This window comes from Argentina silus, assembly GCF_951799395.1.
Source record: "Argentina silus genome assembly, chromosome: 13".
Classification (NCBI taxonomy): Eukaryota; Metazoa; Chordata; class Actinopteri; order Argentiniformes; family Argentinidae; genus Argentina; species Argentina silus.
The window spans coordinates 8,270,952-8,340,347 of record NC_139667.1 but is presented as its reverse complement, the minus strand read 5'-3'; the positions used below and the strand labels follow the sequence as shown (position 1 = coordinate 8,340,347).

Here is a 69,396-nt window from a genome sequence, read left to right as displayed (position 1 = left end):
CAAAGTCAGGATTTATAATCGTGTTTTATAATGCAAAGTAGACATTGTTATGATTAGTAATATGTGTTACTGTTGATGTGTTCTCTCACCAGCTGGCTGTCTGCAGGAAGTCTCTGAAGAACTCCTGGTGTCCAGGGAAGGCAGGTGGAGGACAGGGGCCCATGAGGTTCTGAGGCTGGATCAGACGCTCCTCCAGACGCTTCAGACGCCCCAGGCTGTCTGCTCCCAGCATGCCCAGCAGATCAGCGTCAGGGGCGTCACCGGGTGAGCCCATCACACGCGGACCCTTACACATCTGGAGCAGGAAAGAAATAGGGGTATGATTATTTATTTATTTGTGTGTGTGTGTGTGTATGTGTGTGTGTGTGTGTGTGTGTGTGTGTGTGTGCGTGTGTGCGTGCGTGCATGACATCATACCTGCACCAGCTGCTTCAGGAAAAGCCGGGCGAAATGCGAGTGGTTTCCAGCAGAGGTCAGCTGACTCACCATTCCTCTGTAAGGAGGAAGCACAATGACAACATGCTGAACACAACCATCACAAAGTGACTCAGCACTACTCCTCATTAATCACATCACCGAACAGCACCAACAGTGTATCAGCACTGCAGCACACGCATTGGCCTTACCTGACTCTGCTACCCAGGGCCCCCTCAAAGTACCATCCAGGCTCCTTGTGGAAGTCCTCCCACTCCCGCAGCACCTCATAGAAAATGTCCCTGGAAGACAGCAGAGAGAGGTACAGGCTAGCTTACACTGAGCATAAATCAGGTCACCGTCAGGATTACAGTGTCCCTAATATAATATGAATGACCAAAAACGTTTTAAGTTAGAAGTTACAGCTTGTCAAAAGCCACAAAAGACAGGAAATTCAATATGAGCACCACCGCCCATAACTTGCACTAACAAGGTGTTCCAGCACACAGCTTTGATACCTGCTATAGAGCTGCATGTTGGTCTACTGTACTTCAAACATGTTCACCACTGGGCAGGTTGCTTCTCTCAAGCGGAATAAAACAGTATTACCTACAAACTTTATTCAGTCATGATGCAATGCTCTGGGACATAACCTGATGGGACCTGAAAGCCGTATCTTAATCGGTTGTGTAGAAATTGACTAGAGAAAACTCTTAATGTTTATGCTAATTTATTTAAGTACCTGGTAAACAAAAACAATTGTTACAATATTCAGGGGATGTGTAGACATGTCACGGTGAGCAGACATGTGAATTGGCATAAAAATCAGTGGTCAAACAGCTGAGAAATCGCTACGGCAATTTGCCATTTTCAACGGTGAGCATAACAAAGCCATAACTAGGCAATAAGATGTAGAGTCCATGAGCCTGTGTTGTACCTCTGCTTCTTGAAGATGTGGAAGGCCTTGTCACTGCTGAAGTTGGACCTGTTGTCGGTGGCCGGCTGGAACGGGACTGAGTGGATAAAGGTGGGAACTGTGGGAGAGAGCTGGAAAGACAAGATGGAATTTGTGTTATGATATACCCATAGCAAACCATGCCTTAAAAAGGCAATCTGGGACTCAAACAACAACAAAGTGGTCTCCCTGCCACTTATTTTGATAAACAGCTGAGGGATGGGGCTGGAGAAATGTAACCACTCTCAAAGTTATATACAGAGGTGTGGATGCAAGGAGTGACCATCCATGAGATCAAAATCATAGCCTTAACCATGTTTTGAAGATTTTGACAATAACATTGTTTACATACAAGTAAAACAAGCTTATATTTTGAGTTCTGATGGTCCAAGAGTTGAACTAAGCTCATGAGGCATTTATAAGTTATATTCTTCAAGAACCAATGGCTATATATCATTAATTTATAGTCCTAACATGGATGTACCAATCCCAGATTTTCCCTTTAATACATTTGGGGAATCGTGTTGTCATGTTAGTGTAGGACCATCAGTTATCATTCAGTGTGGTACCTTGGCTGTGCTGGTATCCTGGGCTTGGGTGAGGCGGTCCCTTAGAGCTGGAGAGAAACAGGCCACCCTCTCATTCTCTGCTAGTAGACGCAGGGTGCACTTGTCCATGTGAGCTACCAACCTGACATGTAAACAGAAAAGATAGAAGGAATCCACCCACTAGGACTCAGTATCATTTGATCAGGAGAAGGTTTTGGGTGGGGGAAAAAACAAAATGACAAAACAACAAAATGACTCACTCAAACTGATGCTCCAGCACCCTCACAGCGAAATACACACAGTTGTGTACCTTTCTGAGGTAGCCTCTTTCCAGGACATCTGCATAAATTAAACAAAAACAGGGAAAGATATCAGCAAGGACATGCATCGACCAGCAAGGACCATGACATCAACTGAACTCCCTTAGGGGATAAAGAGAATCATATTACATTGCGTTGTCTTAATTCCATACAGACTGTGATGTAAAGAAGCTGCATCTCTCAATTCCATACAGACTGTGATGTGAAAGAAGCTGCATCTCTCACCTGTCCTCACCAGACACAGGCTTTGGTCCTCCTCCTCCTCATCAGTGATGGGAGGGGTTTTAGACGTCAACAACTGCAGCACAAAGAAAAGCTCCAGGATCACATTCGGCACCAAGTTTTCTGTGAGAGACCAAACAAATAAAACATCAGAACCATCCATCACAATCATTAAATGCAATTTATATCAAATTTCAGAAAAAACCCAAAACCCAACTCTAGTTCTATCAATGGATGGATAAATCACCAAGGATAGTTAACAACTACCGTTCTCTAAAGCTCACATTCTTGCCCCGCCCCCTACTGGTCATTTACCAGAAATGCAGGTACAGTAGAGCTCTGCCAGAAGGTCCAGCTCCGAGGCCAAGGTCACTTTGGAGGGCTCGGGACATGACGCCTGGGTGTCTGGGGTCACCTTGGAGCCTGGCCTGAGTCCTAATTTAGTGGGAGTGCAGGGATCCAAAGAGACTGGCTGGGGGGAGCAAGTCAGCTGGGCACGCTTACACCTAAGAAAGCAGTCCGGGGAAAATGGGTGTTAAAAAAAAACACAATTATAAAAATGCATGATAGAGATTGACAGAGCTAGAAACAGAGTACAGAGAAGGTAGTATGTCTGGTACTGATTGACATATAAGGGGCAATGTCATTATACTGTAGTGGCCTAGCAGCCTCAACCCACTTAGCACTCAAACATTATCCCCTCCTACACTTACTTCTCCCTCTTGAGCAGCTCCCTCTCCTCCTGCAGACTAAGAGGGCTGCCCACAGTCGCTGGTACAAATACCCCAATGGCCTCCGAGACCGGAGGGGGACTGGGGGGCTTGCTGAAAGGGGTGGAGGTGAAGCAGCTCTTCGGTCTGGAGCGAGGGCGCTCGGCACTGACTGGCGTTGGGTTGATCCTCCGAGACGGTTTTGTCAGTCTGGCGGCAAGAGAGGGAAGATCAGAAAATGTTACAGAATCATAGTATCAAACCTAACGGTATCAATACTGGGGCAGACCTAATCTATCAATAACTACATTATTATTACTACATGAAACTTTTGTCATGTAGAAATGGTATGATATTGTGTGTGTTTTGATAATCTGATGCAGTCCAATCCACAGTTTAAAAATCCAATACAGAGTGAGGGAGTGCAGTGGACTCACAGGGTTGAGGCGTCTGATGTCCCTACAGGTGGAAAGTCCTCCAGATTGTTGAAGTTGAGTTGGACCAGAGTTGGTGGTGAAACTGGGTCACTCATCTTATTGCACCCTCCTCCTCCCCTGCCTCTCCTCCCCCCACCCTCCCATCGTCCCGCCTCCTCATTTTGGAATCCACGCCCCCCTGACTGCCGCCCCTGTGATCCCATCCCCATCCCTCCGCTCTTCCTGCCGCGCCCACGGTACTGTTGGCTGGGGCTGGGCTGGGCCTCAGACGGGGACATGATGAAGTCCCCAAGGCTGGCACGCTGGGCGGAGCGGCGATCTGAGGGCGTGGGTCTGGAGGCAGGGCTCCATGTGGAGGAGGGGCTGCTAAGGGCACTGAACCCGCTCAGACAGTGGGACCCAGATGGGACAGCATCCCACTCAGCTCCGCCCATATTAGGGGAGAGGGACGGGGCTGGGGAGAACAACTGGACCCGACTGGCACTCCTAGGACCAGTGCCAGGTCCTGAAGACGACCTGCAGCCCCTACGCTCGCTGGAGAAACTCTGAGCCTGCACAGGCCTGGGGCGGCTGGGGGTCTTGGCGGGTGTGGCAGGGCCATGGGTCAGGGCGTGGCTGCTCTGCTCCCGCAGGAAGTTCAGCAGGAAAGGCACAAACTCCTGTCTTCGGACTTTCACCAGAGGGTCGCTCAATGCCAAGCTGTCGTTGTCCTGTTTTAACAAATATAAAGACAAATGTATGATGAAAGCAAGCACACACAAGCAAACCATCAAGTGAGTCAGCTGGCCAACATTTCTAACGGTAATTTTCATTCATTGTCATTTTTCAATGTGACATGAAGTGGTCATTGAATGGATAGCTATGAATGATGAGATGGCATGCAAATGTTGTTGACAGCGACTTGCATAGCTTGCTAGCTAGTTTCCTGACAACATTCAACGACAGAATACCGGTACAATATTTATTAGATTTTCCGCACTAATACATCGCTGTCATTATCGGTAGCATCCTGAACATCATAATATCAGCTGGCTAGTAGTGGAGGCAAAACAGACAGCAAGCTAACTAGCTGTAGCCAGCTCTAAGTTTCCATATTGAAAATGGCAGCACAGCCGTGGAAAAGTTTTGTTTACATCCGTTTTATGCAATGACATTTCGCAATTTCGGCCATACGAGGGCAACCAGAAATCATTTCTTGTGAGCGTCTGTTTTTACTGTTCCTCACGTACCTCGACATGTTTAAGCCATTGTACGGCCTTGGTCGTCTCCACTTTCTTCAGAAGCAACGATTCCAAAAGAGCCGCCATTCTGGTCTGAGCAAGCGCTCCTCGGTGACAGAGGGATGGGGGCGGGCCGAGCTAGAGGCAGGCGGGCAGATGTCAGCTACCGCACTGCACTGCGTTCAGACGCGCGATAAAAATAGAACAGTGTCCATAACGCGACACTCAAGGACGCTACTTATGTAGTTATATAAATGTCTGGTTTTATGAGCACCGTGCACCATGACGACCAACATACATTGAATGACGACCTATCCACTGACAAATGTGATAGTTAGTGTGCACCATTAGGGGTACAAATGATAGGCAATTCTTCATGAGATCATTACAGTACAAAACCTTGTGCATTCATGATGAGCTCTGACCGCTTGGCTGTAGTAGACTGAACAAATAAACAAACAACTGGATTATTTTTTCTGCATGCTGAATGAGTATTTTATTTATAACCAGTTTATAAAAATAAAATACAAAATAATTTTAAACGAACAGAAAAAAAACACTGTACAAGGCATTGGTATGGTACAAATGATAAAATAAACATAAATAATTACAGTTATGTACAATGTAGAATCTCCTCTTGTTACATTCTTTCCTTGTGACTGTACATTTACATTTCAAAACCGTTACATTGCAACACATGACTAAAACGTGAACCATTCAAGAAATATCTAAAATGTAAGTCATAAGGGCATCAATCCTGTTTTTCTTTTTAGACCAGGTAATGTTTCCGATTGTGGACACTAGTCCAAAAACACCTCATCAATCAGTGTACAGACACTGAGGGCGAAGACGTGTGTTGAAGAAGTGTCACATTAACACATTGCCCCTTAACAGTGAGCTTTGTATGCATTTGATCTGTCGGCTCTAGAGACTCCGAGTCCCAACACAGTATCTGTGGCCATGATCATAGATACAGGCATGTTATGACACCTTTACAATCACCAGGCCACACAATGAGTGACAAATCATAATCATAATTTTCAGGAAAGTAACACGATACCACTGTGTGCAATGATAATAAAAAGACAATATAAGTTGAAGGGATTGATTATCTTTTCCAAAAATCAGCAGCACGGTTTAGTCTCTTAGCTCCTCCCTTTCATTGAAGCATGTTAGCGAAATAAGTTATGATTTATCAAGATGGTCTTTTAAATAAATACTTTAAACTTTTTACAGGTATATATTATTACAAGTTTTGACCAACCACATTTGACGTTAGTTGGCCTGAAGTACCGAGTATAGGATTTAAAAAGAAGCTCAATACTGATTGTTGTGGTATATGGAAATCCGCAAACATCCTCTGATGTAGAAACATACCCTTATCATACACTCCAGAATTAAACCCGGAACACTTTCAACCGCTGTTCTGATTTCAAACCCAGCTCAAATGGTAAATGGCTACCAAGAATGAAGTCACACATTCTGTCCAATCAATGGACAACTTGGTCGGGCCAATACATACCAGAGCTGTTCAAAAATGACCCATCAAATCAAGGCTATCTATCCGAGATCCAAACAACAACATTCATGTCTGAGATCCAAACGGCCTGAGATCCAAACGGAAACAATCTGCAGCTTGTTACGATTCAGGCATGACAGGCCACATGCCTGTCCAGGACGGAGACAGATACCTGACAGCAGGCTGGCTGGCTAAACGACAGTGGAATGATCTCCAACACAGACACAGTTCAGTCATCCCCTTGCTTTACACACAGGGAAGAGAGGAGACATTAAGGCGACTGACTGACTGAACACTGTCTGCCTTAGGACGAGTCATAGCTGCTCTGTGAGACATTATAAGCGGATACCCGAGAAATCCACCACAAAAGACCAAATCCACCGACTTCACATAAGATGTCCATCTCTCAGCATACCTCTGGTGGCATTACAGCAGAGCTTTCAAAATGGTGTAATGACTGTATAATGCAAATACTTCAAGTATTTTCTTCTGCGTATGATAACTATACTATGCATGTGTCACGTGATATCAAGCCAATCATTATTATCCTTTTTTTTGGGAAATCCACAGAGTAATCCTTGGGTATGAGCTTTGAGTGCTGAAAATTAGATAGCTGCTGTAAGTCATGTGGGAAGATAGATTGAAAGGGAGGGGGGGGGGGGGGGGGTGGCGATTGTGGAGAGAAAGGGACAAATGAAACAAACTATACATTCCAACAAATAACACATCGAACATGAAAGAAATCCCTTTCAGATTACAATCATCACAGGATAGCTAATGCATTATGGGAACTGGTATGCTGCTTTTACTTGATTGATTGTTTTGTTTTTCTCTTTTCTCTGTAGCGCATGCAAAGAGTAGGCTAGTAGTACTGGAAGCAGGAGATATATTACAGTATTTTACAAGCAGAGGAGTGGGGGGAGAGGGTGTGGAGGGACTGGGTGAGGAGTTTCTGAATAGTCAAAGTTCGTGTTCATGAAATACATAAATGTGTGGATGTGGTTCTCAACAAGTTAATTGTGCACAAACATTACATTAACAAAACATTCTCTGGCGCAGTAAGTTACTTATCAAATGAATTGTTGTCCTTTGGAGGCATGAAACATCAATTTGGTATATGATATTAATATGGCATACATGATAATGACATTATTTGACATATTAAAAATCCTTTCGACGTTTCATATTTGTTCAAAGCATTATGTGAGAGATTGACCTGTCATCAACTTCAAACAGGACAGAAAATCTACTATTACACTAAAACATTCCCTTTAATCATTAAATAAAACTTCTCTTTCATCAATATTAACCTCTCAAATAATGTCTGCATGAAAAAAAACAAAAAAACATTCTCACTTCCTTCAAGGGAATACTGTTAAAAGCAGTCTTTACAGCTGGCACAAATAAAGTATTTTTTGGCTCAATTCGTCAGTAAATCAGAAACACACTGTAGTGAACCTAAAAGCTGCAGAAACGTGCCAAGGCACAGATTAAGACAAAGGTCTGTGTTGATACTTCAATAATAATTTAACTTAGTGTTACTTTGTATTTACTACTAGTGTTTAAAGAGTAGGAATAAGTACCATTAGAATAAGGTCAGTTCTGAGCCATCCTTTTCAATCGTACAGTTTTACATTTGGACTTCCCCCCAGATGAACACAGTAGGCACAAGTGCGTGTGTCTGTGAGCACATACACTTTACATGATTGTATTAAGGAAGGATCACTCGGAGTGATCACTTTACGTTACTTTGAAGTAAAGAGCACCATACTGTACATCTGATATTAGAAGGGGAGTGAGAGAGAGAGAGAATCTGTTACCTAGCCTTGACAGGCATAAAAATAACATAGAAATAAATAGCTTAATAAATACTAGTGTATATTTTTCAGGGCTTAATGCAAATACATGGACACCTATACCCGGCATTACCCAAGTCGGAGCAAAGAAAAAATAAATTGGGTGCATTGACCAAATATTCCATTCGCTATTAATAAATAAATAAGCACTCATCAACGTACATTTCATCAGGGCTGGGTCAGTGTCTGCAGGACTGACACTAAGGGCCAGCTGACAAGAGTATATTCATCCATGGCCACAGGCATTATTCTTAAGTGTAATACTGTACTTCATGGGATTCAAAATGTGTTTACTTACAGCTTGTTAATTCCATTACTTGATTAAAAAAAATCCACTTACTCTCAGACAAGGTCATTATTATATAATTGGGCATAATATATATATATAATTTAGTGACGAAACAATGTGAAAATGGAAGGAATTAAAGGGGAAAGTGAGAGGGGGAGACGAGTGTGGGGAAAGCTGACAGGAAAAAAGGAGACAAAGATGAACTATTCTCTGGAAACAAAGACTCAGGTCTTCATCCTGAGGTCATGATTGTGGTCTTCCTCTCCTCTGCTGTGGCAACGCTGACCCCCCCCCAGAGCTAGCTCCATGCCTGGGAGGGCAACTATCTGCTCAGCTTGCTGGAGCACTTGCCCTCGCGGCTGCAGCCTTTCCCCCTGGGGGAGTGGAAGGGGCCTGTGCGGGCCTGGCGGCCGCAGCAAGTCTCCCCGTGGTGGGGGTAGGAGCGGCGGGGAGGCGGGGAGCCGGAGAAGCTCGGCGGGGAGCGGCTGCGACCGAGGCAGCCCCCGCCGTTCCCCCCTCGGTGTTCGTGGCGGGAGGGCGAGGAGCTGACGGAGCGCTGCAGGGAGGAGGAGCTGCGGGGCGAAGCGCTGGAGCTACGGTGGTGGTGGTGGTGGGGGGAGCTGGTGAGGCTGCAGATGCCCATCTTGGAGCTTGTGTGCTGCGCTGAGGACCGTCCGTGGTGGGGGGAGCCATGCATCAGCTGGGCCAGACAAGTCAGGAGGTCTGAGTCGCTTGTGCTGCCTGCCCGGATCCGGTAACGCCTAAGCCTTGGGTGGGGGATTATGAAGGGGATTAGGGAAGACGGAAATACATTAAACCCAGGCAAAACAAGAGTACAACAGCTATATATAGAAAGAAAGGATTAATTCAATGAAAATAAGCAAGGGAATTTGTTACGGCACTAACCTGCCCTCCACTGTGGGGCGACTGGGTGGTTTGCCCGGGGGTGGGCGTGGGATGTACTGGGCTGCGTGCTGCTCGGGAGCTGGTGTGGGGTTGACTGGCCGTGGGATCCTGCTCCTGCGGGACAGTGGGCTGGAGGAGGAGGAGAGGGAGGGCCCGTCGTCCCCTTGGCGGTCCGAGCGGGAGCCAAGGAGGGACTCATCATCCTGGGAGCGGTCTGAGGCAGAGGACACCTGGTCCCGGGGGAGAGAGGAGGCCACGATGGGGGTGCGCCTGTCTGCTGAGAGGCTGGGTGAGGCGGTGGGCGAGGGGACCGGGCCCTGGTGGTGGTGGGCCTTCTTCTGGAGCAACTTCTCCTTGGCAGAGCCCGGGGGCGGGGGGTCCAGGAGACTGGCGGGCTCCAGCACGGGGATGCGGCTCAGCCTGCGGGAGGGGTCCCTACGGGGGGCCGCCACAGCGGGGGTGGAGGTGGTGTCTGGGCCGTTAGGCTCCCCGGTGCCCTGGTTCTCATTTCCCCTGTCTCTCTCGCCCTGCTGGGTGTGCTGCTGGGGCTCAGTGGTGACGTTACACCCGGGGTGACCAGCCTCTCTGTCAGGGTCTTCCAGCTCAGGGAACGCTCCGGCGCCTCCGTCCCACTGGCCGTTCACAGGGGGTGAGAGGTGGCCGTTGACTAACACAGGGCTGTGGGGGGAGCGGGGGGAGCAGGGGGAGCGAGGAGAACGAGGAGAGTGAGGGGAGGACACGCGGCTTGGCACAGGGCTTTGGGCTTTGGTGTGTCTGTCTCCATTGACTAGCATGTCAGCCAGGGGGTCCGTGGGGCTGACGCACTCCTGGGGGGAGTGGACGTCAGCAGTGAAGTCTAGGGGCTGAGCATCGGAATCGCGCTTCTCCAGCAGGAGGCACTGTGGAGCACTGTCGGAGGCTGACTGGGACCGCTGCGCTGTCAACTACAGAGAGAGGGAGAGAGAGTGAGAAATAGAGAAAGGGGAGGGGGGAGGGGATAGAGAGACACAGAGACACAGACAGAGACAGAGAGAGAGAGAGATGGGGTTAATGAAAAAAAACATAGTTCAATAATTCTATTGGCTATGTAGTCCTTGAGAAATGATCTTGAAGTGGACATGTGATCAGGACTTGCTGGGTTATCATAGGTTAATGACCACACACTAAAGAAGTTGAGGTCATGTGAAAACATGTGAAGATTAGTTTCACCATAACATGCCATAGCAACCACCACCATCACCACCACCACCACCACGAAACACACGAGCGCCATGTCAACGTTAGGTCAAGCTGTAAGTAGCAAACCGGCAGAAAAAGCGTTCCGAAAACATTCAGACAACCAAGCAGAGGACCACAAAAAAGAGAAAAGGATGAGTCAAGGGGGAAAAAGGGAGACAAAAGGAAAGAAGACAATCGCCTCTAACAAAAGTCACCACGCAACCTGTAGTCATGAGAACACATTCCAAACACACAATCAGACATCCAATCAGCAGACAAGGCCAGACAACAGGACGCCTCTGAGCATGCTCTGTCCTTCACAACACAATACAACACAACACAACGAGCCTCTGGAGAGGTTTCTGGAGAGAGCTGCCCGAGGACAACAACAATAACAACAACAACAACAACCAAATGCACAAAAGAAAACAAAAAAGGAAGCAAAAATTATAACCAAACCAGTAAAAATGGTAGTAGCTTTTGAGTTGTGAGTGAGGGGGTAGTGTGTTATAGAGAGAGAGAGAAGGAGACTTGGAGGCTCTAGAGCTCTGGGAGGAGGAAGGGGGGGGGGGGGGGGGGCGGGGGGACGGTTTGGGCATTCACCTGCTGGAGCTGGGCGCGCGTGATGCGTATGACAGAGGGGAACTTGTTGTTGATGGCGCCCGCCGGGATCGCAGGCAGTTTCCTGTGGCCGGGAGAGCGGGTGGAGGTGCAGGGGAGGTGAGGAGGAGGAGGTGGCGGCAGGGAGGCGTGGCAGGAGGACGAGGAGGAGGGGCGGTAGTGCTGCTGCTGCTGCTGCGGATGGTGGTGGTGGTCGGAATGGCTGCGCCGCATCCCCGGGGGGTCGCGCTGGTGCAGGGGGTCCGACAGGGTGGTCAGGAGGGTGTGTGGGCTGGGGGAACGCAGGAGCAGGGGGCTGGACGTCCGGGCCAACACCTCCTCAGGCAGGGACGGAGGAGAGGTGGGGAGCTAAGAGAGGGGGAGGTGAGGAGGGAGAGGAGGTGAGGAAGGAGGAGGGAGAGAGGATAGATAGAGAGGGTGAGGAGGAGGTGGATGTACCAGGCCGGAGGGTGAGGGAGGGCGGGGGGGGGGGGGGGGGGGTGAGAAAGGGGGAGGGAAGAGAGAAGAGAGGGGAGGGCCATTAAAAGGAGCAGGGGTTGGGGGGTAGGGAGGTAAGGGGAGTCGGAGTGAGAGGTAGATAGAAGAGTTGGGGTGAGGGAGGAGTGTAACTAACATATATTCAGAGCTTTGAGAGGGTGGGGCTTGAGGTGGGAGGAATTCTGGGAACAGGACATTCATTCCCCTTAATAATTGCTCTCCAAAAAATGCTAAAGTCATCTTGAGTCATCATCATGATAGGTGGGGCTGGACTAGGGTATGGCTCAGAAGATCATGAGTCACATTAAATTAACTAATACTGTCGTTGCGGTGTGGGCAATCTGTTCTGTGAGCGAAACGGAAGCAAACTCAAGATGAGATAAATAAACATTTGCAAATAAAAGCTTGTAAATAAGAGAGCAAAATAGGAATGATATCAAGTGCAATTCAAACCTCTCTTTCAAACCATGTCTCACCATCATCGTCAATAAAATCATGGATCAAAAGGAATCAGCTATCTGAGGAGGATCCACTTGTTTTATCAAGGGCACACAAGCAATGGGGCAAGCACACATAAAACAATAACATTTAACTCTACACTCTATAGCAGCGCAAAGTGCTGCTACTGGGCAACTTTCCCACAAAAAGTGTGCCATATAGAGTTGAATAACATGTTGTACGATGCAGAATAACTCAGGTCTTTACAGTATGTGTGTGTGTGTGTGTGTGTGTGTTCCAATCCTGGTCTTTACCTGTGTGAGTGCCCCCTCTGCCAGTGCCTCTGCAGGGCTGGTGGGGGTGACGGGAGGCAGGGTCCCTGGAGGCCCCATACTCAGCTCCAGCCGGTCCACCCTGGGAGGTCCCATATAGGGGGCCAGAGTGTCTTTGCTGCGTGCTTGGCCAGACCCAGGACTGTGGCTCCCCCTCTCCCGTCCAGGCGACTCCTCCCCAGGCTGCAGGACCTCCAGCTCCTCCTCATCCTCCTCTGAGGGGCTGGTGGTGGCCTTGGCCGCCGGGGACCCGCTGGGGGGCCGCTCCACCATCACCCACTCACGGGAGTCCACCTCCTGCCTCCCGGAGCTCAGGTTGAGGGCCACAAAGCCACTACTGGCAGCCCCTTCACCCAGCTCAGGGGAGTCCGGGGGCTTGGGCGAGGCACCGCCAGACAGGAACTCTTCATCGTAGTGCCAGACCCTCTCAGCGGCACGCCCTCCTCCTCCTCCTCCTCCTCCTCCTCCTCCTCCTCCAGCAGGCACAGTCTGGCCATGGGCAGCCTCCTCCACCTGCTCCTCCTCCTGCTGGGAGCCCTCAGGCTGCTTCCCTGAGCTGGACAGACAGACAGACAGCAGGTGTGAGTGTCAGGCAATTGGTCTGTATCACACTCGCACCTGTTATTGTTGTAGCTTTAAGCATGCCTGTTAGCTATGAGGGTAGGTTGAAGTTGAATTGCGGTTGAGGTTGAATAGCTGCATCATGTTATGGGTATGCTGACAGCCTGATGAAATCTATTTCAAAGTCAGGTTGTAACATAAGAAAATGTGGAGAATACTTACTGAAGGCACTATAGTGCAGCATACCCATAACATGATGCAGCTATTCTTCACACTAAGGATGGTGCAGAAACTGGGGTGAATACTTAATGAAGACACTGTATACATAAATATACGAGTAGGCCTATAACTAGGGGGCAAGCGGGACTCACCATGCCTCCAGGAAGCGCTCGGGGCTGGGCTTGGACTCCAAGGTCAGCCTCCTCTCCAGCTCGAAGCTGTGGATGTTGCGGAGCTTCCTGAGCAGGGGGCCGTCGCGGTCGCAGGGCACCACCTCAGAGTGGACCCGTACGGGGGAGCCCAGGCTGGGCCCGGCATAGGGGCTCTGGTGCCCCCCCTGCTGGTTGTTGCTGTGTTCCTCCTCTGCCTAGTGGGAGGGGGGGGGTCAACATGGTGTGGCAGTAAAGGATGGACCATCCTGTAATATGCCTCTTGTGTGTGTGTGTGTGTGTGTGTGTGTGTGTGTGTGTGTGCGTGTGTGTGTGTACCTTCCATGCGGCGGGTTGCCTGATGCGATTGCGGTTGCGGTCCAGCTCCTCCCAGACGTCGGCCTCCTGGTTGCGCAGGGGCAGGATGGGGGATCCAGGCAGGCGGTCCGGGGCAGCGTTGTTCTCCCCATCGCTGAGCTGCTCATCCTGCAGCACGTCGTCTGTGTTCTCCCTCTGGTGGTCCCCGGGCACCAGGGACGCATTCGCCATGCTAAAACACACAATAGACCCAACATCAATCTGATGTAAACACAGACAGTAAAAAGTCCAAGTTGAGACAGAGAGATAACATTTACATTTGGCATTTTAGTCAATTAGCAGACATTCTTATCCATTGTGACTCAGTCCAAAGTAAGTGAATTAGTCTAAATTAAGTGAATTAGTCTAAAGTAAGTGAATTAGTCTAAAGTAAGTTAATCAACGATACATCGCAAGTGAGACTCTGGCTCAGAACACGTGGATGGAAGCAGTCCCAGTGCTAGAGAAAGGGAAGGAGGTAAGGGAAGGAGGTAAGGGAAGGAGGTAAGTGATATTCATTCTGTTTCCATTCACTTACCCCATGTGTGCCGGCGTGAGGCGGGTGTGGTGCTGGGGTGTGGTCGCCGTGGCGCTGATGGTCAGGGTGCCGTCCGTGCCGGTCCTCTCCCAGTCATACGGGTCGTTCTCCACAACATTGTAGGTTTTCATGCTGTTGTCAAACACTGACATCAGCAGCTGCAACACAACCAAATACAACAGTCACATTTCCTGCGATACCCATATATGGCCTGTATGACGTCACAGATTAGTAACTAGCTCTCCATCTGGAGGGATCACAGTTAGACATTATTACATTCATTTTAACAAAAGATTTTAAACGAAAAATGTTGTTTATGCATAGACAAGAGACAATCAGATTCCACAGACAATTCGATTCCATAGAGAATTAGATTCTACAGATAACCAATCATTTGACTAAACACCAGAGCAGACATTACATAAATTAGATCAAATTGACTGTGACTAATATTGTCAGCGGTAACTGCAAAACTGTGCTTATTTAAAACCTTGAGCTCGTACAAAAGGCCAAGTATACAGATGATCCTGTGATGCACACAAGCCAGACGACACACAGACACACACACGTAAGGTCACATAAAGACATACACATCACCTGATAGTCAGGCTTAGTGAAGTAGTCCAGGCTGGCGATGTGGTCCAGAAACACACTGAACTCTGCAGGCAGGTGTTTGAGCATGAGCCTATGGTCATACGTGTCCTTCAGCTTCCCTACATGCTCCTAGGATGGGGGGCGGGGGGGGGGGGGGGGGGGGGGGCACACACACAAACATTAGCATATACAAAAAAACAATTTGCCTCTTTGAATTAAATTACATTTTAATCCTAAAACCTTGCTGAATGGGACGCGTTGTGGCCCAGATCTAGCCCTGTTCTCTGGAGACATGCACATACACACATATACACACACACACACACCCTCACGACTCAAGGGACAGCAGATTGGTTTTCAGGGAGGATGAACGTTCATAGATTCTTACTTTGTCCTTGATCTTTCTCCATGGCAACTGGCCAACCATGAACTCCACCAGCATATAGAAGAGGGACCAGAGGTCGTCATGCCGACCCATCTCCTGTGAAATTGGCACCAATATTACTGATCGGCATGGGGAAACTGTGTATGAGGGTGGGAGGGAGACCACCAAAGGTACAGAGAGGGCGTGTGAATTGAATAAAGAATAGGCCAGTGGTGGAGGTGAAACCAAAGAGTAAAATATAAGAGAGCCGAAAAGTAAGAGAGAAATTGAGATAAGAGAAATGTTAAAATGATATCATAAAATCATACTACCATCATGTAAGTGAATCAGAAAGTGTGTGAAGGGCTATTACGAACCTTGTTCTTGTGTGCATTGACGGATGCATAACGGACTGTTCCCCTGAACCCTGCCACTGGGCGGGGCTGAGGGAGAGAGACAGACAGAGAGAAACACAAATCAGATCGGATTGCAGAACGAATAATACTCTTTTAGTGGGAAGGTACACACACACACACACTAAATGTGATGCTTGGGACGGCCTGACTCTGATGTCACCCCATTGAAGTAGAGATTGAATACAATAGGGTAGGGTCGTGCAAAGGATCCCACTTAGCATCTAACAATACACAATCTTCAACCGCAGGTAATTTAGATAGACACTTACCGGTCGGACCTCCTGGCAGGAGTTGGTGAACTGACGGGCCAGACCAAAGTCCAGCATGTAGCAGGTCCGGCAAGTACTGGGGAACCGGCCCATGGCAAAGTTGGACTAGGACGGGGAAAAAAGGAGTAATTAAAAGCAGAGAAAGAAGTGAATTTAAAACCCAAGTCTGTTGGAATTTTGTCACCTCCTCAAAGTCATATCTCAAACATCACTCACTCAAACATCACACACACACACACACACCCCCCCCCCCCCCCCCCCCGGGCCCTGTCTCACCGGTTTGATGTCGCGGTGGAGGAAGCCCACAGAGTGGATGCTCTCGATGGCCTCCAGCATCTGGCGGCCCAGTCTCAGTGTGGTACTGACCGTGAACGTACCCCGGGTCATGCTCCTCCTCAGGTCGGCCAGGTTACGCCCCTGTCAATCAACACACACTCGCCAGTTAGACCAACCCACAGTCATAATGTACCTCAGTCCCAGACAATGGCTCAGTCCTGACAGCTCATGACTACAGAATGCACAGACAGACAGACAGACAGACAGACAGACAGACAGACAGACAGACAGACAGGACAGGACAGGGTTGGCTCAGCCTTACCTGAAGCTCCATCACCACATAGTTGAAGCGATCGTTGCGGCCGCATCCGACAAAGCGACACACGTGGTCTTTACCTGGGAGAGAGAAAAGCAGGGGATGAAAACGCCTCAGGAGGCACATTATATATAGCATATGTGATACAGTACGTTGCTACTGACGCTCCAGACCAGTGCCCTCTGCCCAGCCCAGCCCAGCCCGGCCCAGCCCAGCTGATTGATGGTGTGTGTGACTGCATGTGTGTGTGACTGTATTTGTGTGTGTAACTGTATTTGTGTGTGTGACTGTATTTGTGTGTGTAAGAGTGTATGACTGCCCTAGTTCCAGCGTACCCTTCTGCACTGGCCTCCGGTCAAACCCCAGAGCCCATAGCACAACACAACGCAGGGAGACCCCCCCCCCCCACCCACCCAAGCAAATATAGACCTACTCTACAGTCATTCTAAAACTCCATATCCAATACACTCAAACACACACTCACTTGTGTTGTATTTGGTGTGTGATTATGTTGTCTGTTGTAAGCCATAGAAGCTGAATAGAAATGTAAATGGTTACCCTCAAAGATTTTACTTGGAGGGTGTACATATGTTTTTCTCCATAGAGTTGAAATGCTTTACAACTCGTCTGCTTTAAAAGAATTCAATCTTTCGGTCAGTGTTTCTGGAGGAAAGGGTGTGGGGGAGATAAGAGTTGTGGTGGGGGATGGGGGATGGGGGGTGGGGGATGGGGGGTGGAGTTTAGATGGTTTCCAGTTACATCCTATGTCCCCCAGGAAGCAATAACACCATAATCCTCCAGCACACAACCATTAGAAAGCAAACATGATCCCAGTCCATTGATTTTCTACTGAGAGGAGACACAGAGGAGTCACCTGAGGGAAGAAGGGGCATGGAGGAGGACATGAGGTAAAAAGATGGAAAGAAAAGAAGAGAAAATGTTCCCCCAAATTAATTACTTGGTTTGTTTATTTTCCGCTATGAGAGATGGGGAGTTTTGATTTTATTTATGTTTTAACCCAGGCTACAAGCATTCAAATAAAGCTTTTTCTAAAAAACTAGTGTGCATATTGTTTGTTTACAACAAACAGTTGTTGTAAGTGTGGCCAGAGAGGGCAGTAACATGCAAAACTACACATTTCACCTTATAATAATAGATAATAATAATAATAATAATAATAATAATAATATATGCCATTTAGCTGACGCTTTTATCCAAAGCGACTTACATTGCAGTGAGTACATACATTTTAGTACATATGGTCCCAGCAGCAATCAAACCCACAACCTAAGCGTTGTTAGCGCCATGCTCTACCAACTGAGCCACAGAGGACCACAAAATAAGAAAATAAATAAGAAATAAGAAGTGAGTAATGACTGTGATATTTTGGAATTCCAGGTATAGATATATAGGTGTCTTACCTTGTAGCTTCTTCAGGACGGCTACCTCCATCTTCAGCACCTGTTTGGGTTGCTGGGCAGACTCTACCTTCAGGGCCACACTGACCCGCGTCAGCAGGTCCAGCGCCTCGTAGATCTCCCCAAACCCACCACCTCCTATTTTCTTTGCCTGCAGAAAGAGACATTTCATGTAAAAACACATGACAAAATCTAGGATTGCATACCAGCAAGTGTAGTTCAGTTTGTTTCTGGTTTCACTCTTTTTCTTGTTTTGTTTAGTTTTTTCATTCCCCCCCCCTCTTAAAAGCTCCTTCTCTATCATTAGTACCCCTTGCTCATCCCCCCTCTACGCACGCATGCACGCGCACACACACACAATCAATCTTGTGTCGCACTGAACCGCTCAAGTCGAGGGGATTATCAGCAGCAGCAGCGGCTGCAGCATTGCGTAACACACCTCCTCAGAACACAGGAAGTGGAGCTGCACTCTCCCAGTCCCAGAACACTAACCTCACATGGCACCCCCACTGGCTGCAGCAGTGACGGGGGACATGGGCCCTGGGGGGAGGGAAGAGGGGGGTTGTGCCTTCTGCCTAACACTAGGAATAGAACATTCGAAATAGCTACCGCTGCTATTTTAAGATCCTCTCTCACAATGCCGGCAGAGCATCATTTATACAAAAGGGAGGTGACCACCACCACAGGTGAGATGGAGAAGATAGGAACTCTCTTGTGGAGAGAGGCCAGTTGAAGAGCATAGATAGTGCTGACTGTGATGAATGAGTGCTAAGGACAACATTCGGAAAGTATTCAGACCCCTTCACTTTTTCCACATTTTGTTATGTGACAGCCTCATTCTAAAATGGATTCAACTATTTTTTTTCCTCATCAATCTACACACAATACCCCATACTGACAAAGCCAAAACAGGTTTTTAGAAATATTTGCTAATTAATGAAAAACTGAAATATCACATTTCCATAAGTAATATTTCCATAACCCTTTGCTATGACACTCGAAATTGAGCTCAGGTGCATCCTGTTTCCATTGATCATCCTTGAGATGTTTCTACGACTTGATTGGAGTCCACCTGTAAAAGTAAAACCTTCCAGAAGGACAACCATCTCTGCAGCACTGCACCAATCAAGCCTAAAGGACTCTCAGACCATGATAAACAAGATTCTCTGGTCTGATGAAACCCAGATTGAACCCCATGTCTGGAGGAATCCAGGCACCACTCATCACCTGGCTAATACCATCCCTACAGTGAAGCATGGTGGTGGCAGCATCATGCTGTGGGGATGTTTTTCAGCAGCAGGCACTAGGAGACTAGTCAGGATCGAGGGAAAGATGAACAGAGCAAAGTACAGAAATATCCTTGATGAAAACCTTCTCCAGAGCGCTCAGGACCTCAAACTGGGGCGAAGGTTCACCTTCCAACAGGACAACGACCCTAAGCACACAGCCAAGACAACGCATGAGTGGCTTCGGGACAAGTCTCTGAATGTCCTTGAGTGGCCCAGCCAGAGCCCGGACTTGAACCTGATTGAACATCTCTGGAGAGACCTGAAAATAGCTGTGCACCGACGCTCCCCATCCAACCTGACAAGAGCTTGAGAGGATCTGCAGAGAAGAATGGGAGAAACTCCCCAAATACAAGGGTGCCAAGCTTGTAGCGTCATACCCAAGTAGACTTGAGGCTGTTAATCGCTGCCAAAGGTGCTTCAACAAAGTACTAAGAGTAAAGGGTCTGAATACTTATGAAATGTGAGTTCAGTTTTTTTATTTTTAATAAATTAGCAATCATCTCTAAAAACCTGTTTTGGCTTTGTCAGTATGGGGTATTGTGTGTAGATTCATGAGGGGAAAAAAATATTTTAATCCATTTTAGAATAAGGCTGTAACATAACAAAATGTGGAAAAGGTGAAGGGGTCTGAATACTTTCCGAATGCACTGTATATGGGGTAACAGACAGCGACATAATACACTTACCACTTTCCATCGCTCTTTGACCAGAACGAGAACGGTTAGGATGTCAGCTTGCTCCACAACCCCGCTCATCCCGTCTGCGGACTGCTCTCTGTGCTTCCCCTAAAACGACCAGCCTCAGACTGGACCGGGCATCTGGGACCTGGGACCTGCTGAACCCTATGAAAGAAAGAGAGAGAGAAAGAGAGAACGTGTGTGAGAGTCTGACTATAATGAAAGTTGACCTCTAGGGTTCAGGAGTAGTTTCTAGTGCATGGCTGACAGTTGGCTAGGTTAGTGCAGCTGCCACACCTGCTGCTCCCAGTTGCCCCACCACAACAAGCTCTCCTCCTGTCTCCCCACAAGAGCTGACAGGGCTACAGCGGGAAATCCCTACATACCTCTACACTTGTATTCAGAGTTTCTCGTACACACACAGACACGGTTAAGTTATGCTTTGTTGACACTTTTGAGTGTCGCCGAAGGGAACTTTCTTATCTGCCGTCAGATCATCTATGACAAGGCGAGCGACACTTCGTTTTTGTCTAGCGACGTTATGTCGATCGACACGTGTTAAAAAGAATAAAGCAGCTTTAACCAGGCCAAACTTGTGAAAATCATAAAATGTCATCTCTGTATTCTCACTGCAACAGCTAGCTAACATTCTATCTTGATGAATCACAGATCCACAGTTCAAATAATTGGAATGCTTACACTTCCAAGAGTCTGCCCTGCTGCTTGTCTTACATCACAGACGGGGGCTCAGTGCTTAAAAAAAAAAAACACCATCTCTGAACAAGAATATTCAGCTCGCTTAAATGATTTTCACACAAGGCATTTTATGAACGACACAAAATGTGTGTTGTGATAAAAGTTGAATAAGATGAGGTTCTCCAGCAGCTCTGGTGTATTTTAATATGCAACGGTCGTGTCAGACATAATCAGCTCTGAGGGGAGATGTTGACAAGGTCCTCTAGACTGCCTTCAAACACACCGCCAGACATTTACTCAGCATTCTGTGAGCATCTACCATTATGCAATAAGGCCTCAGAGCACTATTTGGTTACAGGGCAGGGCATGACATCACACACACACACACACACACACAACAGCCAAGCCACAGGGGCAGACATGGTTAGATCACAGTGAAATCAAGACCGTGAAATCAGACACAACATTAACACATTGCAGTGGCCTTGGTGCTGCATCGTTCTCTTCCTGACTCGTACTGCAGGACAATAGTGAACTCAAAGAACCCCTGCCCTGGAAGTCTTGTTTCTTTAAGAACACGGTTCATGTTCTACAACTAGAAGAACAGTTTCCATATATAGAGTGTAGATAAGGCAAAACGTGCTGTGGTGATGTGGTGGATTCTTGATAATAATCAGTGCAACAGTCTGAATAACATTGACTATCTGTGAACCTTCCCCACGAAATTCACTCTGCAGTAAAGTTTCAAGTTGAAAACTCAAGGTCATTGAGTCTCTAGTCTACTGTTCCAGTCTCCTCCTTGGAGTTAGGGAGATTTCTGGTAGCAAGACGGGAATAAAAGTGATGGAGCTAGCTATCCCTGCTTCCCAGATTCCTCCTCTCCCCCTCCATATCTAGGCAGAGCAGACGACAGCCTGCTGCCTCTGAGCCAGCCCAGAACCACTCCATACACTCAGCCAGTAGGCTGGACCCAACTGTGACTCATCTACCCACACCTCAACACCACACTGCTGTTCTCCTCCAAAGATGCAAATAATTTATAACACCATGAGCATGAGCATAAACCAGTCATAAATCGTTGACAGTTGACACCCGTCCCAGTCGCATCTTGAGTAATGCCCTGTGACCCGTCTCGATGGTGATTGGGCCGTTTCCATTTACTGACTGCTGTGCTTGTGTTGCTTGTTCCTCTGAGCAGCATGACTGTCTGCCAGTAAGCTACATAGCAAAGCAGTCATGACTCATGAGTATTGACATCTATGATTCACTAACACACACACAGATCCTGTTTAGTCGACCAGTCAACTATTTAGTTGTTATGCTCTCAGTCCACTGAGATTTTTTGAGTCCAGCAGTGGCTAATTGTGTTTTTCTCATGGAGCACTAGTTATACACAAGTTCCAGTCTGTCTGAGCACTTATCCATTCCAGAGACCGGAGATGGCAGTGGCACAGCCCATCATTCTAAGACATAATGGTGGTCGAAGAAAACAGACACACATACAGACACACATACACACACACATACACACACACATACACACACATACACACACACACACACACATACACACATACACACACACACACATACACACACACACACATACACATACACATACACATACACATACACACACACATACACATACACATACACATTCACACACATACACATACACATACACATACACATACACACACACACACACACACACACACACACACACACCAACAGTAAATAAACTCATTAGAATAGGGAAACATCTCCCATGTTTGCTTTAATCAAATTCATTAGGGAGTGTTCAGCCTGGCCCAGTAGCCCGAAACCTCCTCCTCTGGAGATGAAAGGAGCATCTGACTCCCTGGCTAGCAGTTCAGTGAGCTCTCTGTTTAGGGTCCTGGAGCTGTGCCAGCATGGGGGGGGGGGACTGCAAACACAACATAAGCCAATTGATTACGCTCACAGCCTCTGCTCTGGACATAATATTGTCTGGGTGTTAGTATACATCTTCTCAACTAGGAGGCCTGATCTCATACGTCCCTGACATTTGAATACATGACAAGAATTGCATGATGTTTCCACACAAGCAGTGAACTGCAGTATTAGGAGCCACGGCATTCCACTGATTCGATCCCCGGTACGGCGACTGTCACACAGGCAGATGCGATGGCAATGGCATTGGTCAGAGTGGCTGTACTGTGGGGGGTGGTGGGCTTGGCTGAGATGCTAGCGCCGCGGGCTCGTGACAGTACCTACCGAGGCATACTAATAGCCGCTAATTAGCTATATAACTATACGTGTAACGTCAGAAAATGTGAAAGAGCTCATCTAAGTGACGAAATTGTCCTTCGCTGCTGAATGCGGAGTATGTTGCGTGGCGAACCTGCGTAGCAAGCGTTGCTAGCAAGCGTTGCTACAGCAGATTTACGATTGCGCGTACACGTCGTAGCTAGTTACCTACGACGTACCAACACAGGCTACTATCTAGCGCATCTTGCATTAGCTAGCGCTGTGGCAGAAAACACAGCGTTTTAGAAAGATTATAAAATCATGTACTGCAAGACGCGACCTTGATAGTGATGCTAAATTGTAACATTCATTTTTTCAAACATGTCATGCGGCCTCCTACATCCAGGCTGAATGTTGACATTATTATATCATTAGCTTGCAGGCTATCCGATTGCATGGCCGCTGCATCATACCTTGCTCCAATCCTTGATCCAAAAGGAGCCGGGCGGGTGTGGTTACAAAAAATCCTTTATGCTTGTCTTCATGGAAGGCTGTGACATCGAGTGGAATCCCATAGCTAATGGATTATCCATGTGGGGTCGAGTCTGCAGCTGTTGTTCCCACTCATATATGTGAATATTACGGGGATAAATGTGTTTTTCGATCGCCCCTTTTCTCCTTCTCCCTGTCACCTCAGCATCTCTTGATCGCTGCAGATCCGTGACGTGACTACTCTGCTGTGATCAGCCTGCTTGCGCGCACGTTCCCGATTCTATCCCCCTCGCAACAACTCGCTTGGTGAACGCGCTTGGTCTTTAAAAGCTCATGCGTGTGTAATTACGATGCAAGAGCGTGACCGCGCCCAAAGTCCATAGGAAATTCTGCATGGCAATACAGTATACTGTACGAAATAGATTATTTCTGATTGAAGGCTAAATGGCTAAATGTGTTTATGCCACATACAGAATGGCGCTATTAGAATGCATTGTTGTTATAAAGCAAAGGAGTATTGCATAGGTGAGAATTTCTCATGGGTGGTATGGTATGATAATGTGGCATTGCTGTCATCCAGCTGTCTACTTGATTAGAATGTGTCTATTTGAAAGCTCAAAGTGGGGCAGAAATACAGGCACATTCGCCCTTGTGATGGGACAGATCTATAGAGAAAATTATGTGATTTTAGTGTAGGTCATGAAGGCCACTATTTGTGAGTTCATTGTTTTTAATTGTTAATTGTTGTTATAAACGCACCATATCCATATATTACCTGTACGCCACCATTAAAGAGAATCAAACGTCAACCCTAAAATGTTGTCGACTTTCTTGCTGATCTAAAAAGATTATGGAGTGGCATTAGGCGCGGCATACGATCTCATTATGTCCATGCTGATACCGTACAACTCTACAAGAGTCAATATAAGGACCTATGGGTAAGGAAGGTCTGAGCTATTTGGAATTAGGCCATAAATGGCGCTGCGCGTAGACTTCTGGGAAAATCCATACAGAGGCAGAGATGACGTAGCCATTTACAACCGGCCACTATGGTATTTCCTTTAGCTACCTCCTCCACTACAAAATAAACTGAACGGACCCGAGGATGAAGTGTCTATGAACGTCAAGGGAAAGGGCAATGGTCTGGGTGACCAATGGTTCAATGTAATGTAGCGGGAGTGTTCATGTTGCTGTCGCCAGTATTCGGTCCAGTAGTACCCCACCACTCTCTCGGCACTACAGGATGCTGAAGCTGTTAGGTACGCTGGTCCTTGTTGTTGTTCTTGCCCTGGCGTGCTTAGCGTCCTGGGTGTTAGAGCGCTACGACACAGCCTGGCACCCCAGGCGGAGCGTTCGGCAGACCTTTAGCGGTGGTCGAGAGGAGGCGAGGAGCTCCCCACCGTATCCCGGCGCAGAATTGGATAACCTATTCTGGTTCGTGCAGGTGAGTTGACTCCAGCGCAGTTGTATTTTTCTAGCTAGATAGGCAGCTAGATGGCTAGCTTGCCATATTAACTTAATTTCCCATCATCATACAGTGGATGCTACCACATGTAATCCACTATATTTCTGTAAAGATGTCTTGATAATATAGCGAGTAGGAAATTGTCTTGTTAGCCCGGTAGCAAGGGGCTTGTCAACATTATTTTGCAAATCTGACTATGTTGCTAGTTAGCTAAGCTGAATGGGGTCATTGACCTGTTGCCTACAGGGAGTTGTCAGTGTCAAGGACAAAGGTGACACCAGCCAGCCGGTTCACCACCAGGTCATAATATAAGCATTTGAACCTTGTTCAACAGGCTTATCAACAGGTGAAGCCCTAGGCTTGGTCTGGTGTTGCTGCAGCTTTTGCCATGATGAAATAGCATACATGATGCTTTTGTTAGAGACTATCCTTACATCTGCCTTTGTGTCCCACACCTAGGTTTCTGACATTCATATCAGCCGCTTCCATGACCCAAAACGCATTCCAGATTTCGAGAAGTTCTGCACTGACACCATTGAAGTGATCAAACCTGCTATTGTGCTTGCAACAGGTAGGACTAATCCCCTAATGAAACCATTGATGCAGCACTGCACACTTGTTCATAGAGATCAGTTATCTAGTGGGTAGGCAGCCAGCTGGACACTGGTGTTAAACTCCTTCTATTCTCTTTTTCTCTTTTACAATTGTTTGAGATGGGGTTCCATTGTAAGAGCAACCATCAACCTGATGTGAGTTCTGATTCCCAATAGTCAAAATGTCTGTTTGTCCGTCCATCCAACAGGAGACCTGACAGATGCTAAAACGGAGAGCAAGGTAGGCTCCCTTCAACATGAGGTGGAATGGCAGGCCTATCACAATGTCCTGAAGAGGTCACGTGTGTTGGAGCGCACTAAATGGATTGACATCAGAGGAAATCATGGTGACTATAATCATCCTTTTAGTGTACAAGAGCAATCAGTCAAATTGGAGTGGGTCTTATGGTACAATATGTAAATAAGTATATTATAATGCTAAGCACACTGTGTATGTGTGTGTATATAGAAATATGAAACTAGATATTTCCTCTTGCAAACTGCCCACACTTGACCATTGTATTGAATCTGCAGCATTTGTCTGATAGACATGTATCCAGTATTGATAAGAGTTGAAGGATGGGCCTATTTGTTTGTGAGTTGATAATGGTTGCTGGTTTTGATAGATAGTAATCAATATTCCATGAGTAGTATGAAGAAGTATAATCCTTATAGTTATTTTTTCCTCTATTAAGCTACTCAACATTGCACCTGTTTCTTTATTTTTGACAGACGCCTTCAACATTATGTCTTTGGACAGTGTCAACAACTACTACAGGTCAGTATTCACCCTCATGTAGCTTTGCTCAGAGACTGTATTTGGCCCCTATATGTCAATCTTAGCACCAGCAACCATATCCACCAGCTTAGCATCTACAAGTGTGAGTTGCCTCTGTCGTGGTTTGCCTGTCTGTGTAACACTAGCAGCAGACATTTATCCATGCTATTTGAGCTTACCAAAAATAGAAGCACACGTTATACGACAGATTTCTATTGGACAGTTGCTAGCTCACTGTTGCTCACTGTTCATTTACTGTACTTGAATCATTGTCTAAGAATGCTGTCAGGTATGGGTCTCATAATTATGACATGACATGGAAATAAAAATGAATTCATCCATTCACTGCAACTGTATTTGTTCCCAGGAAGTACTCTGCCAATCAGAAAGTGGGCTCCTTCCACTACGTGCACAAGACTCCCTTTGGCAACTACTCTTTCATCTGTGCAGATGCTACCATCACTCCAGGACCCAAGCGGCCCTACAATTTCTTTGGCATTCTCAACCAGGTACAGTGTGCCCACACTCAGCTGCTCAACACAGGAACTATTAAAGGGATAGTTCACTTTTGTACACCTCAGATGGTTCCTTACCCTGAAAGTAGTCTATTGGCCAGGAGAAACTATAATCCACGGTTCAGAGTTGTTTAAATAGCCACAACATATTCAGATAACTTTGGTCACCACTAACAAAAAATCAATGGGTGTGACGAGACAAAGTTCAACATTTCTGGCCCAATCACCTCAAAGTCAAGTCAGAAAGTTCATTTGAGTTGATTTGAACATACAATGTTCAACTTTGTGTCTTGATCCCATTAACACCCATTCATTTTTTATTTTATTTTTTAGCAGTGGCTAAAATGAGCTGAATATGTAGTGGCTATTTAAACAACTCTGAACCGTGGATTATAGTTTCTCCTAGCCCAACCATCCCTTTAACCAGACTTAAAATAAGCCAGTTTAAAGTCAGACATTATGGGCCGGTTTCACAGACGAGGCTTAAGCCTAGTCCTAGACTAAAAAGCATCCTCAGTGGCAATTTGCCATTGAAAGTGTGAATTAGTCCAGGACTGGGCTTAAGCCTTGTCTGTGAAACCGGCCCGATAACATCTTATTAACATAATAACCTAGCCAGTTTAAAGTCAGACATTATTACAACCTGTTAGCATGATAACCTATTACAGCTTATTATTAGCATGATAACCTTGCCCCAACGCCATACAGACTCAAATGGACTTGTTGGCAGCCTTCAGGACTGAGAGTCACAGCAGCAACCAGTCCATCTGGTTTGGTCACTACACCACTTCCACTGTCGTGTCTCCCTCACCGGGGGTGCGTGAGATGATGAGGTAACAGAAGAATATATGTGTAGGTTTCTATTTGACGTTCTCCAGCCCCTCCTGTTATTGTCAGTCTCATGTTTCCCCATTCATGTGTGACAGCATGTCTAACGTCAACACTTTATAAAACATAGACTGCTTCATGAAAGTCGTTTTTAGAATATTTTAAATTAAAATATACTGTTGCGATTGTTATTACATAGTTATTGAACATAGTTGTTTAGTATCACTGTACCAAAGGCTTGGTAGGAGATGTAATTGCTGGTTGTTTGTGTAGCCCAGCTGTGGCCTATCTATGTGGGCACCTGCACACACTGGGGGGTCTGATGCCAGTCCTGCACAGCAGACATCCCCAGGGCACTCTGGAGCTGGAGCTGGGAGACTGGATGGACAACCGCAGGTACTGTAACACAGGAAATATGTACCACACATGCATGCATGCATACACACACACATACTCACTCACTCACTCACTCTCACACACACACACTCTGATTTGTTCGTACTTTCACCCCTCTGTTCAGGTACAGAGTGCTGGCTTTTGACCATGACCTGCTGAGCTTCTCTGACCTGACGTTTGACAAGTGGCCCGCAGTTGTCATCACCAACCCCAAGGAGGCGCAACACCTGCATCCCGGAGTAGAGCCACTAGGCCGGATTCAGAGCTCCACGCACATCAGGTGTCCCCTTTGTGTGTGTTGTTCTTAACCCCCAGACCTGCCCTTTTTATTTATTTATTCATTTATTTTTTATATATATAACATATCTACATATTAGATCTGTCTCCATACATACCGCAAAAATCCTTCCTTCAATGGCGTTAGTCATATCGGTAAATATGTGTCTATGTGAGTGAATGTCTCTGTTTATCCTAAACCTGGTTTTCCTGACCTCTACAGGATCCTGGCCTTCTCTGAGGCCCCCATCACAGCGGTGCACATCAGTGTGGACGGGGTGGCCCTGGGGACAGGTCGCTGTGCTGGGGGCCCTCTGTACGTGCTGCCATGGAACCCCTCTCTCTACCTCACTGGGCTGCACACAATCAGGATCAAAGTAGAGGTAGGAAACACACACTTTTTCAAATCAGACTCTGTATTCTTTCTAGTATCTTCTCTTGTCTCATCGTGTGTGTGTGTGTGTGTGTGTGTGTGTGTGTGTGTGTGTGTGTTAGGATCTAGCAGGGCGCTCAGTGGTTCGAGAGCAGCAGTTCACCCTGGAGGAAGACCTCTCCCCCAGCTTTGGCTTCTTCCAGTCCTTCATCCTGCTGACCGACCACTACATACTGGTAATGCCTCATCACCATGTTCACCATGGTTGGCATGCATACCCACACTGTGGTCTACACTTAAACATGTTAAAGTATGTGTGACTTGTGTGACTTGCATACTTGTTTCTGGCGCACTGTGTGACGTATGTACTCTTTTCTCGTGGTACGTGTGACTTGCGTACTTGTTTCTCATGCCACATGTATCCTCAGGCCCGGGTTGCCTTTGTGCTGGTGATGCTGCTGAACATTGGCGTGTTGGTGGTTTTCAGGTTCCTGCGTGTTCGCCTCAGTAGTGGCAATATCGTGTCGGTTATTTTTGCCCAAGAGAAAGTTGTAATATGATTTGTTTTGTCATCCTATACAGTCAGGTTATTGTGCAACATTTTTGATATCATCTCAGATATAACAACCTCGTGTTGATCAATAAATGTTGACCACGTTGTCTGAATTGACCTTATTTTCCATACTGTTTACTTTTTTCTAAATGTTTCTCCTTGCCTGCTCACCAGCATCTTCAGGGCTGTTCTTTCATGTGTGTATGTCCCTACACCTGGTCAGTAAAATGGACACCTTCTACTACTCCATGCTGCTGTTCAACCTGTGTACGGCCTTGGGTAAGTCACCCGCAAAGCCCTGAAGAGATCCACATCCACTCTCTCCACCAGTGTCTGTACACTCACTCACTCTGTCTGCCTGTCTGCCTGCCTGTCTGTCTGTCTGTAGGTCCCTGGTTCATAGGCGAGTTGATAGACGGACACAGCGGTGCCTGCTTCGCTTTCGGGGTGTTTATTGATGGCCACTTCCTCGAAGGCAGTCTCACTTATGTTGTCGGACTCATTCAGGTGAGACGTTGTTATCAAAGATGGAAACGACAATCCAATGGAATTTCCAAGGACGAATCAAAACGATGTTTGTTTGTTTGTTTATTTATGCTTTTCCTCACTTGCTTCCACTTTGCTTCCTAACAGCTGATCTTCTTCAACATGCCTCTGACATGTTACCTCTGCTGGAGCCTCCACCTGCGTGTCCGTGGTAACTCTTTTCGCTCACAGTTTTGTCGGCCCGGCTACCGCTGGAGGACTCTGGCAGTTCACACAGCCATGCTGGTCCTGCTCTCCTGGCAGGCCTACTCCTGCTCCTTCCTGTTGGAGACCTACGGCCTTCTGGCCTTCTTCCTGTCCCCGGTCCGCACATGGGCACTAGGGCTTAGCCTGCTGCTGGTGTACCGTGCCTGGAAGTTCCCCGCCCCACGTCTCCGTGACGACAGCAAGACCAACACATCTTCTTGACAATTGCACTCGTCACTCAATCTTTTGAGCCACACACACACACACACACACACACACACACACACACCTATGTTTTTATTATTATTTTTTGCAATTTGTATCTACTTCTTCCACATTCTGACTTTCACACTCTTGGTGCAAAGTTCTCCCCCCCTCCCTCCTCCCCCCCCCCCCCTCCCCCCTCCTCCTCCTTCATGATCCTATTTCTAGAGACGAGTGTATAGAGAGTAGAGATGTTTCATATGCATGTCAGTGTTTATACAGTAGCATCAGTGGCCACATCCCTGGGCTCAGTCACAGCTACGAGTACATTCACAACACCACGATACGTTGTGGATTGTATAGGTTCAGCCATATGACTACTGGTCCACTTTAAGTGGCTGAAGTAAACAGTATGAAGAAGTTAGTGGACTATTGACTTGAGTTTTAGAAGTTCTTGAAATCACTTTCACATCACCACTGCCAAAGGTTGAGAAAAAGATATGATCCAGTCCTGGTTTCCCCTTTCTCTCTCTCTCTGTGGAAGAGTGAATGTTGGATGAATGTCTTCAGACCCTGAGAGGTGGTGCCAAGTCACCCCTGCTGTCCACCCACACACAGCTTCCTCAGATGAGCAAGGATCATATATTTTGGGCTTATTTTTCCACTGGCCCAGTTATCCACTTGTCAGGCGAGTGAATGTTTGAATGTTAGTCTGGTGTGGAAAGAGAGCTGCTTCAGAAGGAAAATGACAAACAGGTCAATTTAGTCAAGAGACAATATTAATTTGTCATTTCGCATGTATGTGAGGTATGATTCAAACCAAGAAGAAGTAATGCATCCATAGATTACGACTGTTGCTCATCAAAAAACAATGTATTCCTTTGTCTAAATCTTAGGAAATTATAATTTTTCTTAAGTATTACTGTGCTGTGTGTTTTATCATTTCTATTGCCAAATTCTCTTTTTATAGTCTATTAGCTCTGTGATGAATTTAGCCTACTCCTTTAAAAAAAAGAGAAACATGTTAAACAATCAAGACTTGTGGTGATACAAAGTGATGAATGTGAAATGAGATGACATTTATAATGGTAATTTATTGATCATATATTTGTATTGTGTGTGATTTCTTTGCACTGATAATGGGTGTCCCCTAATGAGGATTTAATTTGGCAGCTTTGTTATGTCTCCTATGTAAAGAATGAAGCATCCTTTTATGAGCGTAAAAGCAGTAATGGGTGCAAGCACCTTCAATCAACAAAATGTATCCATTTCCAACTTTTATACTTCATACCTCTTGCAATGCGACACGTCCACTAGGGGGCAGACCTGACACCAAGGGTTCAATTATATGTTTTGATTTATGTTCATGTCCTTTTAAACTCTTTACCTCATTTCCCCCATTGGGTCATTACACTCAGATTGAATAGGGAATGTTTTGTTTTTTTGTTACTGTTGATTTTACATATCACCTATATCGGTTGGTTTTGGGTCAGTGTTCATTTCAGTTCTTTTTTTTTTTTTACAGTAACATAGTATCTCCAATGCCACTGCTGATTATCATCAGCTGTTTCTGAAGGTGACCTATGATTGTCCAGTATTGTACTTTTATTAGAGGGTAGGTTTATTTACCACCAGAAAATGAGGGTCGGCTGACAGGCTCAGTTTTGCCAACAATTGCCCCTAGGTGGAGCTTAATCAATCTGTTCTAGTTACAGGGAAGAGACAGGCCTATGTATGGTATACTCTGTGGTAAAATAGATTGTTGAATATGAATAGATTATTTTTTTCTGTATTTCAGGTGACAATTGACATGAAATCAAACCACAGTTGTGATTTTATTAACAGTTTTCAGTGCTGTGAAATAAATTGTCTATTAAAATGTAACTTCCTGTGTTATTTCACATAACAAAAGGTGCTTTTTTCGCTTTTTCACACAACGACAACACACTTAAGGACCATCCGGCCTGTTCATTGTTGCACTGACAAGAGTAGTGGCAGTGTCATCTTTCACCTATCCAAAAGTTAGACATGAGGAGACAAAGCATAGTATCGTATTACACAATCCTTTTTTTTTGTTTTGTTTAAGCCCATTCAGTCAACGTTAGTGTAGCAAAACAGTGGCAGGAGTAAGGGCATTCTTGTGAGAACAGTAGCTTCGGGTGGGGCATGGATTTTCTTCAATCGGATATTTTGATAATCTGTTTGCCAATGTTTCCCCCCTTCATCATGGAGCAAAATGCCACTGCAAAACAACAAACAACGACTTTGTATTATGGGTTGAGGAAGGTTGATGTAATGAATCTTTAAAAAAATAAAAAATCAATGAAATCACAATTACCACTGACACACTTACCTCCCATATTATCAATACCATTCACCACTGTCTCCAGCACCTGAGGAATAGAGGAACAGAGAAAATGTTGTCTCTTAGAGAAGAACTATCAAGATATACAGGAAGTGTACTGTTTATCGGTTGCTTCTCACCATCACCCACGCCAACACCCCCACCCCCCAGACAGACAGAGAGGGAGGGAGGGAGAGGGAGAGAAAGAGAAAGAGAAGAGAGAGAGAGAGAGAGAGAGAGAGAGAGAGAGAGAGAGAGAGATGCCTTGCCTTGACTTCACCGGCTTTAACCCACTGGCTCAGCTGCAGTAGGCCAGCTTCATGTTTGTCCATGTAGTTGAGCACCACAAAGCGCTCCCTGGTGATGTTTTTGCTGCGCAGGGCATTCTGTGTCTCGTCACACAGGGGTGGAGGATAAGGCACATCCTTGTTGTACTGAGAGATTTGTCCACAGAGGATCACATGACCACCATTGTTCATCTGGAGACACAGGGGAAGTGTAAATTAGTATAAATCAGTGTAAATCAAGTGTGAAAAAGATGGGAATTAACACCTAACAGGGCTGAGGGAACCATTTTTTGAGGGAACCCTTTTAGAATATACTGTTCAGCCGCCACCACTACAAATTCCACATAATTGCTCCATGTTATTTGGTTTGCAATGCAACAACGATAAAGCCTACTCACTTGTGCTATTACAGCATCACTGATGGGACCTCCGACATTGTCAAAGTAAACGTCCACCCCATCAGGACAACACTCCTTCAGTCTCGTGGGTACATCTCCCTGGCGGTAGTTTACCGCTGCAGAAAACCCCAGCTCATCTACCAGGGCTTGGCACTTCTCATTTGACCCACATATCCCAACAACCCTGGCACAGCCATCCAGTCGGCCAATCTGGGTAGAAGGAACACAGGACAATGATTAGAGTCTAAAACAAACAAACACACACACAGCTATGTTTAACTGGATCAAGTGTGCTGTACCTGCACAATAATTACCTGCCCAGCTAAAGACCCACAAGCCCCAGCAGCTCCACTAACCACCATGGTCTGATTGGCTCCTTTGGTCACATGACCTTTCTCTCTGACACCCAGGAGAGCAGTGAGACCAGGCATGCCCACTGTGCCCAGAAAGTATGATATGTGTCCGTCCACCAGCTGTGGGTCAACCTGCAGAACTGAATAGAAATCAACTGAAGAAACACTGACAGTGCAAAGTAGCAGTAAGTATATAGACTGGCATAGAATACAGTACCTTCTGTAAAAGGCTGCCATTTACTATGTCATGGGTCTGCCAATGCCAGTTGAAAGTGGTGACCATGTCACCCTTAGAGAGTGCATCGTTGCGACTGGATTCCACAACCCCAACTCCTCCGCCGTATACGCACTCTGACAGCCCCCATGGTGCCAGGTATTCAGCGCCTGTGTCTTCATTCATTCGGCATCGCTGTCACACATATGCATGAAGTCAGGGATGACAGCTATGACAACTTTAACAATACAGGTGTGAAGATGTCATTCTCACAAGTGGACCTACTCTGCCTTCTCCGAATTTCATTACTGTTCTAAGAATTCCATGTGTATTCCACATTGGACACTTCAACTTTTAATTACTATTTGTCTTGCTGTTTTTGTTAATTGCCAATGCTTGTTAAACCATTCCGACTAATTGGCGACACTTATTAACACAGGCCGACCAATTAAGCGAATAAATTGGCGACTGTGTAGTTAGGGTAATTCTTTGTCAACGGAGATGGTAGGCAAATTAAATTAAATAAAGCAATAACTTGATGATTGTTTACGTGCACGGGGCATCGGCTATTTCTTATGTTGTGATGCATTCATTCTATAGGTAGGCCCCTTTCTGAAAATAAAACTCTAAGAATTATTAGCATATTTTATCATGCATCTCTGTGCATATCATCACCATGTACGGATCTACAGAGAGGTAGAGTGTCCGAACGAGGACTTCTCCATGTTTTAGGTCCTGTGGTATAGTGGTCTCTTCCATTCGAAAATGTTCTGGAATTGGCTCCCCATTTTTCCCTAGAAAAAAAACATATTGTGTAGGACGAATGTTGACCAGTCGAACACAAGGCGCAAGCTCATGTAGGCTATATGCCCAAAGCACGCCGCTAAAACATATTGAATGGCAGTCGTCGGGTGCAGTGAGTCGACATACCAGGTCGGGCATTTAATAGGACTCTTTGCACGCTCAACATCATTCCTCGTCCAATTTGCAGTTGTTAGCGAATGCTACAGACAAATGCAGACCCCCGTCTCGACGACTACACTCGGGTTTCCTGGTGGTACACTGTTTATAGTCCCCTCTTGATGCGCCACCCACAAAAACATTGGTACTGCAACAAGCTAGACATGGTATGCGTCCTCACATTGTGCAAAAGTAGACTCGTTTGGTACCTCACACAAATTAGTCAGATTTGTCCCGTCGGTGAGATGGAGATGTAGTTGCATTGCACGTATCACACCGCATTCTTTCGCAGTCTGCAATGATTTCATCAGCTTGAGTTTAGTTTAGCCTACTAGGAAGTGACGCTTCGGAATGCAAAAAACTTTCTTCAGGGCGAGAAAGAATTGTCAACGGTTCATGAAGGTGATTTGTGCCGCAGATGCATAAGGTAAAGTATAACATTTAATTAATATGCTTTAATTGATGTTGTATAACTGTAATATCCCGTTTCTCAACTGTCCCAACTCTGCGCTGCCTCATGGGGAAGTATCAGCATCCGTTTGTCGAGTTGCAACTTGCAACATTGAAACATTGTATCTCGTGCGCAAGTTGCACTTCAATCGTTAACAATGTATCCTTCTGCAGTGTATCATTCTTGTTACTACAACAGTTGTAGCCGCAATTAACGTATTGACTCTGATAGTCTAAATGCCCACATTATCAGTGTTACAAAACGTATGATATGCAAACATTTCTGCTGCTGCCACGGCTTGCAGATGCAATGGTCTAATTCTATATGGATGTCAATTGTACAGTAAAGCCAACTGCATTAGCCCTAACCAACAATGTCTTCCTGCCAATAGGCCTATAGGAGAGTGTTTATTGTGTGTCTTTCTTGATATATGATAATATAGTATATCTGACAATACAATATCTCTCTCTCACGCACACAGAGGGTCATCTCTCTCACTCTCACAGAGCTGCCAGTACCAGTGGACTGTATGCTTAAATGTTTTAGGCTTTGCACGTTATTTTAAGGTACAGCAGAAAGAGCATGTATACCCTGTTACAGAGAGGTTGGTGCTGGCAAACTATGGCGTGTCTCCTTTCTCTAAACAGGCACATGCTTAGTCATGGCCATTAGGTATGACTAAGCATCTCAAGTGCAGCCTGATACAACAGCATATAGCCTAAAAAAACGTAAAAACTAAAATAGTGCCTAAAAAAAAGTGCCTCAAAAGCCCAGAGGCTAATGGCTTGTCTGGCTATTGTTTCTCTTCAAAATACATATTTCCTCTGCTCTGCTGATTCAAATATGTAGGCTACGCCAATTAAATAATGATCAAAGACTGATAAATGATCTAATAGAAAACAATGTGCACCTTGAAACTAACCTTTTAGTCCTTTTTATCCACTTTATTTCAAAGGTACCTTTAATAACGGATACCTTATAACATATCCATAAGCCATACATAACGCATTTATAAGAAATAATATACATATAAAATACTTCTCAATAACCGTAGGTTGACCAAGTGTCTGTGATACGTACATTAAAACATCCCAAAAGTTAATGGTATAATAAGACATGAGCCTAATAATAGGGATGGGGCCTAATAATGAAATGAAGAACAATAATAAATGCATCCGCAAAGAGCGATATAACAAATGTGATGTGCCTGCTTTATTGACATTGTAAGGGACATAGAGGCCCATTTTCTACCACTGTGTCCCACTGGCGGAATTTCCCGCACGGACTGAGAGAGCGCTTGCCCCGTAAATTACAGCGCCCCGCATGCAAGAGGAAGGCCTTATATGGTCGTGGAAGTAGGTGTGGCGAACGAACTGGAGGGATCACAAGACGAGCTGAAAGAGAATGTGTTGTTCGATTCAGAGGAAAAAAGGGCCGCATAGCCAATGTGTGCATGTATTTGTGCAATCGCAACGTAATGATGTGCAACACTTGTGCCACAGTCTCCAGATTTCTGCAGATTAGTGCTCCATTTTCGACTGGATAGCTGTTATTTCTACAAAATCGATCTACCTCTTGACTTGAAAAATAATAGTGAGGTCAGCATTGCATGACTCAACCTTGGAGATGTATGCAGTCATCTCTGTTCGATTGCACAGGCTACTGGACGCGTGGACCGTGGGGCAGTTGCTCCGGTGGTGGTGATCGTGGGGGCAACGCTGAAACATGACAAGCACGGTGAGTGGTCGTTCTAGAAACCCGGGGTTAGAGTTACTTCATATCAGAGCTCTGTTTTTCTCGCTGGCTTGTGTAATAAGTAAGAAGCATGCATGGTAAAGGTGGACAATAGTTGTAAACAAAGTTCACAATTTCGCAAATGTGGTGGGTTAATTTCAGTCATTGCACTTAATGGTTGTCGATAGATAAGTATGTCATTTATTGGTTTATCTGGGGCTTTTGAAAAGGAAAGTGAGAGCCGTGTGACGTATTAATCGTATTGGTATTGACAAGTTGAGTCGGTTCAATATTAGCCATACTTTTGTCTTAAAGCGCGTGCTCATACATATAGGATGCATTGTTGCCTCACTTTGTTGCAATGTGCCATGGAATTAGTGACTGGATAATCCCTTTTCTGCAACAAAGGGCTTCTCGTAAATAGCGCTGAGCTGGCTGGCCACGGAGGGGGGGTCCAGGAAGGGTTCTCATGTAGGACGCAGCATGTTTTTCTTTTTCTTTTTTTGCTGTCTGAGGGGAATTCTCGCTCATGTCAAATAGCCTACATCGACTGCGCGTTTGCTTTCAGCGCGGCGCCCTAACTGCATAGCATTCGCTGTTTAAATTAAGAAATGGGTAGGGATTAGGTAATTACGCTTGACGTTACAAGCCTATTTAACGCGTTACCTTGTTTGTTGGGTTAAAACTAAGGCTTGTGTAACTGCGATACTGGGCCACTCGCTGCGTCATGATCCTGCTACACCTTGGATACTGTAGACATCGTGTTATTGCGCACATGTCCCATATTGCATAAACTCACTGTAAACAACATCGCTGTAGCCTATACCCGTTTATGTTGTTCAGCAAACAGAGCAGTGCGTATTGCGCATACTCGAATTATATCAGAGTCGGTCCCATTCCAATAAATTGATGCTCTGGACTAAAATGTGCGCATTTTTGTGCGCAGATTTTGTTCATTGTGGAACATGCAGAGACGCGTTTCTCACATTGAATGCCGAACGACCGGGTTATAAGCATGCAGATGAATAGTGTTAATGATCCCTTTGCCGCCTCAGCCCATCCAATCACCCCCTTTACCGTTCGCCCTCCAGTGTGGTCAGTGAAGTTCAACAGCGCTATTCCCCCAGAGCAGGATCCGAACAGCTGCAGCTGTCTATTTTGAGATGTGTGTGTGTGTGTGTGTGTGTGTGTGTGTGTGTGTGTGTTTACTAGGTGGCTGCTAGGCCATCAGGGAAATGGTTACTATTGTGCACCATTCCTCCAAAACACATTTTTTGGCAAGTGTTGGTGGAGTATTGATGCCTGCAGTGAGATATGTTGTCAATGGTAATAAAGAATATCAAACAAAAACCCTTGATAATGTGTTCGTGGATTCTACTATAATCTTGTCATAGAATAGGTCATGTCTCTTCTACTAATCATTTAGACAGTTGTTATGGGAGCAGCGTACTTCAAGTGAACTAAATTCGTCTTGACCTTGGGTTCAGGGCCATTATATCTCCACCAGCCATTGATTGCTCATGGGCCCAGATATCACATGATATTGTCAATGACACATATCCTTGTGCACAGACGGTGGGGAAAAGAAAAGAGGACAATACCATTATGATATTGCATTATTGACACACTATATATTGAGGAGAGTTTGAAGTGTATACATTTTGCAAGTGGAAGTGATGAGGTAGCATGTTATCGTGGATATCTGGACGGCTGGAATGCTTCTCGGCCAAACATAATGCTTGTTTTGATCAACCCGTTGTGTAATTGTGCATCTGGGATTTGGCAAGGGTTGTGTTGAAATCTTCACTATCTGTGCAATCAGATAACAGTCCACATTTTCATTATCATAATGTGTTGCCATGGCAATGGAAGTGGTGCCACGAAAAATTTAAATGTACAAAATATTTCCACTTTTAGTATAGGATAAGAGTTAACCAATTTTTCACAAGCCTTTTCATTCTAACAAGATGAGTCATTTTTCACTCTCATTGTTCTAGCTTTTGCATTTCCCCTTTGGGAATGCGTGCATAGGGTCAAGGGGGTTCCCTATTTTGTGACTGAGTCAGAGCGCATCATGAAAGTAATAATAATAGTTCATCATTGGTGGTTCAGGGAACAGAGCTGTGCTTGTTGAGATGATAGAGATCAATGGTATTTAACCAGCTGGCTTCAAAACAGCAATGTTGCAGCTTCGATATGGTAGCATACTTGTACTGTAGCAGAAGTTAACAATGAACCACAATGATAAACGTTACGTGAAGTGTGTGTGTGTGTGTGTGGCTGTGGCTGTGTGGCTGTGTGGCTATAGTGCATTTTTGCATCCCCCATTCTTGAATGCTGTGTCTCAGTCAGAAACTGATGTGATGAACGCTGGAGGCAGTCGTTTGATCCATGTGATCAGGCCAGGGGGTATTAACCTTAATTTCAACATCTTTGTTTTAAGTCTTGAGCTTGAGAGCTGTTGGATATGTGTGCCTGCACGTCCTTGTCCGTGTGTCATGTGAGCTAAACTAGTAATGACACAGCTTAGTGCCCCCCCTCTCCATCCCCATCCCTCTCTCCCACCCAATACCTTTCACCAGGAGCCTATTGTTGAAAAGGCCCACAGCAGGTTTTTACATTGCTGTGGCAGGTTTGACAATGGGACCCTCTACAGGGACCCCTCTAGGCAGACTATAACATGCCTGACCTCTCTCTCTTTGCAGGGTGTCACCAATGAATGAGCGACACAAGTGGACAACCTGACAACTCAGTTCAGCCGGGCTACCTTTGAATACATCAGCAAGAGTAGTAAAGGGAAGGAAAAGATTGGGTTGTGTGACCCCCCCACCTCTCCTTCTGTTGCCCATGCAGTTTGGTGATCTGCTTTAACATGCAGCCCCTCTCCTAGTCCGTGTGCTGAAAAACATATGTTTTGCTTTGTCAACGGATAGACCAGTTCAAAGGGAGCTACGTTGGACCATACATTGGTTGGTGGTTTGCACAGTTTGGGGGGCCTTTTGTGTACACAAGGCTCCAGCCCTCAGCTATAACCCCCCCTCCCCCCCCACCCCCCCCCCCACCAGCCCTTATTCATTAATGATAGCCATGAGTTTACCAGCCCAGCAGAAAGCCAACACCAAGAGAACAGGCAAGCGCATCTCATTTTTCAACGACCAAGGAGTAGCAATGAAGGAGACCTCTCAGCATACCGATGGTTCTTACTACAGCCTGGCAGCCCCTGCTTCAGAGCCTGGACAGAGTGAGTCCGCAGGCACAGTGGCCTCCAACCCCGAGGCCCCTCACATGTACCTCAACTCTGTCATCTTTAGCCCAGAGAAAGGTGACCAGAGCCGTGGTCATTACCAACAGACGGTACCCATGAAGTGGGCACACCAGGACCCCTCTCAACAGCAGCCCCAGCAGCAGAGGACTAGTACCTGGACACAGGGTGTCACCATGGCCAACTGGGGACAGAACTTTGCTCCATACCTAGGGGGTGTAAATGTGAGTGACTCCAGGGCCCAGACGGCTTTCACCAAGCAAGTCCATGAGGGCGGTGCTCTGCAGCAACAGCAGCAGCAGCAGCAGCAGCAGCAGCAGCCCCCCAATAGAGCTCCAGAGAAGCAGCAGCCACAGCTGGTGTCTAACCCTGCTGGAGAGGCCTACAGGGAGGTGGCCGTGGCCAAGGCCCATAGTCTGGAGTGGGAGCAGCAGCAGCAGCAGCAGCAGCAGCAGCAGCAGCCCCAGGCCTTCCAGCCACCCCTCAAACCAGGCGCCTTGAACGCCCAGCAGCTCAGTACATCCAACCCCGGAGGTAGTTCAGTCCTTCAGCCCTTCCAGTTAGCTTTTGGACAGCCTAAGCCACACCTAACAGGCTACTATCAGGCATTTCAGGGCACCAGGACCTTACCCAATCTGAACTACACTGCACAGACAAAACCCCAACCCCAACATCAACTGCATCAACAGGAGCATCAGAAAATACGCCTACAGCAACAACAGCAAATATTACAACAACAGCAAATGCAACAACAGCATCAAATACAACAGCAGCAAATACTTCAACGCCAACAGCAAGTACAGAAACAACTGCAGCAGCAACAGCAAATCCAACAGCAACAAATCCAACAAGAGCAGCAGCAAATCCAACAGCACCAACAAATACAACAACAACAACAAATACAACAGCAGCAAATCCAACAGCAGCAATTACAGCAACAGCAGCAGCAGCAGCAAATACAACAGCAACAACAATTGCAACAGCAAATACAGCAACAGCAACAAAATCAACATTTGCTGGAATACTACCCCAGCGGCAGCCAAAACCCACACCCCCATCCACACTCACAGCCACCCACCCTTGTGCACTGTGAAGAGCCCTCCACCCCAGCTACTCCAGCTACCCCAATTACCCCAGACCTCCAGGAGCCAGAACCTCCGCACATTCCCTCAGACCCCCAGCAGCCCACGGAGGCTCCACAGCCCCAGGCCCAGCCTCGCCGGTCCAGACGCCTCTCCAAAGAAGGGGGAGCCCCATCGGCAGACAACCCCTTCCTCATCCCGTCAGAGCAGCCAGCCCAGGGGACTCAGGGCTTCCAGAACGGGGCCCCTGAGGGGGCAGGAGGAGGACAAAGGCCAGAGGACGTCCAGGCCGCCCCCACAGGTGTCATCCAGAGCACACGCAGGAAACGGAGGGTGTCCCAGGAAGTCAACCTGGAGACCCTGGCTCAGAAGGCCTCTGAAATGGAGTGCCTACCGCCACACATTACCAAGGTGCGTAGCCTGGTGCTTGTGCGTAACGTTTTAAGGAGTGTAGATCACAGTGACCAGGTCTTCCTTGTAAAAGAGGTCCATCGACCTCAATTGTACTTCCCGGATAAATAAAGGTTAGAATACATATCATCTCTGTGGTGTAGCTAGCTTTAGTGTGCTCTTTACAAGACCTGAATCGATAGTATACGATGATGACACATTAAATCAAAAGGTACATCCATGCATGGATATTAATGCACCAGCTAGCTCATTTATACAAACTGCATGCATGCACTTGGTTGCATATGATTAATAGAAGCAGCTTAGTTCAGCTTTGGGAGTAATTTTGATGAGTTCACTTTGTAGGGTGTTCAATATCTGTTTGTTTTTATGGATGTAATTGCGATGGGATTTTTGGCTCCCTTCATTAGAACAAGAAAAGGAACAAGAACAAACTGCCTCATGCATCTGCTATGGCCGATGGTGCCAGCATTTGTGTGGTCTCTGATTAGCTCTTAGATTAAAGGAATAAGCAATTAACACCCTAATATGAATGCTGCAGAGCTGAAATACAATACCACAGTCTCCATGGAGGAGTTTTAATATCTCCTAGATATGTGTCACAAAAACATTTTAGAAAAGATAGACACATTATGAACCATATCCTCTTTCCTAGCATTACTTTGCCCTGCCTTATGGGTAGTTCCCCATATAAAAGGACTATGTTTCATGTCTATGCACCTCCCCCATTCCATCAGAGGACTGAAACTACACCCTGCGCCCCCCCCACCCCCGCCTCTCTCTCTCTCTGTAGGGGAGGGGGGTGTAGGGGGGCTGCAGTGCTCAGCAGAATGCCCTTTCTCCTGCTCTGGGTCGGGGCTGGACTTTTCCACTGGGAATGGTGTGAAAAGGACTCCAGCATGCTCCTGGACACTGCTCCTCCTCTATGCCTCTGCTTAATGAGAAAAGTATTAGAGTGCTTGTGTGCGACAGAAGCAGTCCTCACTCGGAATCGTTATGTGTGTCGCTTTCTATTAGTAAACTGAAAGTCACTTCGGGGCATGTGTAATTTTGGTCACATGAAATTGAAACCTGAAACCGACGATGTTGCGTTATCAGCTCTCTGTTGCGTCACTTCAGTACATGAAGGCGCGATGATGTATCCTCATTAATGCACTACTGCTTTTATCATATGCAAAAATATAAAGGCTTTTGCTCACATAAAAATGTATTAGGAGGTCATCTGATCTGTCAATGAAGCGGAATCATCCAGATGTGTAATGTGTGTCTTCTGTTTGTTTGTTTGTTTGTTTGTTTGTTTGCAGGAGCCACACAGGCCTTGGAGCCCCACTAGGGCAGCATCAGGCCCAGGGCGAGGGACCGGGGACCCCGAGGGCCTCAGCGCCAAACGGTCCCGTGACGAGAGCCTGCTGCCGCTGGTCATCCCTGTGTCGGTCCCGGTGCGGAGGCCCGGGGCATCGTCTCCAGACAGGGAACAGAACGTTCTGGGGTCAGGCTGGCCTCCGCGACCCAATAATCTGCAGGACGTCACCCGTTCGGACCACAAGCCCTCGGTCATCGTCACCCGCCGGCGCTCACTCAGGAACTCGCTGACCGAGAGCTCAGGCCAGGTGGGTTCATGACCTCACACATGTCATGGGGTAGGGAGGGGTTAGGGGAATCTGAGTGATCCTCACTCCTGGCCCTGGAGGGCTGCAGTACTGAAGGCTACTGCGATTTTGAAGATTAGTTGTATCAGGTGTGATAGCACGAGGCTGCGACCAAAACCTGGACCCAGTGCAGCTCTCCATGACCAGGACTGAGTATTTATGGTGGGGTTTGGTTCTCTCCTCTTCAATCCGTTTTCTAATACTAAATCCCTGCTTTTTACAGCCACTCTCTCCCTGCCCCCCTTTATCCAGCATCTCACTCTCCCTGTTTTCCCCATATGTGTATCTCTCTCCCCTGCCCCCCTTCCCCTCCCTGTCTCGATGCTGGGGGGGATTGGTGGAGGATCTGCTGGTGTCCCTCCCTGCCCCAGATCAGACAAGGCAGATTAGCAGGGTTTAGCCGCACCATAGGATTGATGTAGAGTACAGTATGGATACGTGATGCTCAGTATTTAGCTGCAAGGGTGGGGGGTTGGTCTCTCTCTAGGAGCCCCCCCCCCCCCAGGAGAACAACACTCGTAGTATATGATGAAATGATTAATCCATTCAGCTCATTGTGTGTTTGAAGAGTTTTATTGCAAAGCATTAAATCCACCATTTTCAGAAATGTTATTTTTCTTAATAATTTCTGTCATGGCATATAAAACCCTTTATTTATAATTATATTCTTGGAGTTATAATCAATTTTTGGTTATTCAGATGTTTAATTATGAATGTATCATGTAAACATTTTTACTCATCAAAATCAGAATCAGAATCCTTTTATTTTAAGTATATTTGCACATACAGGAAATTGACTTGGTGAGGTTGGTGCATAATATAAAACAATATAAACAATATATAAGCAAAATATTAACAAAATAGCAAAAAAAAATACAAAATAGAACAATGAATTATGTAGGCTGTGCGAGGCTAAGAGGCAATGAGGCTTGAGGCTGTGAAATGGGTATGGGGCATGTACACTACAAATTAGAATAAATTTAAATAAATATAAATTACACTGTCAGTTCAGTGTGTGTGTCTGTGTGTGACTCGGATTGTCTCTCTTCATCAGAACGGCGGAACGGATGCAGAGAAAGACGACGACGGCAAATCCGCCAAGTCCAAGCGGCGGCCCCGCCCCGAACCCCTCTTCATCCCGCCCCCCAAGCCCGGGACGTTCATCGCCCCGCCCATCTACTCCAGCATCACACCCTACCAGAGCCACCTACGCTCGCCCGTTCGCCTGATAGACAACCCCCTCACCATGCCGCCCTACACGCCACCGCCCATCCTCAGCCCTGTACGGGAGGGCTCGGGCCTCTACTTCTCCACGTTCCTCTCCTCCGCCGCTGCCAGCAGCCAGGGCCTTCCCCCTCCCATCACTCCCAAGTCAGCCACGCGCAGCCTGCTGCGATCCAGTGAGTCCAAACATACAGTACTCTACCAAGGATTATAGTATCACTTACAGTAGGCTATGAACTTAGTTTAGAATGAACTGCCGCTATGGCAGTTGAACTATAACTCTAGCTGTACAAATAAGCTTACATTGAGGGATATGTATTCACATGCGTTTAGCCATAATGCTTGTTATTGCTGTAATATACAAGTAATAACAGTGTCCTATCGTGTGTTTGGCCCACTTCTCACACGTCTGCCGCAATGAATATCTGCTGTCTGTTTTGTCCCAAATATTAGTATTCTACGTTTTTAACTGAGCAGTGGTGTTTTTGTGCTGTGCTTTGCTTTTTAGACAGCATTGACATAACGCCCCCGGTTCTGTCTGCCATTGGTGAGGCCACTCCAGTCAGCATTGAGCCGTGAGTACAGAACCCTCCAAACTCCTCTCTCGCCCGTTAAAGGAGGGCTCATGTCCCCTTGACAGTGACGCTGCTGAACTCTCTCCCTGACCAACCTCTCTCTCTCTCTTTGAAAACAAATGACACTCCCCATCTCTGCTATTCTGTGTTGCATTGCCTCTGATTATTAATAAGAGTAGAAATAATCCTTCAATTGAAGTTAGCCTGCTGGAGCAGACGTCAATAGAACATACAGCCAAAAAAAGGCTTGTTACAGGAGCTCTTGTGTGTCTTCCTCAGTACTGGCCTTGAGTTTATTGAAATGTCCTCCAGCAGGGGCTGTTTGTGTGGAATGAAAGGGCAAAATGGGTCCTTTGGGTCTGACCCAGTTTAGCGTGTATCACGGCCCTGTTTTTTAATGACAAAGGCAGGGGGTGGCGAAGAAACGGGTTGCATTGTGGGTGTTCTTCTCTGACTGGTACCAGCTGCTCTGCAGTCAGCCGGGGACAACCCCCAGCCTTTCAGCTGGGCCAAGAGAGCTCCTAAACACTTCTAACAAGCCAGCTCAGATCAGTTTACACCAGCAAGCCTGCTCTGGAGGGAGGGAGGGAGGGAGGGAGGGAGAGGCACACAGCTACTCCCCTGCAATCTCTCCACAGACAGGACAAGAGGCATATAATATAAGTAGAAGTGAAAAGGTGTCCTCATTTCCACTTTGTGTGGTCAGGTTTTGAATGAAATTTGCCATTTCTTATTTCTGAAACAGACCCCAGTAAATAATCTGATATAAGCCTGTCATTTGCGTGTATGTTTTGGGCCTGCAACTGTGTTTTGAAACTCCATTCATCAATCACAGCAGTATAAGTCAACATAATCTTATTCACCAGGCGAATCAACATTGGCGTGCGGTACCAGGCAGAGGTGCCTGAGCTGAGGCAGCGTTCAGCCGCCCAGCAGCATGACCTGCACCTGGCAGAGCTGGTCTGGGCACCCCTCCACGGTCCTGATGCCAAACCAGGGTACCAGGAGAGAGGTACAGCAGTCACACCCAACGTCTCAGAACCACCTGTGATGCTACTACTGGATGTCGTTGTCTCATATACAGATGTGATTTGAGGAACCCAAGGAAGTAATGTCCTAATCATGTTCTTTCTCTCTCTCTCTCTCTCTCTCTCTCTAGTTGATGACCTCATGCACCTGGCCTGTTCCAGCGCCCTGTGTGGAGGAGGGACCAATCAGGAGCTAGCGTCACACTGCTTGTATGAGTGCCAGGGTGACATCATGGTGAGCAATGGGTGTGATCTCACCTAATGCAATAAAAGTGTAATCAGACAGTGTGTCATACCTTCAGTACAGCTGGGACTAGCACTGAGGGGAGAGGGCGTGGTCCACTGATCTCAGTCTGATAGCACATTGGACACAGTGTGGCTGAAGCAGCCATCCCTCATAGTCCTCCTGCACACACACGCCCAAGTGGTGTGAGGGCTGGGGTCAACTGCATTTCAATTCAGTCATTTCAGGAAGTAAACTGAAATTTCCTGTGCTTTACAATAAGCTCACTTCCTGAATTGACAAGGCATTGACCCCAACCCTATCGGTGTGTGGTTAAGATATCAGGATTGAACTTGTTAGGCATTTCACTCAGCAAGATCAAACAGCTGCATAAACTGTGCAGGCAACCGGGAACAGGTGTGCTGCACAGGGGCTATTGAGTTAATCGCCGTAGCCACGTTTTCCCCCTAGAACCTCTTGTTTTTGATTTGTCAGTAGATATGCTCAGGACTCGCTTTACGCACTAAAATCCCATCCACACACTGTGGAGTGAGAGAGTGAGAGAGTGAGAGTGAGAGTGAGAGTGAGAGAGAGTGAGAGAGAGAGAGAGAGAGTGAGAGAGAGTGAGAGAGAGAGAGAGAGAGAGAGAGAGAGAGAGAGAGAGAGAGAGAGAGAGAGAGAGAGAGAGAGAGAGAGAGAGAGAGAGAGAGAGAGAGAGAGAGAGAGAGACCCACGGTGTTGCTCGCAGCCCCTAGCGACCAGCGTTAGTCCGCGTTGTCAAGGAGACGGAGGTGGTTGTTAGAGCACCCACTCTCTGCACCAGCGAGGCTCACTGCTCTCTGTACAGTGGCCCTCTTTTATTAATCGGATCATTTCAGACACATCAGCTTCTTCATATCAGATAATGGAACGTTGATATTGTTTCATGCACTATCCGTTTTGCAGAGTAAACTAAATTATGTATTTTTCTCTACAGGGAGCGCTTGCCCTCCTCCTGCTGAAAAAACCCATATTCCCCAAGAGCCACTGTCTGGGAGACTACCACTACTCAGGTTGTCCTCTCACCTTTTACACTCTGAATAGTCATACTGGGTTGTGTGTGTGTGCATGCGTGTGTTAATGCGGGCCTGTGTGTGTGCATGCGTGTGTGTGCGCGACCGTGCGTGTGTGTGTGCATGCATACTCCTCTTCTCTGCTTTAGAACAGTGGTGGGCAGCTACAGAGGCCCCCCTCAGTCCTAAACAATGGCAGCTGGAGTGAGAGCGTGGTGTGTGTGTGTGTGTGGGGGGGGGGTGACGGGGGCAGGGAGTGGGGGCAGGACTGTTGGTCGGTGAGAGGAGGGGTTGATTGTAGAGGGGGGGAGACTGTGGATTGAGGGGGTTGCTGTGGAGAGGGGGCAGTGGGTTAGTAGCGTGTGGATAATCCCAAGCAGAGGACAGGAGAACCATTGTTTATCCAGCCATGTGTGAGTCCTGGCTGTGTGTGTGTGTGTGTGTGTGTGTGTGTGTGTGTGTGTGTATGTGAGAGAGCTTATGTGCGTGTGAGCCTGCGTGCGTGTGGTTTTGAGGGGGGGGTTGCAGTGGGGTCCGTCCACCCAGTGCACAGAGAAGTTGACATCCACAGTCCCCAGTCAGCGACATGCTGTCTAACTCCACACCACTCTTTTGTCTCTCTCTCTCTCTCTCTCTCTCTCTCTCTCTCTCTCTCTCTCTCTCTGCCTCTATCTCTGTCTGTCTGTCTGCCTCTGTCTAACTCTCATTCAGGGTCAGACAGCTGGACCTCAGCAGAGAGACGCTCCTTTAACAAAGGGATCGCTGCCTATAAGAAGGACTTCTTCATGGTGCAGAAACTGGTATGTTCACATGAGATTTCCCCAGCAGACTCCGGGCCTTGATTTATGTTATCATATGCTGTTTATTATGGTAATAAGCTGACAGGTTATCAAGAGGTTGTTTCCAGTCCACTGCCATAAACCGTGTGTGTGTGTGTGTGTGTGACACTGGTACACAGGTGGGCACTAAGACGGTAGCCCAGTGTGTGGAGTTCTACTACACCTACAAGAAGCAGGTGAAGATCGGTCGCAATGGATCCCTCATCTACGGAGAGACGGACCCGCCTGAGAACAGGAGCACAGAGGAGGAGGTCGACCACAAAGTGAGTTGACTTCAGTTCACCAACCTCAAGTAAACCGTGTGTGTGTGTGTGTCCAATACATTATGATGACCCTTCACTTGACTGTGCGTTGTGTTTAACTTGATCTCTTAAACTAATCAGGTTAGTTGTTAAAGGTCATTTGACTTGAGCTGTGGGGTGTGAGTACTGTATGTGCTGAACTGTGGGGTGTGTGTGTGTGTGTGTGTGTGTGTGTGTGTGTGTGTGTGTGTGTGTGTGTGTGTGTGTGTGTGTGTGTGTGTGTGTGTGTGTGTGTGTGTGTGTGTGTGTGTGTGTGTGTGTGTGTGTGTGTGTGTGTGTGTGTGTGTGTGTGTCACTTTGTATCTAATGCAGGCTATTTAAACAATTTGAGCACTGTTGGAGAGTAATCAGTGCCTTTCTCTCTCCCGACCAAAAGAGCTCTCAGAGATTTGAATCGCGGAAAGAAGAGGAAGACAACAGGAAGTGGGAGGGGTCAGCTGACAGGAAGAAGAATAGCAGCAGCCCCAGCAGGGTGACTCAGACATTACAGGCCACTGAAAATGTGAGTGTGAGGCCAAGGGCCTTGTTCCAATACTAAACAATCCTCCCTTCATTGAAGTGCTCACTGCACTAACATATTTGGATTGGTCAAATCAAGCTTTCCACTGCATTGTTTTAGGCTATCAAGTCAGTGTTGTAGGTGTTATTGTCGGTCAGGTGTGTTGAAGGTGTGGAGTACAATAGGTGTTGTTGGTAGAGGATTCTGGAACATAAAGAAAGATGTAAATGGCATTTCTATTTTTGTCTTGTCATGTCAACCTTACATCCCCTAGTAAACAATATTTGCACTCTTAACCCTGCCATGAGTTCACATTGAGTTCTGCTGGGATGTAGATTGTAAGAGTCAGGTCTGCTGCCCTCTGGTGGCTCTGCAGCAGCTGTTTTGGCTGGCTTCCCTTGTTCGGTGTTGCGTAACCTGACTGTCAGCAAACAATGACTCAAGATATCTTTGACCTCATTCCCCATTTTCGAATTTGATTCGATGACCTAATAAAACTCAAATGAGTACTAATTATGTTTACTAAGGTTTTATTTTGGCTTTAAGATGTTTCTTATCATGACCCTCCATTTCACTGTGCGTTGTTATGTTTAACTTGATCTCATTTACTAATCAGGTTCGCTGTGTAGCCTAAGGTCATTTGACCTGAGCGGTGGGGTGTTCTGTTTGTGCTGACCTGTGTGTGTGTGTGTGTGTGTGTGTGTGTGTGTGTCTGCAGGCTGGAGCTGTCCTGGTGTTAAAAAGCCAGGAGGATGGGAGGAGAGATCACCCGTCGTCCTGTCCCAGTCACCCCCCTCCTCCTCCCAGTGCCCCCTCCAAACCAAAACCCCCTCCAAAGAGCGGCCCGCCCGCAGGCAGCAAGCCCCCTGCTGGGCAGGAGGGAGAGTTCCCCTGCAAGAAGTGTGGCAGGTCAGTATCTGCCGTCTGGACGGCTCAATGTCTTGAATGTGCTGCACATGGAACACAGACAGAGCCCTCAATGTGCTGCACATGGAACACAGACAGAGCCTTCAATGTGCTGCACATGGAACACAGACAGAGCCCTCAATGTGCTGCACATGGAACACAGACAGAGCCCTCAATGTGCTGCACATGGAACACAGACAGAGCCCTCAATGTGCTGCACATGGAATACAGACAGAGCCCTCAATGTGCTGCACATGGAACACAGACAGAGCCCTCAATGTGCTGCACATGGAACACAGACAGAGCCCTCAATGTGCTGCACATGGAAGTTCAGCATTACTTGAATGATGACATGGGCCCTACCTTGCTAATTTAAAACATATTTAAACAATTTTATTTTAATCAAATCAAACGTTATTTATATATCACATTTCATACACGGATGCAAGACAATGCACTTTTTTTATTGAGTGTTAAATGATGCAACAGTCTGTTGTATAATTTCTCAGTGACCAATTATCAGTAAGTACTATTTCTAATTGAAAGAGAAACCGTGGTCAAGAGTCAGCTAAAATTAGTTCACATTTTCTAGATGACTAGCCTTTATCGGTTGTTTTAAATAGGGTCGATATTGGGGCTATTGCTGGTTGTAGGGATCCAGCTTTGTGTGTGTACAGTGAGAAGTGCCCCATGGGGGTTGTTTGAGCAGGAAGGAATAACGCAGCACTGACCGATTCTGATTGAAGAGCCTCACCCATGGCAACGGCAATCCTGTTATTATCAACCGTCTCCTAGCAACTGAAACACGGCGCTGATATGGCATGTCATGCCCCCAGTCTATGCAGCTCTGCCCAGCGACTGTGTACAAAATACAAACACGCCCCTTATCCTCACTGTCCCATATATTTCCTGCAGTATTATGCTATAGCATAGTGTTCTAGCTTCAAGGTAAATACTCTATATTTACCTTGAAGCTAGAACTACGGTTTGCTACATTAATCTGTAACTATATGTATGCTGCCTTCTTGGCCAGGGCTCACTTGAAAAAGAGATGTCAATCTTAATATGACTTCTCTGGTTAGATAAAGGATACATAAATACAAATATGTAAAGCCTATAAACTCCGAAGCGAACAGTGAATCCTGATTTGTTGACCTCTGACCATTGTCCCCTTTGCCCTCAGGATCTTCTACAAGGTGAAGAGCCGCAGCGCCCACATGAAGAGCCACGCAGAGCAGGAGAAGAAGGCAGCGGCGCTGCGCCAGAAAGAGGCCGATGAGCGGGCGGCGGCCCAGGCAGCGGCGGAGGCGGCAGCGTTGCTGGCCGCGCGGCAGAACGGAGCGCGAGAGGGTGCAGCTGGAGGAGACAGCACTAATGATGACTCTACTGAGGGAGAGGACGAGGACGAGGACGGGGATGATGAGGACTGGCACTAAGACAGCCCACACCCCCCCCCCTCCCCCCCGAAGGGTGAAAGGGCATCACACTGAACCCTGAGGCACCCCACCTTCTATTACTCCAGAGATGTTTGACACCCTCATGTTACAGCTGCTGCAGCAGCATTGCTTTCTCTCTTGCGCACTCTCTCTCTCTCTCTCAACAAAGCAGTGGAAGCAAAGCAACACTCATGTAAAACTAAAACAGCTTTTACAAAATTGTTTTATAGATCAGGATTACCCATCTTGACATATTCAGGGACAGGATTTCTCCCGTGTGTGTGTGTGTGTGTGTGTGTGTGTGTGTGTGTGTGTGTGTGTGAGAGAGTGTGAGAGAGAGATTGCGCGTGCGTGCGTGTGTGCACGTGAATGAGTTTCCCTTAACTCATTATCCCTCTTTTTAAACTGCTTTAAAAGCTTTCAGGGGTTAACTCTCTCAGACACAGGGCTAAAGGGTATGAAAGCCATGCCACCTTTCTACCATGACGTTTTCTCTCAGCGCTGTCCGCCATCCACCCACCTGGTTATACTCTGTTCCCTCTCAGCACTTTCAGCCTCACATAGCTTACTGGACCTCCTGGCTGGGACCCTGTTGATATGAACCACACAATGCACTGCTACTTTTTCTGGTCTCTGCATTTTGACATATTATTACGAAAAGAATGAGATCAGTGATTTGAAGTGGAAAGGCAAGGGAAGGAAATCTGTTCCCCGCTGAAGTGGTGGTGATGACACTGCTTGTATAGAGACTCCTATACTCTATGTGGAGGAACAGATCGGAAAGCACACATTGGTGTGTGTGTGTGTGTGTTTGTTTGTTCGAGCCGTTTCCTGTTTGTCCCTTTTCCTCTCAAGACTGCCAAAAGCTTGCACAGATGCGTGTTCAGATGGATTTCCTAGCTTCAAGTGCTGTCCTTTGGGTTTTAGTTTCGTGAATCCCTGGTCACTTTTTTTATAGTCATCATCATTTGGTCCTCCTCACTGTTGATGCCTTGGATGTTTTGGACACTTTTTATCTTTGAATGACAATCAATTTTACAGAAAGGTTCTTTTTATATTGAACAAATTACTGTTACTTTTATGCTTATATCTTATAGTTATTGTTGTTTTTGTGAATATTATTGTTATCGGTATTGATAATGTTGCTGTATTGTTGTTTCTTGTATTATTATTAATATTATTATAACTATTATTATTGTTTTTGGCGGCACACAGGTTGATTTGGAGGTCTTCTTCTCATTTGTTTATCATTATTTATGACATAGCTCTTGCTGCCTGTTTCTAACTGTGAGGTTTTAGAATTAGACCTATAGGAAAAGTCAGAGAAGAAGAGACATGAAACAGAAATGTATGTGCAATAGAACGTGGATCCCTGTTGCCAATCCCCTGTCCTGTTCCCCTCACAACAGTTATTCATTTTTTCTACTGTTCCTCCGTCGTTGCCCTCTGTTAACGGGAGTCAGAGAAGGGACAACAGGCTCTGTAAACATGGCCTGTCCCGACAGCCTATCTCTACATATCTCTTGTCTTGACATATCTCTATCTCAATTCCCCTCAGCCTAGCACCAGACTCTGTCGCCATGGCAACAAACAGCCTGAAGATTTCCCGTTAACGACAGCCACAGTGGGGAGTTGAAGAGCTGAGAGGAACGGCTCCAATTACTCCCAGTTAAACCTAGGTCTATGCACAGTGTGTGTGTGTGTGTGTGTGTGTGTGAGTGTGAGAGAGAGCGCGTGTGTGTATGCATTCAGGTGTGTTTGTGAGTGTGTTTGGTTGCATCCAAGTGGACTTTTTGTAGTCAAATTAGCCATTTGAGAAAAATATGTTTTCTGGACTGTTGAGTTTTTGTTATCTTAATTTATATCTCCTTTCTTTTTTTATTTTTACTTCTCTCGAGATTGTCATGGGGCATTGTTTTGAAATGGTTTTGATGGGCCTTTTTCATACTGTATAACAGAACTTTGGATGAAATTGAGGGCATGCCATGAACACAAAGCTGTAAACCTTCACCACTTTCATCCAATTAGTTAAGGGAATTAAAAAAATAAAGGTTTATTTAGCTAAAGAATATATATGAATGAAATTCTATGGACGCATACTTTCTATGCTATTTTCCTATTACTGGGGTTCACACTAATGATGAAAATGGAATGGAAACTCAAGTGCTTTTTACTATAATGTAACTTATTTGTTTCAATTTGATTTTTACCACCTGTGTTTTTTTAGTAATAAAATATGTAAAAAGCACTGTTTATTAAAATTTTACAATACTCATGACAGTCATCATTTACTTATTGAAATATGCTGAAATTGTGGTTGTGTCATTACTAATTAAGAACCAGTCGATGATAATTCTGTTTGCATGCTGGCATGGAGATATGCTTGTGTAATGGGAATATGCCTGATTGCTTCCAGTAAAACTGCAGATGTAATCTTATTATGAACAAGCATGAAATTGAGATGTTTATCTACTGAAGCCAGGTATTTTCCATACTTTCAATTTGAGGCAGATGAAAACCTAAGCTGATGTGTCACCAAGGTCCACAAGGGAGCAGTATTGTCACAGGAAGTTATTACCTGCCATTACTTGTTCAGAGCACAAGGGGGCATTGTTGCTTTAAAACTGAATTTCCATTCATCTTGATTTTTCTATTTAAGTCTGGTGTCCACCAGACATTTTCAAGCCCAGTATGTGCTCAAAGAATCAATCAAGAAGACTAGTGGAAGGACTTATTTACGGTTTGCACAATTTCACTTCTGCCATCTTGTGAACAAGCCAAATTTTAGATAGCCTCCTTTCCACACAGGGTGAAAATATAAGTAAATAAGACGTCCATGTAGTCAGGCCCTGCTGCCTCTCTTCAATGCCTGTGTAATGTGGCTGTGCTCTGGGAGTAACTGTGTCAGGCTTGGATGTGGTGGTTGTGATGTGGATATAGAGTTGCATGCGTTTGATTAAGTTAGTTAGGGTGCGGCTGTTATGGTCACTTTTTCATTTCAGTTCAAGCCCTTCTTCACAATAATCCATAAGTGTTCCTCCTCTTTACTCCCTCATCCAGTTGTTTTTCTGTCGGTGTCTTTCTCTCTTCTGTGACTTTGTTGAATGGGGCTGCAGTTCTGGCCAGGGAAGTATTCGTAGAACAGTTGTTGGATCTGGAGAGCAGTAAATAAACACTGCTCCAATTCAACTTGGCCCTCTTCCCATTAAGAAACCATCAGATAGAGTCGTAAGCCTCTTACAGTCAGGCTGCAAAGCCATTATCTGTAGTGGGGATCCAGGGTTTAAGTCTCACAATGTTGGCTATCAGTGTGGTCTGATGAGTTTGTCTGTGGTTACAGGAGTTCTGTCTGGTTCGTCTCAGGTTCAGAGGATTAGATCGCTAGGAATCTCAAAAGTCTTTACTCGCTTCCTTACATCCTCTATCCTCGCCTCCTTCTCAAAACTCATTGGAGGAGAAGGTCTGAGGCTCATATTCTCCACATATTGGTTTTGAGAAGGAAGCAGGGAGAGAGGAGACAAGAAAGCGAGGAAAGGACTTTTAGGTAGGATGAGAGGAAAACTGCCAACTCCACCCAGCGCCAGAACAAGCAGCAGAGAATTCTGGGAAAGGAAAACAGTATGAGGCTCAGATGTGTGCTCACTCACACTGTGGGCTGGGTCCAAAGCCTGGGAGGAGAGGGATGGAGGAGGAGGAGGAGAAGAGAGGAGGGCTGAGGGCGGAGAAAGGAAGAGCAGGGTTTGAACAGGATCCTGAACATGAGACATTTGACTTTATCCAGTTATCTGTGACCACAGCTGGGAACAATCAGCGATCAGAGAGATCAGCAACACTGATCATGATTTCACTGCTGAAGTGTTGAACGACAAAAGTGCACATAGATCATTTAGATTCAGTTCACTGCATCATACAGTATGCCATCGTGGTCCAGAACAGATTTCACCCTGGCCACCGTTGCTTCTTCTACACTTCTAAGACATTCCTCTAAGTCATTTATAACTCACATTTCATTGGGATGGTTTTGTGTTTCATTTATCAGTGCGAGGCGAAGAGTTGGTCGTTTATCATGAACCCCATGTAATCAGTCTGTCTGAAAATCCCCCTTGGCACAGCCAACATATGGAGGGATGGCCAGGTGCTGGTGTGTGTGTGTGTGTGTGTGTGTGTGTGTGTGTGTGTGTGTGTGTGTGTGTGTGTGTGTGTGTGTGTGTGTGTGTTTGTTTGTGCATGTGCATGTGAGTGCGTGTGTGAGGAGAAAGAGGAAAATAATCGAAGCTGTTTTTTCCTGGGATTTCCATGTAGATGTACCAGCAGATGCATCACAGGCCTACTGACTAGTCCCCCTAGCCTCCAGGCTATTGGAAAAATGAGGAGAATCAGACATGCACACACCAGGCACGTCCAGATTTTCCCAGCCAAAGAACCAGAACCAGACCCAGGCAGAGTTCTGTGTGTGAGTGGAACCCTCAGGGGCTGGGATGTGGTGGAGGAGACAGCGGCCAGGACAGAGCTGTGTGTGAGGTAGGTTGGTTCATCGGGTCCAGGACAAGCACACTGGATCCCTCCACGGGCCAAGGTTTCTGAGTAGGGGACTGCTTGAATTCTTTACAACACACTTGTGTAATTCCATACATGCAGGAGAGGAGCATAAATGTGTGGTTAAAATGATGATGTTAATTGTGTTGTCTAAAGTTTAATTGCACTCTAATATGGAGGTCCTCATTAAAACCAACAGGAGTCTGGTGTTGTTAGGGGGGTGAGTGAAGTTTCCACCAGGCCCGTCTGGTAAGGAGGCCTTGCAGGCTTATCATCATCCCCAGCACTCAGGCTTCCTCCTGGGACTGGATCATTTGATGAATCCCTCTCAGTGTGGTTAAGGAGAGCTGGCTGCCGTACAGATGCTTATGGCAGTCCAGGCAGTCCCTCTCCTCTCCCCTACTTTATCCTTATTAGCAATTATGCCTACAACAGCTCGGGCCTATTTTTACACATCTGCTGAGATGTGTTGCACTCGTTCCAGATGCATCCAGCCGGCATAATCATCCCCAGCCCCCTTCTATCACTCTGGGTGGAGGGAGGGAGGGAGGGAGGGAGGGAGGGAGGGAGGGAGGGAGATGGAGGGATGAGAGGGCTGGGAATCTGAAACTGCCATGCATATTCAATTACTAAAACGAGGTCCAGATTGTACAGTAACCTCTGTTGCTCTTCTCCCTCCAGTGTTTGGCTGGTAATCCACAATGAAAGGATCTCTATTGAAGTCCCTCCACACAGAATTGATACGTTACACAGATCTCATTGGGGAGATGGAGAATGCTTCATGGTTGAAGGAGCTCCCCGAGATGCAATTTCTCAAGACAAGACAAATTTCACACACATTTTTTTTATGTAAGATATGACCCAAGTGGGTTCAAACAATGTTGCAGAGGTGGTATATTCCTGAAAGAACAAATGAACATGCTCACACATGTGCAGTACAGACCTGATGAAAAGAGACTTTTCATTTTAGAGAATTATTCCCAAAATACTTAGTCTGCATTGGAAAGCATACAGTATATGTTTCAAAAGCTTGTTTTCACACTGTTGAGACCATTGTTGTCCCTTTTTTTTTCGGTCTTCTGTGGCTCAGTTGGTAGAGCATGGCGCTAACAACGATTAGGTTGTGGGTTTGATTCCCGCTGGGACCATATATGTTGAAATGTATGCACTTACTGCAATGTAAGTTGTTTTGGATAAAATCGTCAGTTAAATGGCTTATATTGTTTTGTGAGTAAAATGATTAAAACAAAGTATATGGAGGAATGTTTGACTGGAAGTACATGTAAGTCATGCAATTGCAAGCTTTATTAGGAAAAGGAAAGTAGCCCTATGTAGTTTTTCTCTTTGAGCCAATCCCTGGACAAATGGACAAAATGATGTATAATGACTCAATTATTGAGCAACAATACATCTTCGTGAAGTGGAGGAAAAAGTACAACGCTGTCCTTTGGGTTCATTGTCAGTAATTATATTTATTGCTCCAGTTTAGGAATTGGCTTGAACAACCGAAAAGTTGCAAAAGTATATGCTTGCCTATGCATCTCTCCCATAGCGTGAAATCAGAGTTACAGCTTAGGGAATGCCTGCACTGCTGCCTGGAAACTGGGAATGCAACACATACAAACCATACTACAGAATCAAATCATTTTCAAAAACTCTGTTTAAAACATTTGAGGTCTACTTTTGAAAATGACGAGCCTTCTAGTAAAGAGAGCCATTTAAACCAATGATGAGTTCAAACGTGTTGGCAAAGGTGTGTGTGTGTGTGTGTGTGTGTGTGTGTGTGTGTGTGCGTGTGTGCGTGTGTTTATTATTGAGCCTTGGAGTTGGCAGCTTTGTTTAATATGAATTCCATGACTCAATGGGTCTATGCATCTGATATAGTTTAAATAATCCACTCTGACGTTGAAGGAAATAAATGAAACGTCCTTTTTTTCTCAAATCGTATTGTGTTCTTGCACTTATTAGCCGTTAAAGAGAGGGGAGCTTGAGAAATATCCTGTCATAAAAGTGTTTAAGTACAGGCATGCTGCCTGCTGTTGTAATCTTGCTGAGTGCAGAGTTAAAGGGGCCTTGAGCACCTATTACCCAAGAGTGCTGGGCTTGATGCCCTTTCTCCATCACAGTGCCAATATTGCCATACTACAGCCTGGCCATGGTAGTGCAGCAGGCATCTTATCAAGAATCATCCACAGATGTGTTACCTCACACATCGCTCTACAGACAATAGAGTAGAGTACTGTTTGTGGTGTCAACGGTGATCAACCTGCATGTGGTCCTGGTCTATATGAGTCATTCTAGCAGTGAGACAGAACACCACTTTTTCCCCCATTAACAGATTTATTGCTTGCTGTCCGTGTATTGCTCCTTAGCTGAGGGCAGCTGATGAACGCTTAACCAGCAGATTGTTGTTGGATTATGATTCTGACTGGGCTAAGTCATTGTGATCAGGCCAGACATACCACATGAACTAACTGTCTGACTAGATTAGGATCATATCAGTCTTACACTTCCAAAGTGCAGATTCAAAACGATTGCTATGACTAACATCGTGGCAGTTAGGGTCCGTCCTTCCTGTGTCATGGGCTCACTGACGTAAAAAGAGTGAATGAGAGAGAGAGAGAGAGAGAGAGAGAGAGAGAGAGAGAGAGAGAGAGAGAGAGAGAGAGAGAACCAGCCGCCAGCCAGCTCCTTCCTGTCAAATTGAAATGTACTTACAGAAAGGGCAAAAACACAATTGGACCCTGTCAAATAAGAGAATACTGACCCCACATCCCCCTCCAGCTCCCTTACAGGCAGATGTTGTCCCTCATCCTCACATAAGTATTTTGGTATCGCTGTTTGTTATTCCATGAAACTTGAAGCTTCAGAAGTTTGACACTGTTGGCAGTGAGCATAGAAATATGTGAAACTATTCAAACCACAACTGAGGTCAGTTTATATATTTATATTTTATTTTCTCTGCGTGTGCTGAGCTGTTTTGGCACAGGAACGTGGCTGAGAGACTAGAGTACCGTTGCACAGACACTGTATATAGAGAGATTCTGAACATACCCTGCACTCTCTCCTCCTCCTCCTCCTCCTCGTCCTCCTCCTCCTCTTCCTCTCTCTCTGTCTCTCTGTGGCCTCATCGCTTGGGCATGCCTCCCTGTCTGTGGCCTGGTGGAGATCTGTGTGACAGTGAAGGTCTTTGTTTCGGGAGAAGGGGGAGGAGGGAGAGAGAGAGAGAGAGGGGGCGAGGAGGGAGAGAGAGAGAGAGAGAGAGAGAGAGAGAGAGAGGGGCTGGGGCCGGGGCCGGGGCCGGGGCCGAGCAAGTGCGCGCCACCACTCACCGGGTGTCTGTTGGGTCTTGTTTGTGTCTGTTACCATGGTAACGGCGGGTGAAAGGAAGGGAGGCTGCTGCCAGTGGTCTCTACTGGTCTGTGTATGTGATGGTGCTGGTCATGGTGTCGGCACCACTAGGAGTGGCAGAGGAAGCCACAGAACCCACGAGGGAAGGTCTGGCGATCAGATAACTAGCAGACCTGGCTTCTCTTCAGGACTCTGTCCCCGGTCCAGCTGTTCAATGTTCAGGGTGTGAGACAAGGACTAGGGCTGCATCCCTCTAGAAATGAATCTGTCTTGATGGCTTTAATTGCATTCAATGAATCAAAAGAAGCAGGAACAAACTTGTACGTTTTACATGTGCACCCTATCACTGCAATTGAATTTGAATTGAAAGTCTGCACCGTAGATTCTACAGTGTTTGAGCTTGGTGCCTGGACTCCTGACCTCCATTGAGTGTGTCTTCCCCCCACTGAAATAAATAGGAGCTTTCAGAGGGATAATGTGATCTTTATACTACTTTAATGTCATTAAGTGATATGATAGTTCATGTGTGAACGGGACAGCAGGCTACAGAAAGCATGTCACTTTCAAGATTTCATCTTAATCAAAAAGTGTGAAAAGTGAAATTTGAGTCAAAGCAGATTAGACATGTCTGAACTAAAAAAGCTTTCTATCCCCGATCGTTAAAGTATATTTCACATCTTGTGAGGCTCCTAATCAAATTAGTGATTGCTGATTCGATAAGGGATTGTGCCAACCATGTGGACACTAACAATATAAGTGTGTGTTATGGACTGAGACCATAACAACTTGGATGGATGTGCCCTCTGTTTCATCTCTTGGTGTCTGATAAAGTCTGAGTTTGTATTTTAATAGCCGGTTTCCCGGTCACAGATTAAACCTAGTCCTGGACTAAATCACATTTTCAAAAGAAAATCCCCCATTGAAGATTAGGTTTAATCCCTGGCAGGAAACCAGCCCCAGATGTGAGACATGATCGTCATTAAGACACATTCAGCCAAAACAAGTCAGATGATCACAAAGTTCAATTAATAAAAACACATTTTCTGTTATGAACATGTAGTAACACACTGACTTTGCATGGATCAAATAGTTGACAGTTACAGTAGGTTTTAAGATGTTCAGATAACGAAGAAATAAGAGAAGGCAATGAGGATGAAAAAGAATCATACAAATTTGAAAAAGAGTGTTTAATCAAAATCTTATTACAAGTACAGGAACGGCGACTTTACTGTAAAACCCTGGTATCTACCGGTGGGAGTATAGAACATCATCTCTGCTGCTATGTCTTTAGGCTGGTACGTTCCTAGGAGACGCAATAACACAATTTCATGCTTCCAAAAAGGAACTTCTTTTTTGGTTGTTATTTTTTTTTTGGTTTAGGACAGTCTGGATGCTTCTCCTTGAAAGCATCCATTTTGTGTGGGGAGTGAACCTGTAGACAGAGGCAAAACACATTGAGTCAGAACTTGACCTTCTGTCAATGACTTCATATGCAGAATGAATATGGTTATATAATAATAATATTTTGTGAATGTATTGTGTCTCTTTGTAGGCCTATGCCATTGCCGTGTGTTAGGATCTATTTGCATTAGGATTGTGGTGTACATTTGAATGACCACACTGTACCGTATCGAAAACAAGAGCTCCTACTGTACCTGCAGTAGTCTATTTGAATGTGTGGCATTCAGCTCCACCACGTCCAAATCCTGATGGAGAGAGGGAGAGAGTAGTCTTTACACACATCACATGAGGAGACGCTGACAGGACAATGTTTTGGGATTTAGTTTCATGCGGAAAGAGAGCAGCGGAACCACAGCAATGGAAACTCCTGTGTTCCCTGACCTGTTTCTGCAGGAACCGTTCTAGAACCATCACACCGCGACTCTACTGTATGTGGAGGAGCAACATGACCGTTGCTATGACTACCGCCCTCCTATTCCGACATTGAATTCCACCAATTCCTCTCATTCAGGATATCTCACTCAAATCACAGTTGAATAAAACTGGGAACAGTCATTTAATGACTAGACCGCTTTGAGTGAGTGACAAGGTATGTGAGGACAGTCATTTATGGTTATCCATTAAATCAGATGACCTGGTACGATTCTTTAACAGTTGGAACAAAGCACGAACACGTAACCTGTGTACTTTGGAAGGAAGAACTTCACAGGCTGATAAGGGTATCTTAGAGGTTAGAAAGGGACATCCTATAGTATATCAGGCATTCCAAAAGATTACAAAGAGACATTATCACAATACTGTCTGGCTCCTCCTCTCACTGAGGTAACCCTCTGTTAACTGCTACCTTGGTATTTCAACATGCACTTCTAACCAAAAACAAATCCTCTACATAGAAACAAATGGATAACAACTTACCTTTAGGCCCAAAGAGTGCAGAATAGCAGGGGTTGTTGCAGTACGGTTTGCCCTCGTGCTAGAAACAGCAGATAAATACACAAGATAAATTCTATTAGGACCTGTCAATGACCATGACAACCATGTCCACAAAGTCTGACTGAAAATAAATGGCTGAAAGTAGGCCTTTCTTTGGTTTATGTGGTTTAACACATTCTTAGATGTAATACTTTCTGCCTAAATCATTGAGTGTTTGTATGTGTGTGTGTGTGTGTGTGTGTCTGTGTTTGTGTGTGTGTGTGTGTGTGTGTGTGTGAGGTGTGTGGAGGTGTCTCACCTCTGCGTGTGAGCCTGCTGACAGGGTCTTGTTGCACTTCTCACACTTCAGACAGGGCCTGTGCCAGTCCTTCCCCAGTGATGTCACTCTCTCGGCTGTGAAAGACATGAAAGACATGCTTAAATCAATGGACATGACTCTCATCACAATGCTCATCTACACACACACACACACACACACACACACACACACACACACGCGCGCACACACACAGACACACAGTCATACTGGGGTTTCTTTACACCCCAGACCCGAGTAATAGAACCTAGAGAATTGAGGCTCTGTGACCTGGCAGACTGAGAGCTCCATGCTCTACACGTCTAGTCTAGTCGGACCAGCCCAGTGTTGACTCCTCTAACCAACACAACAGACAAGTCAGGCCCAAGGGAACATTGGGTGGGATTGGTGCTTGGCTGAGGAGGGAGGGAGACTCCCTGAGGAATTTGTCCTCCCTTCCCCTCCCCTCCCTTCCCCTCCCCTCCCCTCCCCTCCCCTATCCATCATAAAGCTCTGATAAAGAAAGCCTCTATCTGCTGGGTCACGGAGAGAGAATCTCACAAACACCCATCATGAGGGTCATAAAAAATGGGGAGGAAAGCTCATCGTCATGTGTTTCAAGGCTTTTTACGACCAGGGATGTTCGAGAAACTCGGATGGCTGTCAACCGCTGAGACACACCATCCACTATTATGAGCTGGCCAAGCATCTGCATGTGATGGGAGCCAAGTGCTCTTCAGGACATGGAGAACACACTGAACACACACACTGAACACACACACACTGAACACGCACACTGAACACGCACACTGACCACATGACGCCAAAAAGTGGGCTACTTCCAAGAAAACGGAAAAGAAATGCTGAGCGTAGAAAATACAAGTTTTATGTCTTAGAGCCGTGAGACCATTTCTTATAAACTCATGTCGTAAATAAGTTAGAGAAACACATATAACCTTACAACAATCAGGGGATATGAATGTGCATGAGGGGCTTCTTAATGTCCAATTCAAGAAAAGGATTTAAAGCTAATGTTTAACCAATAACTGAAGGATTCGTGTGAACTTGTTTTACTTGTAGAATGGAATTGAGTAACAGGTTTTCAGCTTGAATACCATATGGGTAGTATATTACTGTATAAAATAGAAGCACATTATGGGTGTGTATCATGTCCGTAATTGTGTGCGAATATGGAACTACTGTGGACTTTGGCTCTTTACCGTCACAAATAAAGCAGACTAATATCAAGAAAAAAACGAATACGATTTACATAACATGCTTAACATAACCCATTAAACTGCTACTCAAGGCCTGATTTATCACCTGTTTTACTCATATCATTTACCTTAATACATACATAACATTTAGTAAAACATTATTAAGGGGGACAGAGATGAGGGATTATCCCCGTCAGTGTTTCTGTCTCAGTCCAGCAGGCTGAAAGCATTCCAGGCAGCAGGCTCTGATGAGGCGAGGCGGAACGGAATCTAGACCAAGGCTGTACTAATTACTGTACTTGACTCCCAATAACAACACATGGAGATCAGGAATCGCTGGGCCTCCCTCTTCACTGCTCCAGTCCACACTATAATGGTGCTAAGTGTCCTAGGTTCAGTTAGAGTGTGAAGAGGTAACAGTTCAATCTATTTGGTTTAATTCTGATTTATATGGTATGGCATTCCCTCACTTGTGATCACGGACCATGTTCACTCATCAATCCTCAGGCTATTAGATGTGTTGTCCGTGTCTGTGTCTGTGTGTGTGTGTGTGTGTGTGTGTGTGTGTGTATGTGTGTGTGTGTGTGTGTGTGTATGTGTGTGTGTGTGTGTGTGGGTGAGTGGGTGAATGAAGTGCCTTTATGTACAACCTGCTCAATCCCCCTGTCATTGTCAGCAACGGGGCGTGACTGGGTTGTGATGGACAACAGAATAACTTGCTGTCTGCATCAAGTGATGTTCACTATGGATCAATATGGAGTACACACACACACACACACACACACACACACACACACACACACACACACACACACACACACACACACAGCAGAATGGAAAAACACCCAAATGGACCAAAAAAGACAATGATGGATGGAAATGTTCCTGCATATTTTTTTTAACGCTACTACTGTATTTCTCTAAAAGAATCAATCCAACATCTGGAAAATGTGTCAAGAAGCGGTTAGTGAAACCACTTAGATGTTTTCCCTTTTCATGTGATCTCCTTCATTTTCACTGTCATAAGGTCAACCAGCTACATGATTACAGGGACTATGGAGTCAAAGAGCTTTGAAAGATACTTCAGAGGTGATGAAGGTGTAATTAAATCTTCTTCTCTGTGTATAGACAATACAGGCCTTTGAGGAGGAACCAAAAGAGCACCTCACAACACCCACTCAATTGAACACTGGTTGCACTAGGTTGATGAGAGGACCGTAATTTAAATCATCCATGAGGATAACTTCTGAGGGAACACTTAGGCTCAAATCTATTTGTGGTTCCTGGGCAATTTGTCGGCACACTATGATGATTGTTGCCTCTCCCTTTCCCTTTCCCTCTCTCTCTCTCTCTCTCTCTTCCTCCTCTCTCCCTTTCTTTTTGCCAGTGGTTCTAAAGCTGTCTGTGTGAGGGTTCTCTAAGATTCCAATGAGGGTGGTTTTTTTAAAATTGTTTTTCTCTCTCTCTCTCTCTCTCTCTCTCTCTCTCTCTCTCTCTCTCTCTCTCTCTCTCTCTCTCTCTGGAAGCAAACAGCACTTTCCCTCCATCAGTCACAGAGGCAGCAGCAGTAGCATGATTGCTTCCATCTGAGAGCTCACGCTAAGAGAGAGAGAGAGAGGGAGGGGGGAGAGAGAGAAAGAGAAGGAGAGAAAGAGAGAGCGGGTGGGGCAGAGGCTCTCAAGAGGGCTGAGGGGTGATGGGTGAGTGAGGTTCAGACATGAGACAGTTCAGGCAGGTTATTGTTGGATAGGGTATGAAGAGGAGATACTGTAGCAAGGTAAATGATATGAGTAAAACAGGTGATAAATCAGGCCTTGAGTAGCAGTTTAATGTTGCAGAACAGGCCTATAATATAACAGGTCTTGAAAGGTCACATTTAGAGGCTGGGAAATGGATGCAGACTTACTTACTAACTAGGTGCTACCTTAGGGCAGAGCAGTAGGATTCAAATGACGGATGTTATAACTCTCTGAAACAACAATTTCATGCGTTAATGAAAGGAAACTGATAACGCAAGCTTCAGGGAAAAGAAAACAAAGCTTTGTTTCAATGCACTTTTGCCCAAAGCTCTTTCATTCAAAGAGCTTTTTTTTCTTCCCAGCACATGAAAAAACGATTGAGACAAATTGTTGTGCTTGTTTTGGCTGAAAGAGGAAAGTTAATCCGGGAAAAGGAAAAAAGGAAAGGATGGCTCCCTAGCCAATGGGTCAATTCATCTGACTGACAGGCCAAACTCACTGTAGAGAGAGAGAGGCTTAATACTGGGCTCAGGCTCTGCGTGTCTCCAGAGAGGAGTTACTCACTTCAGCTACTGCGCTGAAGGAAATGTGGTGAATGGATCAAGACACAAATAAAATGCTCATGTCATGTCCTGTCCTTTGCCCAGATGCGGGAATCAGTCCTGCTAACCAATGAATTCTTAAGAGGAGTGAGACACCCTATTGGGACTCATTGATAAAACCAGCAATTCCCGACTAAAGACATTTGTTTCCTCTCCTTCTGTTTTTTAAGTCATGATTTAGAAAGAGAACAAAGCACCATCTCCATAGGGAATAAATGTCTTAAAGAGTAAACTATGTTCCCAGATCTGATAATAATAAACTGTGCACACAGTGCATTGCATTGCCCACAAGGGTCTCAGCAGACATCTGCCACAGGCAGCTTGTCATCACTCTCCTCTTTCTGCCTTGGCAATCATTTAAAGAGATAAACCATGAACTAGCAATACATTAGCAACCATGCAAATAGGTTAATACACTGTATACATGTAGCTCTGAAAACCACATATTCCACTTAAGGTCTGAGAAGTTGGGTAGAACTTCTCGGTCCCCGCTCTCCCTAGTGCAGTTACACTGTCTGATTCAGACTTGGCATGACCTGTGTAGTACCACTCCTAGATTGACATCAAGATACCGCATCAGGATTTCGGAAGCTGCTGTTGTGTTGACTTCATAAACTCTCTGAAATTCCAAGATGTGTAGCTTTCGCTGCACCACATGTCACATTGATGTATTGACGTAGAATTCTGTCTTCCTCTTTTTTTAAATGTTCACCAAACATTCAAGTCATGTGTCCACGTGACTATACAGTTATTGACGCACGAAAATGTTTGTTGAATGAGTTCTATTTTGATTGTATTTCTTGTAAGGGCATTTTTTGTTTTTAATTAATACTGTAATATAGGCTACTTTAATTTTTTTCGAAACAGGAAATAAAACGTCCCTCATTTGCTCTCACATCCTCACACGTCAAAGAGGCTCAAGCGGGTCTGCCAGCAGAATACACTGGTAAAATCATTCCAATCAGGTAGTTCACTGTAGAGGCTATTGAGAACACTGATTGCACCAAAGGCACTGAAACGAAATTAGACAAATGCATGAGTTAAAAAGTCAATCGACAAAATAAAAATGTCTTACCAAAGTAAACTTCCTTCTCGCATTTTGGGCACTTAGGCATGTTTGCAGGTTTAAGTGATGATCTCCGGGAGAGAAAGTATTCTCAGGGCAAATGTTTAAAGCGATAAGTACAGCAGCTCCACCTGTCAGTTTTTAACCACGCCTCGTTCTAAAGTGCAGATGTGCGCGGGTTCTCGTATTTATACCGCTCAGGAAATAGTTTGCGCTCGGTCGAACTGAATAGAGGGAGAGGCTTCAATATTGTGTGTGTGTGTGTGTGTGTGTGTGTGTGTGTGTGTGTGTGTGTGTGTGTGTGTGTGTGTGTGTGTGTGTGTGTGTGTGTGTGTGTGATAAAGAGAGAGAGAGAAAGAGAGAGAGAGAGAGAGAATGCAATGCGGAAATTATGGCATGGGAAATAAGATTTCTTGATAATCTTCATAATCTTCATATTTTTCTGTGCATTTGCATTCAGCCAAAGAAAACAGGCTAGACATACTGTAGCCTATTTGTTTATGTTGACTGATCTCAAAGATGTGTTTGCAGCATATTGTACATTGAGGGTCAGAGTTGCATGTACTGCATTTTGCTGCAAGCAACACATAGTTTTGAAGTTCCATTTCCTGGGTGTGCAGTGCAGGTCAAATACCTTCTACTCCCACTTCCACCCCAGCTATACTGAGAACTGTTCGTTGTGGAAAAACAATATTTGGTAAAAGTACAACAGGAAAATGGAGAGGTAGAGTGAGAGGGACTATGAGAAAGAGTGTCACTTTGAAGAGTATAGCAATGCCTTGTTTTGGACATGAGCTATGGGTACTGCAGGGCTGGAAATTGAATCAAGTCATTAGTGTAATGCAATTCACGCTCCAATCGACTCCCTAATCCTCACAAGTCATTTTGCAAAATTCCACCTCGGAAAACACTGCATTATTAACCACCCTTTAGAAAAGCTTTACTTTGTTCTCACCTCAAAATAGTTTTTGCCAGCCAACTGTCACACGTTGCCAAAAAGAAAAAAAGAAAAGTGTCGCGTGATTAATGTTGAAATGCAATATTGATTTGGTTTCAGACTTGCTCAAAGACACTGCTCTGCTCTCCCAGTATCTGAATGGCCCTGCAGCAAGAAAACGATATGAGTGAAGGAAGCTCACTGCTGCTGTTGCTGCTTTGTGATTAGGTATTTGAAATATGATACGTGACTCAGTTCTTATATTCACTTTCTGAATTAAATCAAGCCATAGGTGCATTATCAAAGATGACATTGATTGAAGACATATCCTTTAGGCTTGGCACTCAGTTAGAATGCAGTTGATGACCTCATGCTCCTTAGCAACCAATGTAGCCACCTGTTTGACAGTGTGGCTTCTGTGTATTGGTTACAGATCATGTAAGAGTTTAATTAACTTGTGATTACAATGTGGTGTCGTCACAAATGTCTTTGGTTTGTGTTTTCATTCCCAACTCAGTCAGACGACCAGCCCATTCAGAACTTGTGTAATCATTACAGCATTTAACAAACCATGCCCATGCCCAAGGCCAAAGAACAAGTACTTCGTAGTACCTTTAACCCTTGAACAAAGCCTATTTCAAAGAGTAAGCTAATGTCATGACTTCATATTTTACACAAAGAAGATTGGTCTGAACACAACACAAACTCTTGGATCGATATGCAGAGACCTGTATGTGTTTGCTGCTCTGTTGACTTACTTTGAAAAAGATAGCAACGTCTCTCACCCACACCTTTAATTAGCTCACCATGGCAACCAAGTAATCAACTACTAACACACCAGAGTCATACCTAGGCCTACTGTATAATGATGACATACATACTTTGGTCTCTGACCTTGCTTAGTGTAGTAGAGGGGCAGTTTAAGCAGTTATTTCTACTTTATGGGCTGCTTGACCTTGTTAAGTGAGTGGTTAAAGGCGTATGTTACCTTGCTCCAGACTGGACTGAAGTGCTGGAGATTTGACAGTTGCTTTGACTCAAACTCTTCTTTGGAAAGCACCTGGCTTTTACGGTAACTGATTCAAGGTGAAAATAATCAGCAGGAAACGGAGTATCTAAGACTCTTGATATTGTATCTGATTTTACGTACTGTAAATGTGCTTTGTATTGGGAGATTTTCCTGGCAAGATCCTCTTGTTTGTTGGGCGGGGGGGGGGCTGCTTTGCCCTATGATTTTGCATCTGGAATCTCTCAGATCAGTCATGCCAGCTCAGCGAGGCCTGCGGCAGCAGCAGCTCCGTCAAGGAGGGGTAATCTCTCCCAGGTCTCTGTGCCACCCAGAAGCCACCCTCATGCCTCAGTGCTCTGCCCTGGTTGCCTTGTATTTTCTGAGCCCTGGGGGTCGGATGGGCAACGCTCCAGGGAAGGAGGATTCAGCCCCTGTTTAGCCTGTGCTTGGCCCACGTTCTATCAATACTGCCTTGTAATTACAGTCATCAGTTCCCTCTTCTTTTGACTCTGAGGGGGGGGGGGGAGGTTTTTATTAGAGATTGTCCCCCCTCCCACTTCTCTCCCTCCTCCAGACAACTGTTGACAGTGGAACAAGCAGGCACGCTATGCTAACAGGCTAATGTACATAACAGAGTAAGTACATCCCAGCCTCATCCAGCCTCATCCATCCTCAGGCCTATTCTTCTTGCTGTCAGCCTGTTCACACCAGGCCTTTATCTGATCACCAGCCTGCATGGGCTTCCTGTGAGGGAGCCACGCCATCATGGCTGCAGCTGCAGGAGAGGGGAGGGACCTGACATGATCAACAAGCACAACATCACACACCAGAGAGAGGGGGCAGAGGGAGAAGATGAGGGTACAGAAAGGACTAAGATGGTAGAGATAAGGCAACGTATACTGAGGGGCTCCTCAAGAACACTGCCAGGACAAGGAGAGAATTTGACCTGATACGGAGGGGGGG

General features: G+C 45.9%; 6 protein-coding genes across 9 annotated transcripts in view; 2 read left to right on the top strand and 4 right to left on the bottom strand.

The window, feature by feature from the left end:
* Positions 1-4,919, bottom strand: part of cdan1 (codanin 1) — a gene marked incomplete at its 5' end in the record, with an annotated part of 12,732 nt that extends 7,813 nt beyond the window's left edge. The window contains 11 exons of one of the 2 annotated variants that reach the window (XM_083682993.1): positions 90-295; positions 418-493; positions 627-716; positions 1,352-1,461; positions 1,939-2,059; positions 2,178-2,256; positions 2,463-2,582; positions 2,775-2,965; positions 3,173-3,379; positions 3,607-4,316; positions 4,836-4,919. In XM_083682993.1, the coding sequence (XP_083539119.1) occupies positions 90-295; positions 418-493; positions 627-716; positions 1,352-1,461; positions 1,939-2,059; positions 2,178-2,256; positions 2,463-2,582; positions 2,775-2,965; positions 3,173-3,379; positions 3,607-4,316; positions 4,836-4,913 (1,988 nt within the window). The remainder of the gene's footprint in view (positions 1-89; positions 296-417; positions 494-626; positions 717-1,351; positions 1,462-1,938; positions 2,060-2,177; positions 2,257-2,462; positions 2,583-2,774; positions 2,966-3,172; positions 3,380-3,606; positions 4,317-4,835) is intronic. The other variant, XM_083682992.1, reaches the window with a different exon arrangement.
* Positions 4,920-5,293: 374 nt separating this feature from the next.
* Positions 5,294-20,003, bottom strand: ttbk2a (tau tubulin kinase 2a; the record flags this gene model as incomplete). The annotated part of the gene is made up of 15 exons (XM_083683591.1): positions 5,294-9,257; positions 9,397-10,340; positions 11,218-11,583; positions 12,465-13,038; positions 13,415-13,629; positions 13,751-13,961; positions 14,307-14,464; positions 14,904-15,029; positions 15,289-15,381; positions 15,642-15,707; positions 15,950-16,054; positions 16,226-16,366; positions 16,548-16,621; positions 17,963-18,110; positions 19,935-20,003. 15 exons carry the CDS (start codon positions 20,001-20,003, stop codon positions 8,813-8,815), a joined length of 3,735 nt encoding a protein of 1,244 aa, XP_083539717.1. The 3' UTR covers positions 5,294-8,812.
* Positions 20,004-24,401: 4,398 nt separating this feature from the next.
* tmem62 (transmembrane protein 62) lies at positions 24,402-30,555 on the top strand. Its single transcript, XM_083683689.1, has 14 exons — positions 24,402-24,789; positions 25,270-25,381; positions 25,613-25,750; positions 26,136-26,181; positions 26,549-26,690; positions 27,405-27,529; positions 27,798-27,920; positions 28,045-28,200; positions 28,420-28,579; positions 28,692-28,805; positions 28,998-29,079; positions 29,297-29,401; positions 29,511-29,629; positions 29,756-30,555. The coding sequence occupies exons 1-14, from the start codon at positions 24,589-24,591 to the stop codon at positions 30,074-30,076; spliced, it is 1,944 nt and encodes a 647-aa protein (XP_083539815.1). The 5' UTR covers positions 24,402-24,588; the 3' UTR covers positions 30,077-30,555.
* On the bottom strand, positions 30,093-34,916 carry ptgr2 (prostaglandin reductase 2). 2 transcript variants are annotated; one of them, XM_083683687.1, is made up of 8 exons: positions 34,585-34,755; positions 34,330-34,448; positions 33,658-33,849; positions 33,402-33,572; positions 33,088-33,297; positions 32,672-32,881; positions 32,412-32,451; positions 30,094-32,300 (listed from the first exon to the last, which is right to left on the bottom strand). In XM_083683687.1, exons 1-8 carry the CDS (start codon positions 34,625-34,627, stop codon positions 32,236-32,238), a joined length of 1,050 nt encoding a protein of 349 aa, XP_083539813.1. In that variant the 5' UTR covers positions 34,628-34,755; the 3' UTR covers positions 30,094-32,235. The 2 variants fall into 2 exon arrangements, with proteins under 2 accessions (XP_083539814.1, XP_083539813.1); XM_083683688.1 differs by lacking the exons at positions 34,330-34,448; positions 34,585-34,755 and adding an exon at positions 34,824-34,916 and having other exon boundaries at positions 30,093-32,300.
* Positions 34,917-34,962: 46 nt separating this feature from the next.
* On the top strand, positions 34,963-53,554 carry mideasb (mitotic deacetylase associated SANT domain protein b). 2 transcript variants are annotated; one of them, XM_083683589.1, is made up of 14 exons: positions 34,963-35,041; positions 36,724-36,802; positions 39,505-41,554; positions 42,859-43,164; positions 44,258-44,603; positions 44,936-45,002; positions 45,869-46,014; positions 46,162-46,265; positions 47,230-47,305; positions 48,017-48,105; positions 48,264-48,407; positions 48,823-48,948; positions 49,664-49,854; positions 51,035-53,554. In XM_083683589.1, the coding sequence occupies exons 3-14, from the start codon at positions 39,878-39,880 to the stop codon at positions 51,285-51,287; spliced, it is 3,525 nt and encodes a 1,174-aa protein (XP_083539715.1). In that variant the 5' UTR covers positions 34,963-35,041; positions 36,724-36,802; positions 39,505-39,877; the 3' UTR covers positions 51,288-53,554. The 2 variants fall into 2 exon arrangements, with proteins under 2 accessions (XP_083539715.1, XP_083539716.1); XM_083683590.1 differs by lacking the exon at positions 36,724-36,802 and having other exon boundaries at positions 34,993-35,041.
* A 6,788-nt stretch (positions 53,555-60,342) lies between these two features.
* Positions 60,343-66,661, bottom strand: crip1 (cysteine-rich protein 1). Its single transcript, XM_083683246.1, has 5 exons — positions 66,497-66,661; positions 61,867-61,961; positions 61,551-61,608; positions 60,830-60,880; positions 60,343-60,606 (listed from the first exon to the last, which is right to left on the bottom strand). Exons 1-4 carry the CDS (start codon positions 66,534-66,536, stop codon positions 60,840-60,842), a joined length of 234 nt encoding a protein of 77 aa, XP_083539372.1. The 5' UTR covers positions 66,537-66,661; the 3' UTR covers positions 60,343-60,606; positions 60,830-60,839.
* Between the last annotated feature and the right edge of the window lie 2,735 nt (positions 66,662-69,396).

Coding starts and splice junctions, on each gene's coding strand:
- crip1 (XM_083683246.1), bottom strand. CDS start 66,536: ATGCCTAAGTGCCCAAAATGCGAGAAGGAAGTTTACTTTG. Junction 61,609..61,866: donor CAGCAGGCTCACACGCAGAG/GTGAGACACCTC, acceptor TGCTGTTTCTAG/CACGAGGGCAAACCGTACTG. Junction 60,881..61,550: donor TGCACTCTTTGGGCCTAAAG/GTAAGTTGTTAT, acceptor TCTCTCCATCAG/GATTTGGACGTGGTGGAGCT.
- mideasb (XM_083683589.1), top strand. CDS start 39,878: ATGATAGCCATGAGTTTACCAGCCCAGCAGAAAGCCAACACCAAGAGA. Junction 45,003..45,868: donor ACTCCAGTCAGCATTGAGCC/GTGAGTACAGAA, acceptor CTTATTCACCAG/GCGAATCAACATTGGCGTGC. Junction 48,408..48,822: donor AGGAGGAGGTCGACCACAAA/GTGAGTTGACTT, acceptor CCCGACCAAAAG/AGCTCTCAGAGATTTGAATC.
- tmem62 (XM_083683689.1), top strand. CDS start 24,589: ATGCTGAAGCTGTTAGGTACGCTGGTCCTTGTTGTTGTTCTTGCCCTG. Junction 24,790..25,269: donor ACCTATTCTGGTTCGTGCAG/GTGAGTTGACTC, acceptor TCCCACACCTAG/GTTTCTGACATTCATATCAG. Junction 29,630..29,755: donor ATGTTGTCGGACTCATTCAG/GTGAGACGTTGT, acceptor GCTTCCTAACAG/CTGATCTTCTTCAACATGCC.
- ptgr2 (XM_083683687.1), bottom strand. CDS start 34,627: ATGATGTTGAGCGTGCAAAGAGTCCTATTAAATGCCCGACCTG. Junction 32,882..33,087: donor GTGATGCTGTAATAGCACAA/GTGAGTAGGCTT, acceptor CTGTGTCTCCAG/ATGAACAATGGTGGTCATGT. Junction 32,301..32,411: donor TGGTATTGATAATATGGGAG/GTAAGTGTGTCA, acceptor GTTGTTTTGCAG/TGGCATTTTGCTCCATGATG.